This window comes from Cajanus cajan, chromosome 4, assembly GCF_000230855.2.
Source record: "Cajanus cajan strain Asha chromosome 4, NIPB_CcT2T_4, whole genome shotgun sequence".
NCBI classification, from domain to species: Eukaryota; Viridiplantae; Streptophyta; class Magnoliopsida; order Fabales; family Fabaceae; genus Cajanus; species Cajanus cajan.
Window position 1 is genome coordinate 13,393,203 of NC_138520.1, and position 72,089 is coordinate 13,465,291.

General features: G+C 34.3%; 4 protein-coding genes across 7 annotated transcripts in view; 3 read left to right on the forward strand and 1 right to left on the reverse strand.

Moving 5' to 3' along the window:
- Window positions 1-7,954: 7,954 nt before the first annotated feature.
- Window positions 7,955-34,494, forward strand: ABH1 (ARM repeat superfamily protein). 4 transcript variants are annotated; one of them, XM_020363130.3, is made up of 19 exons: window positions 7,955-8,175; window positions 8,263-8,322; window positions 8,948-9,004; window positions 10,072-10,143; window positions 12,948-13,010; window positions 14,001-14,177; window positions 14,658-14,789; window positions 16,128-16,194; window positions 18,018-18,217; window positions 23,965-24,035; window positions 24,439-24,523; window positions 26,776-26,844; window positions 26,971-27,089; window positions 30,770-30,908; window positions 31,697-32,194; window positions 32,472-32,771; window positions 33,472-33,644; window positions 33,763-33,874; window positions 34,132-34,494. In XM_020363130.3, exons 1-19 carry the CDS (start codon window positions 8,092-8,094, stop codon window positions 34,240-34,242), a joined length of 2,589 nt encoding a protein of 862 aa, XP_020218719.1. In that variant the 5' UTR covers window positions 7,955-8,091; the 3' UTR covers window positions 34,243-34,494. The 4 variants fall into 4 exon arrangements, 2 of the variants coding, with proteins under 2 accessions (XP_020218719.1, XP_082928403.1); XR_002240073.3 differs by lacking the exons at window positions 7,955-8,175; window positions 8,263-8,322; window positions 8,948-9,004; ... (11 more) ...; window positions 33,763-33,874; window positions 34,132-34,494 and adding an exon at window positions 18,964-21,529 and having other exon boundaries at window positions 26,776-26,831; XR_003804416.2 differs by lacking the exons at window positions 7,955-8,175; window positions 8,263-8,322; window positions 8,948-9,004; ... (11 more) ...; window positions 33,763-33,874; window positions 34,132-34,494 and adding an exon at window positions 18,964-21,529 and having other exon boundaries at window positions 24,435-24,523; window positions 26,776-26,826.
- A 6,897-nt stretch (window positions 34,495-41,391) lies between these two features.
- On the forward strand, window positions 41,392-47,314 carry LOC109801805 (Tetratricopeptide repeat (TPR)-like superfamily protein). The gene is made up of 3 exons (XM_083072278.1): window positions 41,392-42,289; window positions 42,707-43,618; window positions 44,469-47,314. Exons 2-3 carry the CDS (start codon window positions 42,725-42,727, stop codon window positions 45,510-45,512), a joined length of 1,938 nt encoding a protein of 645 aa, XP_082928404.1. The 5' UTR covers window positions 41,392-42,289; window positions 42,707-42,724; the 3' UTR covers window positions 45,513-47,314.
- On the reverse strand, window positions 45,976-47,867 carry LOC109801806 (protein NETWORKED 3C). Its single transcript, XM_020362931.3, has 2 exons — window positions 47,568-47,867; window positions 45,976-46,808 (listed from the first exon to the last, which is right to left on the reverse strand). The coding sequence occupies exons 1-2, from the start codon at window positions 47,653-47,655 to the stop codon at window positions 45,976-45,978; spliced, it is 921 nt and encodes a 306-aa protein (XP_020218520.1). The 5' UTR covers window positions 47,656-47,867.
- Window positions 47,868-68,825: 20,958 nt separating this feature from the next.
- LOC109802941 (mitochondrial phosphate carrier protein 3, mitochondrial) overlaps window positions 68,826-72,089 on the forward strand; it is a 3,842-nt gene continuing 578 nt past the window's right edge. The window contains exons 1-5 of the mRNA XM_020364371.3: window positions 68,826-69,251; window positions 70,094-70,455; window positions 70,560-70,603; window positions 71,723-71,937; window positions 72,029-72,089. The exon at window positions 72,029-72,089 is cut by the window's right edge and continues 64 nt beyond it. Coding sequence (XP_020219960.1) covers window positions 68,949-69,251; window positions 70,094-70,455; window positions 70,560-70,603; window positions 71,723-71,937; window positions 72,029-72,089 — 985 coding nt within the window. The 5' untranslated portion in view covers window positions 68,826-68,948. The remainder of the gene's footprint in view (window positions 69,252-70,093; window positions 70,456-70,559; window positions 70,604-71,722; window positions 71,938-72,028) is intronic.

Genomic DNA, 72,089 nt, shown 5'->3' on the forward strand with positions numbered 1-72,089 from the left:
ACAGCAAAATGCCTATTTTGCTAGGATGGAGGCTAATAGAGTTGCCGTTGGTGCAGCAAGGCCCACGGGTCACAGGAGAGTCGGGATCTTGCTGAATTCCGGAAGTGCCATCCTCCACAGTTTGCGGGAGATGCAGATCTAGAGGCAGCTGACCGCTGGATATGTGAGTTGGAGAAGATCTTTGTTGTTCTGGGATGTTCCCCTGAGAAGAGGTTGGCATATGCTGTGTATATGCTTGTTAGAGAGGCCGAACATTGGTGGGGGGGCACTTATCAAATGCTTACTGCGAGAGGAGTGGTTGTTGATTGGGAATGCTTCAGGAGGGTATTCTAGGAGAAGTATTTCCCTGAGAGTGTGAGGCATGCCAAGGAAGCTGAGTTCATGCGATTACACCAAGGAGGGATGATAGTTTCTGAGTATGCGATGAGATTCGAGCACCTGGCTCGTTTCTATTCGCAAGGTATAGCTGAGGCCTGGAAATGCCGGAAGTTTGTTGAGGGTCTGAAATATGAGTTGAAGAGGGTGGTGGTGCCTATGGCCATCACCGAGTTTCCGACCATAGTGGAGAAGGCGAAGATTGTGGAGAGATTAGAAGGAGGTAACCGTGTGATTAGAGCTATTGAGGGACCAGCTGGGTCCAAGAAGGGAGGTGGAAGTCAGAGGAAACCGTATGATAGGCCCGAACCACAACAAGGGGGTCCTGTCATTAGGCAACCTGCTGAGGCTGCCAGAGGAGGGGGACAGGGTGGAGGTACTGCCCTTAGATGTTACAGGTGTGGTGGGCCCCATATAATCAGGGATTGTCCGCACACTGAGAGCCGATGTTTCAGGTGTCAGCAGATGGGCCATGTGTCTTTCAACTGCCCCACCAGGAACAGACCAGAGAGGGGTACTCAGAGAAGTGATGTGCAGAGAGTTGATACTCAGAGAAGTGATGTGCAGAGAGCTGATACTTAGAGGAGTAGTGTGCAGAGAGCAGATACTCAGAGGGGTGACAGACCCACTACAGCTGGTAGGGTATTTGCTTTGACAGGTGTCGAGGCTTCGACTTCTTCTGATCTTGTCAAGGGGAAGGGAAAGGTCGCTGGTAAGGATGTGATGTTTTTGTTTGACTCTAGGGCTTCCCATTCATTTATTTCCTATACTTGTGCTACTATGCTGGGTGTGTCTATTTGTGACCTGGGGTTGAGACTGCTAGTGTCGACGCCCGCTTCTGCTTCAGTAGTTGCTTCTGAGCTGTGTGCTGGCTGCCCCATTGTTGTAAATGGGAAGAAGTATAAAGTGAACTTGATTTGTTTACCTTTGGTGGATATTGACATAATCTTGGGGATGGATTGGTTGTCTACCAATCGCATCCTTATAGATTGTGCCAATAGACGGTTGATTTTTCCTCAGGAGGAGGATGAGTTGTTGATTTCAGCTAGCCAAGCTGAATCACTATTGAGGGATGGAGCAGAGTGATGTCTTCTGCTTGCTGCTATGAGTGTGGAGACCGAAAGGGTCATTGCGGAGATTGATGTGGTGCGTGATTTTGCTGAGGTGTTCCCTGATGAGGTGCCTGGGTTGCCTCCTATTAGGGAGATAGAGTTCAGCATTGACTTGGTTTCAGGTGCGGGGCCAGTGTCGGTGGCTCCCTATAGGATGGCTCCTGCTGAATTGGTTGAGCTGAAGGGTCAGTTAGAGGACTTGTTGGAAAAGCAGTTGGTGCGACTGAGTGTTTCGCCGTGGGGTGCTCCGGTGTTGTTGGTGAAGAAGAAGGATGGAGGTAGTCGACTGTGTGTTGATTACCGGCAGTTGAATAAGTTGACCATTAAGAACAAATATCCACTTCCCCGGATAGATGACTTAATGGATCAACTGAGGGGAGCATCGGTGTTTTCTAAGATTGACTTGAGGTCAGGCTATCACCAGATTAGGGTGAAGGAGGGTGACATACCGAAGATGTTTTCAGGACTAGGTATGGTCACTATGAATATGTTGTGATGCCGTTCGGTGTGATCAACGCCCCTGCAGTGTTCATGGATTTCATGAACAGGATCTTCCGGCCGTTCTTGGATAAGTTTGTTGTAGTGTTCATTGATGACATTTTGATTTATTCAAGGACCCAGGAGGAGCATGGTGAGCACTTGAGGACAATGCTGGAGATTTTGAAGGCGAAGCAGCTATATGCTAAGCTTTCAAAATGTGAGTTCTGGTTGGAAGAGGTGAAGTTCTTGGGCCACGTGATTTCAGCTAAGGCGATTGTTGTTGATCCGGCTAAGGTGGAGTCGGTGTTGCAGTGGGAGCGTCCGAGGACTGTCACTGACATTCAGAGCTTTGTGGGTTTGGCGGGTTACTATCGTCGGTTCATTGAGGGATTCTCCAAGATAGTGGCGCCTTTAACCTAGTTGACGAGGAAGGAACAACCGTTCATTTGGACAGAAGCCTGTGAGCGGAGCTTTGAGGAGTTGAAGAGGAGGTTGACTACTTCTCCTGTGTTGGTGTTGCCAGATTCTGGTGAGCCCTTTGATGTGTATTGTGATGCTTCTCACCAGGGTCTTGGGTGTGTGTTGATGCAACACAGGAAAGTGGTGGCATATGCTTCAAGGCAACTGAAGAACCATGAGAGGAATTATGCCACTCATGATTTGGAGTTGGCAGCTGTTGTTTTTGCCTTGAAGATGTGGCGACATTATTTGTATGATGCTCAGTTCAGCGTCTTCAGTGATCACAAGAGTCTAAAGTATCTGTTTGATCAGAAGGAGCTGAACATGAGATAGAGACGGTGGATGGAGTTTCTGAAGGACTATGACTTCCAGTTGATGTACCATCCTGGTAAGGTCAATGTTGTGGCAGACGCGCTGTGTAGGAAATCCATCCACATGTCTAGTATGATGGTGAGGGAGCTGGAACTGGTTGAGGAATTCAGAGATCTGAACCTCTGTGTGGAGTTAGCTCAGGATCACATTAGTTGTGGGATGGTTACCATAACTAGTGAGTTCTTGAGTCAGGTTGGACTCAAGCAGTTACAGGACGTTGAACTAGTGAAGCTTCTTGGTTTGCTGGGTACCGAGAAGGCTGTTGGTTTTGAGCTGGGCGGAGATGGAATCTTGAGGTTTAAGGGCAGGATTTACCTACCTCAGGATGCTGAGCTGAAGAGAGCTGTATTGGCGGAAGGCCACAAGAGCAGACTTAACATACATCCGGGTATGAATAAGATGTACCAAGACCTCAAGAAGACTTTCTGGTGGTCTGGTATGAAGAGAGAGATAGTTGAGTATGTGGCGGCCTGTCTGACTTGTTAGAAGGCGAAGGTGGAGCATCAGAAGCTGAGTGGGTTGATGCAGCAGATGGAGATTCCGGAGTGGAAGTGAAATAGTATCACTATGGATTTCATTGTGGGGTTGCCTAGGTCAGCTAGGAATAGTGATGCTATCTGGGTGGTTGTTGATCGGTTGACCAAGTGTGCGCATTTCTTGCCTGTCAACATCAAGTGGTCCTTGGAGAAGCTGACGCAGTTGTATGTGAGGGAATTAGTACGGTTGCACGGGGTGCCTTCCAGTATTATTTCAAACAGAGATCCGAGGTTCACTTCCAGATTTTGACAGAGTCTACACCAAGCCTTAGGCACGAAGCTGAAGTTGAGTTCTGCTTATCATCCGCAGACGGATGGTCAGTCAGAAAGGACAATCCAGTCCTTGGAGGATTTGTTGAGGGCTTGTGTGTTAGACCACTTGGGTAGTTGGGAGGAAGTCCTACCGCTGGTGGAGTTCACTTACAATAATAGCTTTCATGCTAGTATTGGGATGGCGCCATTTGAAGCCTTGTATGGCAGAAGATGTAGGACTCCTCTATGCTGGTATCAAGATGGTGAGTCAATAGTTGTGGGACCGGAGCTAATCCTACAGACTACTGAGAAGGTGAAGATGATTCAGGAGAGGATGAAGACTGCTCAGAGTAGGCAGAAGTCGTATACTGATAAAAGGCGTAAGCCTTTGGAGTTTGCCGAAAGGGAGCATGTGTTTCTGAAGGTGACTTCGACTTCTGGTGTGGGTAGAGCGCTGAGGGCAAGGAAGTTGACACCGAGGTTTGTGGGTCCCCATCAGATCGTACATCGTGTGGGTCCGGTTGCGTATCGGTTGGCCTTGCCACCGTCTCTTTCAAACCTACACGATGTATTTCATGTATCCCAGCTGAGGAAGTATGTCCATGACTCGAGTCATGTGGTGGAGCTGGATGACGTGCAAGTGAAGGAGAACCTGACTTTTGAAAAGTTACCGGTAACTGTAGTGGATCGTAAGCTGAAGGAGCTGAGGGGCAAGTCCATTGCTATGGTTAAAGTGTTGTGGGATGTAGCTACTGGTGAGGCTACTTGGGAGGTGGAGCAGCAGTGCAGGGAGCAGTACCCTTTTCTTTTCCCAAGTAAGTCTGTTTTCGGGGACGAAAACTCTTGTTGTTGGGGAGGTTGTGAGACCCCCACCTTTCTTTTTCCCATTTTCACCCTCACCCACTAATTCACTCTAACTCTCATTTCTCTTTACCCACTCTCGCCTCACTCTCAAATTTTTCACTCTTCTCCCTTGGATCTTTCTTTTGGCTGCTACAAGGTGGTGGAGCTGAGTGAATTGGGTTGCTAGCTGGTGTTGGATTTCTCCCTTCTTCTTTCTCGTTTGTTCAAGCTCACCTCGTTTTCTCTTTGGTTTCTTCCCGGAGCTCGGATTCTCCACCGAGGTAAGGGAAGCTAGTTTTGGTTGTCATGTTTGGTTGAGAATGAGTCTCAGAAACTCATTAGCTGGTTGTTGTTGAATGATTCTTGGTTGAGATTGCTGAAATGGAGTTTCTGGGGTTGTTGGGGTTATGAGAGAAATTTGGGATTTTACTTGTTTGATGGTTGCATGTTGAAAATGAAGTGTTTTTCGTAATGCTTGATGAAAATGTGGGTTTTTGGTTAGTTTGCATGTTGGATTTCTGGTTGTTTTGCAGGGTTGGGTGAAATTTTTGAACCTGCTGGAGTTGCTGCTGAGTTTCGCGCTGAGCGCAGTTCTTCGCGCCGGGCGCGTGGCTACCAGGGGACTCCATTTAGGCAAGCTCGCCGGGCGCAATGATGGGTGCGCCAGGCGCGCTTGGGAATGTGGGTCTCTGGCTAGTCCGCGTTGGGCGTGACTTGGACCGCGCTGGACGCGATACCAGTTGTAACCTATTTTGAGCTTTTTGATTCTGCGCTGAGCGCGACCCTTGTCGCGCTGGGCGTGAGACTCCTTGGGAGTCTCTGCCTTGAGGGCACTGGGCGTAATTTGAATTGCGCTGGGCGCGAGACCATGGGAGGTCTCTGCCTTCCTCACGCTGGGCGCAATTGGTATTGCGCCAGGCGCGTGTGAGCCTTGGGCTCTCTGGCTGGGTCCCACCGGGCGCGGGCATGCTTGCGCTGGGCGCGCTAGCCCCTGGTGCTCTCCGGTTGTACCGCGCTAGGCGCAATCACGAGTGCGCCGGGCGCAGAGATGAGATTCCACTAAATGCTGTTAGAAGTTATTTTATGTTGAGTATAAGCTGAAGCTGATGAATATGATGTGATGATTAGTAGAAAATGTTGTTTGATGATGTTGAGCTGTGTTAGAAGTATATTGCTATAAGACGTTTAGATGTGCCGTAAGATGATATGCTGTGTTGATTGTAGTTGAGGATGTAGAATTGTGATGTTGAGCTGTACTAGATGTTTATTGCTGAGTTAAGCCGTATTAGATGTATATTGATGAGCTGTGCCGTGCTGTAAGCTGTTGTTGCTGCATGCTGTAAGATATGCTGTGTTGGATGCTGATATAAACTGTTGTAGGCCGTAAGTCTGAGTTGTTGTAGGCCGTAAGGCTGAGTTGTTGTAGGAGATCTCCGAGATGATATGCGTGACGACGCATTGTGTGCTTATTGCTGTTTACGTTGTATAGTTGATGAAGTGTATATTGATGTTGTGCTGATAAGTTGTAGTTGTTCATTTTCATGTATACGTTTATATGCTGATTCTTTTCACTAGCTTACCCTTTGTTGTTTCCATGTGGTTTAGACTGCGATGATCATGCTATGTATGGGAGCAGAGCAGGGATAGGTGGTGACTAGTGGTGAGTTTGCAGCTGGCAGGCGGAGCTGATCCTTGTTGATGTTTTGTTGTTTTAGCTACTTGGTGTAGTAGCTTTGGTTGTATTTTTGTACATTTTGAATCTAGTCAGACTTGGACCATGTATATATGTATATTCTAGACACTATATGTATACACTTGCTCTTTTCTGTCCGGTTTTCAGGTGTACTGTGTTGTGTGTAGTGATCAGCCGTGTCATTACAACAAATAACAATATATATATATAAATTATAAATATCACATTATATTTATCGTGAAAATTACATTATAATCTTCTGGAAGGAAAATGAACTTCAATTTTATGCAACAATATCTCCATCACAAGATTTAGAAACTTGCATTGACCATTTTCCTATGATAATAAAATGCTAGCAAGTTTTTATTCTTAAAAACATTAGCAACTTTGATTGACGGGTTAATGTCTATCGTGGCGGTTTACTTTATTTATAAATATAAAATTAGGGTGATGATTATTATTGTTGTAAGCTTAGTAGAGTTCTTGTTTAAAGAGATGGTAACAAAGATTGGAAAAGGAGTTATTTTACTTTCTCTTATTAGATTGCATGTGGCAACATGAATAAAATTTCATATCATTCTATTTTAGTAAGTCAATATTCATTATGTTACATTTTAATCACGCTCTACTGTAATTTATTGAGTGTCATATTTGTATGTAACATTTTAAATATGATAATTTTTATCTTTATTTTTCTTTAAATTTTTAACAAAAATTTTATTTGCACCTGAAATAATTTTTTATAAAAATGAAACACATCAACATTAAAAACGAATTAACATATATTTATGCATGTGTATATATATGTGCGTATCGTATTATTGTCATGAATTGTATATAAATTTTCACAAAATTAATTAATTAATTTATTTTTCTTTAAGTTTTTAACATTAATTATACGTGATTATAAAAATATTCTGTACAAAAATAGAACATATCAATATTAAAAATTATAACCCTTAAGTTTTATAATCGTTGATCAATGAAAAAATATTAATCTCAAATTAGAACTAATAAGTTAAATATAAAATTTAACATAATTGTACATTAGATAAAATACAATGCTTTTAACTACATCACATATAATACAATATTTTTAAATGACAATGAAATTAAGCTACAAAATATTATTTTAAAAAACTTTTGGTGTTGCTATTTTGTACATGTTTCAAATGCAATTTTTCTCTTTTACTTGTTAATTTTTTTTTTATCTTCTTATATTCTTAACATTATTAACCTTACAATTTAATTTTTATATATATTTTTTGTTTTCAAAAAATTACAGAAGTGGAGAAGTTTTTCATTGTTGATATTCTAAATAATAAAGAGCCACAACATAATCAAGAAGTTTGAGAAAGTAACATGGCCAAACTGTATCAGGTGGCATATGAAGCACACAAGAAAATAACATCACCATTTTTATAATTATTTATCACCAACTGTAAGTCCGTTGTCATCGTTAAGGTCACCGTATTTGAAGTATTGTCCGCCTTGACACTCATTGGACTGTCACAATTTTGTCTTTTAAAAGACGTCTCGGTAGGTTAAGGAAGAAATGTGTTTATAAACTACTCTTAACCTCGACTTCTAAGCGATGTGAGATTTTTAGACACTACCGGAACAAAAATTTACATAATAAATTTATAAATTAATATCAAATCTATTTATAATTTCTAAGAAAGAAATCATGAGAAGTTGGAGAAAGAAAGTTCAAGCAACTTTGAGAATTGAATTTGCATATTTATTTACACTTTAAAAGTAAAATTTAAATAAAAAGTACCTTAACTGCGGCAGCCACTAACCCCGTTAGGGTTGAAAGTTGAAATTAGACTCGTGATGCACCGCACGCACGCGGGGCTTCTTACCCAAACCAAAACCCTGAAAACCCCTTATTACCGTTGCCCGTTCATTTCTGTTCTTCTGTTCTCTTCTCACTCCAAGAAGCTCTTGAAGTGTGGGAGAGTAAACGATGAACAGCTGGAGAAGCCTTCTTCTTCGAATCGGGGACAAGAGCCCCGAATACGGAGCCTCCTCCGACTTCAAAGATCACATTGTTCGCTTTCTCTTCTTCTCCTTTTTGTTCTTCGTCACGCATCCCGAATATGCCTAATTTCTCTCCTTTGTGCTTTCGATTTTGCAGGATACATGCTTTGGCGCCCTTCGTCGCGAGCTCGACCACTCCCCAACCGAGATTTTAGAGGTAAACACTGATTCTTCTCTTTTGCATTTTGGTCGTTTTTCGGATAGTTAGGTCAATTCGATTGAAGTGTTTTCTATTTGTTTTTTTTTCTTGTTGAGGGCATCCAGGCTTGTGCTAATAGTCACAGTAGTGACCAAACTTTTGTAATCTGAATTCAGTTATGTTTTGTTTATGTTGTACTGAGCTGTGTGAAGTGATTTTCGTTCTGAATTGAAGTGTTGTCTGTGTGCTATGTGCTAAAAATTTGGGAAAGAATATGTTCGCGAGTTAAAATGTGTGAATATTGTTTGTTTCTATTTGTTATACTTTCTTTTGGCCTTTGGTTTTACCTTGCTACTGGCCCAGTGGTTTTCTTCTGCCTTTTTTGCTTCAGCAATCTGAAACATTGAAACTTGATTAGAACTGTGACATATGATGTGTGGACTTGTTAGTTGCTCTGCGTGTTTTCTTCTTCTCCATATTTTTTATCATATGCTAATATTTGAATTTTTTTATGATGCTGACTTTTGTTAATATTAAGCATGTGTTGATTGTGTAATATCTGTTGATTGTTTTCTGTATTATTATAATGCATTGCCATGCTTGGTATCATGACGAATTTACTTTATTGTATTTGTCCCTGCAGTTTCTTCTCTCGTGTGCTGAGCAATTGCCTCACAAGATTCCTCTTTATGGAACTCTGGTAGAGATTTGTTTTCCCTCTCTCTTGAACTGTAATGGAATTTGTTATTTGCTTTTCTGTATGTTACAATATTTATCTCTTATTCTGGATGCATATGCTTCCATAAAGGCTACACAGAAAAAAAATGTTATTGTTCTTCTTATTCTCCTCAGCATTGTTATCGATATTATTGTAATTTTGGGTGTGTATGTGTTCATTTTTTCAGAGGTAACTTTATATGTGTGAGCTTGCAAGATATCAGCAATGGGAACTTAAATTTATTAATTGTTGTGGTTATGACTTATGACAGTGGAAGTGCTGCTGATTATTATGGCGTGTATTTACTATAGAACTGCTAGTTAATAGTCACAACAATGTGTCTGATCTACCCAATTTAAAATTTTTAAATATTTTCTTCTTTCCATTTTATCGATGAATTTTATATCCTTAACTTTCACGATTTTGTTCCTTGTGTACTGTTAAATTTTCAATTACAAGCTTAATAAGTTTTATATTGCTCATGTTATTTCTAGTCAGCTTTGTGAATTTCTAAGGTCCTTTAAATCAAGTACACTGTCATGGACAATTTTTGTATAACCTATAGATGTCAATTCAATTAAAATAGTTTGTTAAAGATACAGCATTCATATTTCCTTCTATATAGCACTGAAAATTACATTTTGTCAAATGCATTTGGAAAACTGTTTTTTAGGGAACATTATTTTGTCCTTAACATCACGATGGTAATAATGTTCATAGAAAATGTATATTAGATGTGCATTTCAAGGTTGGAGTGTATGTAACCAGCAAGAATTTGGGTGAAAGCTTGTAAATTTTGATACTTCAATAATAAAAGAAGCAATATATTAACCTAGTCTGGCTCTCTGCTCTCTTCCACTGTTGCATTATTGTATTATTAATTTATTTGCCACATTTTACATCAAATGTCAATTATTGTATCAGTATGCTGTAACTGTGTAGTTAATTTCCACTCAACTATGTATGGTGAAATATTTTTTGATTTTGTGTACTTTCCAAATTAAAGTTTCTGAGCATAAAGTATTTCCTATGTATGCATTTCATTTCAGATTGGCTTAATTAACTTGGAAACTGAGGACTTTGTCAAACAACTAGTGGAGAAAACTCAAACTAAATTTCAGGTAACCAATTAAGCTACTGAAGCTGCTGTGTTGGTTTCTTGGTGTTGTATTTGGCTATTTGCACTGTATTCATTCCTTTAATTAACATTAGTACCTTAGCTGGATGAGTAATTAAGGACAAGCTTGTCTATAATTAGTTTTGATTAGTAATTCTTAGATCTAATGGTGTAGATTAGAATGTGAAATTTAATATAATTAAATTTTACAGCAATCTGCCTGCCTGCTACGTAGGACTATTAGGTATTTGAATTTGAAACTAGGAACTTTTTTCCTATAGAAATTCGAATTTTGAGTTTCATGTATGTGGATGCTTGATTGAAAAAGAAAATCAAACCATTATTTGAGATGGGAGATGATATTGTCTCTATTTAGTCTAGTATTGTCCAAGTGGCCATTGTGGAATGACATGGCGCATTTGATGCTTCTTCCCATAAAAATATCCAAGTGTTGGCGTGGTGGGTTGATTATGGTGGCATCACTGTCATCATGCTACCAGCCATTACCAAAAGTGGAATGTCGTCTGCCCTCCATCCTAACCAATGGACTTGTGATTTTAGGAATGCCTTTTCCTTTTATTAGTGTATATTACTCTATTGTATTGCAAGACAGCCGACTTTACCATGTGACTGTTTCTTGTATACATATGACTTAGTTAGTTGTGTTAGCAGCTTGCTTTGCAATCTAATTTGATAGTTAGCTAGTTGATAGCTTGCTGTGCAAGCTAATTAGTTAGTTAGGTTTTCCCTCTTGTATAAATATCATCTTGTAAATTGATTTGGTTAGTTAATTCATTTTACCCAATAAAACTTATATTCATGAACATTGCTTGCCTTACCTACTATAACACTTTTTGCCTCTACATCCTCCCAACCCTTGCCTAATATAACATCTCTTCCTGCTACTATTCCTTTGATAACTACATCTTCCCAACCTCAACCTCAACATAGCCCACTAGTCACTATTCCCTCTTCCCCTTGCACCACATCTAATACCTCTGCATCTCCTTCAAACAGTCCTGTGTCACTAACTATTTCTCCTTGTCAAACTGTAAACACTCACCCTATGCAAACTCATTCCAAGTCTGGAATAGTCCTATGCCGAATTCAGCCCAGTTTCTTACTTGCTCACACAACCAAAAACAGTCAAACATATTTGACCCAAATTGGTTTCAAGCTATGCAAACTGAATATATAGCTTCACAGAAAAATAGCACTTGGTCCCTTCTTCCTCTTCCCCCCTAACAGAAAACCTATTGGTTGCAAGTGGGTGTTTTGTGTGAAGGAAAATTCTGATTGTACTATTAATAAATATAAGCAAGGTTAGTGGCTAAAAGGCTTTCACCAACAGCCTGGATGGGATTTCAATGAAACTTTCTCCCATGATAAAACCAGTAACTATAAGGCTAATTTTAACTCATGCTTTGACCTATCAATGACCATTACAGCTGCTTGATGTTAATAGTGCTTTTCTAAATGGCACTCTAGAAGAAGAGGTCTACATGCAACAACCTCCAAGTTTCATTTCTATTGACTCCTCTTTGGTTTGATAGATTGAATCAAACTCTGTTAAAGTTGGCTTTGTTGACAACAAGTGTGATCCTTCTCTGTTTGTGTATAACCTTCATACAATAATGGTTTATCTTCTGGTTTATGTTGATGATATCATTGTCATAGGTAGCTGTAGCTCTCCATCACTTTTTCAGTATCACTTGCTGTAAACTCTTAAGTCTTATCTATAAGTGTGTTGAATCTGTTGATAAAATATTATTATGTATAATTTATTTATGTTTTATCTTGCAAAATAATATTTGCTTCATTGTTTCTGCCTTTCATCTGGCATTGGCTGCCATACCACTTGCCGTAAAACTGGTGAATTTTTGGCCTGTTGCCATTGACTGCTATAATGGATTGGTAAATGAAAACACAGTCAAAATGATATCATATTGACAAAGATACTGAATGAAATACTGTTTCATTGACCACTAGGTAGATAGAAGCTTTACCTGAAGTGTCATGTTATCACATGACACACCATTGATTTTACCTCTATTGTAATGGGATAGGTAATGCCATTTTGATCCTATTATGATCATATAAACCAGATTGAAATATTTAAATGTTGAAAACTGAATCATATTCTTAAGAAAATGGGTTATAAGAGCCTAATTTGACCTTATAAAATCAATTTGTAAGGTGAGGATTACTCCCCACGTAAACACTATTATGGCCTCATCTATAGTTGATGTAAGATCTCCAACACACTTCCCTTATGCCAAGAACTAAACATCTCGAGGGTGAAATTTGCATGACTGGACACATATAGGTGACCTAATAATAATAAGTCGACCAACAATCGCCAGGATGGACTTTGTTACCATCTTAAGAAAAGTGGGTTAAGAGCCTAACTTAACCTTATAAAACCGGTTTGTCGGGTGAGGATTGCTTCCTTCTTATATACAGTATTATGGTCTCATCTCTAGTCGATATGAAATTTCTATCATATATTTCTAGTAAATTTTTATAAAGAAAAAATACTGACAATGGTATTTAATGGTTAAGGTTTGTTTGATGTGATGTAAAATGCAATGATATGACTTGCCTATTTACTGGTTCTTACTAATGGGTTTTCAATGCATGCACCGTCAATTTGAATTTGTATTGTTCATTCTAATAAAATACCATTATATATTTCTTAGACATGTATTTTAATTTGATCTTTCTTAGTGTTTCTGCTGACTTTCTTTGATTTACTCCCTACAATTTCATTCTTATGTGTCTCTCATTTTTTTCTATATTTTAATTTAGGATGCCTTAGATTCTGGAAACTGCAATGGGGTTCGTATTCTAATGCGGCTTTTGACTGTTATGGTATGTATTTCCATTGTTTTTTGCATAAAAATTGTGTACCAATATTCACATTTAAACTGTTGACTGCTATATTATTGACAGTGTGAGGTAGATAGGAATTCCTTCAAGTTTTCACCATGGGTTCATCCTACATTTATAAATAATTGTCCTGTGCTTGAGAATATATGTTTTTTTTGTCTAGATTGTTCAGTTAGCTTGTAATTCTTTTCCCCTTAATTTAGTCTTTTTTACACGTACGACTTATAGCATGTTTTCTATTGATTGTAGTCTGTAAAACAATGCTGTTTATATAAAAAAGCTGATCTGAATCTTGTTTGCTTGTTTTGTATTAAACTATTAAGGGTGAAAATCAGAATATAATATCGGATTATTTTTTTAGCAAAGGAAAAAACCATTTTCAAATAAGCAAAATTTTGGAGCTTATGATTAAAGTTATCTTATTACCTATCTAACTTTTGTTTTCCTATTTTATCCCTAATAATTGATTATTTTGAATTCAAAACAAATTACTGCAAATAACTTCATCTTATAATCACTTTACCTTACATATTCAAATGTCAAACTTATTTCCTAGGATTTGGCTTTTCTAAAGTGAGGGGGTGTACTTTAGAGGATAAAATGCACTCATAATTGTTGATTAGGAAATCAACTATTGAGAATTGTGATAAAATAAAATTCTTGTATAATAAAATCTAAAATTAATTATAATATCAATCATTGATTTTTTAATTTACTGTTATTATTGCACTTCATTATTTGAAGTGCAATTTTCTAACATTAGAGGAGCCAAATCCTATTTATAAAGTCTATTATTATAAAGATATAATTGATTGTTGAAATGAGGTTTTTTTCCTCAGCAAATCCAAACAAACTCGTTCACATTTTATCTTCCTATTCTTGTCATTGTATGTCGTAGTTTCCATCTTTTTTGGAGTATTTATGTAACTGAGTTAAAGTTTTTTATTCATTGCTTTCTTGTAAATTCTTTAGATGTGCAGTAAGGTTCTTCAACCAAGCTCTTTGGTGGCTGTCTTTGAAACATTTTTATCATCAGCTGCCACAACAGTAGATGAGGAAAAAGGGAATCCCTTATGGCAGCCATGTGCCGACTTTTACATAACTTGCATTTTAGCATGCCTCCCATGGGGTGGAGCAGAACTTAATGAGGTAACTATTTGATGCTTATAATTTATAAATTTGGTATTTTTTTTCCTACTTTATTGAAGCTAGTTGAATGACTTTTCTGTCTGCATTATGACCTTGTAATTATAATTCAATCATTTTCTGAATGTTTACGTGATTATTAGATCTAACAATTTCTGAATTTACTGTTATTTTTATCTAATGTCAAAGTAATATGAGCTATTATAATTTGGCTGTTTAATTGGTTATTCAAGAGGTATAGTTTTTTTATATCTGAATAAAGATAAATATCAGTTAACCATTCTATGGTTGGAGTTATCTGTGTTAAAAAGTAGATGTCCATGATTAGAGTAACTGTATCTTCCATTTATGGGTGGTGGGTAACGGGTAACAACCTGTACTGATTCACACAACAAATACAGAATTTGTTTTGTTTTTACAAATATGGATTTCATTATTGCTGAATTCTTATTCTATTTAATGGCATATCATGTCTGTTTCCAGCAAGTTCCTGAAGATATTGAGAGAGTGATGGTTGGTGTAGAAGCTTACCTGAGCATCAGAAAACATACATCTGATACTGGTTTATCCTTTTTTGAGAATGATGATGAAAATGAGAAAGGTCTTAGTGACAAGGTTGGTGTCTCTTTAGCCAATACTTTATTACAATTTACATGTTCTTTGCCCTTTGAACAAAGTATCAATGTTTCTCCTGAATATATTTTTTTATCTGATTTGGCTCTTGTGCTGGTGCATTTAATGAAGGCTGAACAGTACTTTTGATGTTTACCATAATATTATATAATTGTGTTTGGTTATAAACTTATGGCATATTGCTGTAAAATATCATATTCATAGGTGCACAGTAAATATTATAATTTGAAATGTTTTTCATTCAGATTTATTATTGTACTTCCTATACTTGTATGGACAATACATAGGAGCTCGTAGGTTCACATTACAGGGCAGTTGGAAATTTGTGGCTTGGTCTAAAAGATTTTCATTTAGGAATCTCATGTGGGTGGGCCTTTTTTTTATTATGTATTTCTTGTACATATCTGTCCTAGGGAGTCAGACAAGACAAGATATGATAAGCAGCTAAATTCTATAATCTCTATTCCTACTCTGCACCCACCACTGTATAGCCTACCCCCTTAGACACTGTTTCAACCACTTCTATCATTTGTTTATCACACCAAACAATCAATAGTTAAGAGTTTCTGGCTTTCAGCTGCATATTGCATCAATTCTTAAAGATTTCCCTATATTTGTATCAATCTATCTTATCCTATCCTGTTGGATTCATAAATGGGCCCAAGGGACGTTATCTTGGATGAAATTTCTTTCGCATTTTTCTTCAACCAAAAAATTTAGTCTCTGGAATACAAGCCAAATAAAGCCTTATTTTTCTTTTCATATTTTGCTCTGTTTTTTTTTTCAGTAGACATATTATTCTCCATACTATATTTTCTCATTATTCTTAATGAATTATTTTTTACACCAAATAAATGCTAAATCTTGAAGTAGTAAAAGCTATGATTCACAGTCATTTTTAAAGATTGTGTGAAACACATGTTGGATGGTCGTGTCAAAGACACAACACTTCAAATCCTAATGTGTCATTTCAATTTTGTTGCATGGTGAAGAGAGCCTCACGAAGTGAGATACAGACTTTGTTGTTTGTTCTTTTTTTATTGTGTCTCATTTCTGTGCTTCTCAGAATACCAGTGTTTAACTTGGATTTCAATTATTATAAATTCTGAAATGAATGAAGGATTATTATTTTAATTTTTAAACAGTCGGGAATAGATCCAATGGGTAGCACTGGCAACTTAAAGCCCATTTTTCTTGTAACTCAAGGAGTATTTTGTTTTTATACTATTGTGCTTGTCTCTTTTTCTTTTCCCTTTCATTAGTCTTTTAGAGGGTGCTTGAAAGAGTTTGTTTTCATAACATTATATTGCTATTTTCCAGGATTTTTTGGAAGATTTATGGGATAGAATCCAGGTTTTATCTAGCAACGGATGGAAAGTTGAAAGTGGTAATTTTTTCTCCTCTATGTGAACTGCATAATAGGTTATGCTACTATACCTTTATCAAAAAATGAAATCCTTTACACTGCTGTGTACTCCTTTTATCTTTCTGTAATTTAATGGCTTTAGGTCCTAATATTGCATGTTCATAATTTTTGTTTTTCCCAATACATATTGGTGTTAAGAGAATGATGTTTAATTTAAAATGTCAAGATAGAGCCAGAATATTCAATTCATATCAGTTAGCAGTATTGAGGCTGATGTTTTATTTATTTGCAAAAATATTCCCATACCCATGAAAACTTGTAATCACTGTTGCCAACCCTCTTTAAACCCATTATTGTTTTCTGCCAGGCATCTGCAAATTCTATTAGTATGTAATAGTGTTTTTAATCAAGTGTACAATCAATAGCTATATATTCTTATATGGATTATGCTACTTTAGAATATATATATATATATATATATATATATATATATATATATATATGGTTTAGAATGAACTAATATGGTTGGGCTGATCCAACTCTTGCATTTTTGCATAATATCTTTAGTCTTACTTGAGTGACGACTTCTGTTTCCCCTTTTGTGATGTTCTACCTGCTGCAAAATGTCAGGGTTTCAGTGTATTTAAATGCTTTGTAAATATTTGGAACAGATAATTTCTGTGCCCTTAACTTTCACTGAAATCATTGAACTTAATTTTTGTCATGAGATGGTTATGCGGAAATCTTCAGCTAGAGATATTTGCATCTATACGAGTATTCCAAAGGGACAAGATAGTCCTTCCTAACTGATATGTTGTCGTCTTTGTTTTTGGTGGCTATTTTGAGTTTCTTTTATTAAATGTTTTTGAAGGATTCCTGTTTATCCTTTTCTGTAATTTTTGTTGTTTTAATGATTTAATATTGATTAATAAGAATTGCCCAGGATGTAAATAAGAGTTTTTCCTTGGTAAAATCACTGTTAATTTTGATCTACCATGTTAAAGATTTAATTTTTTTGGATTTTTATTTCTGATGAATATGTAGTAGTACTGAGATCTGATTTCTGTTACGTATCTTCTCGACTCTCTTTGTCTCTATTGTCCTTAATTTCTACATATTTTAATAGGACACATGATGACACATTTATGAATAAGTTTTTTCTTGTTCACTGCTTGGATGAAACTGGTTTGATTCCCTATGAATTGACCAGCTATTTGAAAAGCTTAGATAGTTAATAACTTAGGAAAATGCTTTTGATGTTTCAACTTTTAACCAATTTGAAGCTATGTTGTCAATAGCGGCCGCTCTACAGTAACCCTGTTGCAGGGTTTGAAGAAATTTTAGAAAGATTTCAGGTCATAGCATTTACTTGGAATCACCTTGCTTACTCCTTATGGAATTCTGTTGTATTTCCCTGCAATTCTTCTCTGTTTTATTCCATTACTTGGAAATTGCTCCCACAAAGTACTTTCTATCTGACCCAAAGACTGAAGCTAACCTTTCCTATGCATAAGATTTGTGTTGTTATTTGGCTGGTTTTGAAGGAACATCTTACATATATATAAATCGTATGTGCAAGCAAAAGTAGATAGCAAGAGGGTGAATGCTTGTAGTTAAAATATCTTATTGGCATCTTTTGCTTCAATACTTTTAGTTTATGCTATTTAATTGCTTTTAAACTAGCAGCTTATGATATCTAATCAAACCTTGTGAACAATTTATTCACTTGATTTATCTTTTTCCTTTGGTTATACTTTATTATGTCAAACACATCACTTTTGTTTAACTTTATTTTTTTCATGTGTTTCGTACCTTGCTTGATTATGTTCTATTTCAATTGTTAGTTCCAAGGCCTCATCTTTCATTTGAGGCTCAGCTGGTTGCCGGGAAGTCTCATGAATTTGGGCCAATAAGCTGCCCCAGCTTACCAAACCCGCCTTCTGTACCTTCTGGTGTGTCTATTGGTAAACAGAAGCATGAAGCAGAATTAAAATACCCTCAAAGGATACACAGGCTAGACATATTTCCTCCCAGTAAAAATGAGGTGATTTGCATTCTATTTTCTTTTAAGTATTAGGCTAAATTGCACTTTTGATCATTCTATTTTTTTCAATCCGTAATTTTGGTTCTTCTATTTTAAAATAAAGACATTTAGTCCTCTTATTTATAGAAATATGGAATTTTGGTCCTATTGATAATTTGATATTTGTTAATTGTTAAATTTTGATGTTGTTTAGTAACCTGTCACCACTTAAGATGTTGTGAAGTTTAATGTATTTTATAGGTGTAATTATTACTTTCTTTCTTTTTGAGACATACTTTTACTGATGTTGGTGGCTGTGTCAGGGATCAGACTGCTGTATCTCCTTTTCTGTCTTATCTTGTACTCTCTAAGCACATATATATATATGAATGTTTTGGAGCTAAGTGTATAACACACACTTTAGCTTTTCTCTCATATTCCGTCAGTTTTCTCAACTTGGTATCAGAGCGGGTTCGACCCGCTCTGCCTGTCATCGTCCACCGCCGCTGTCCGCGTCTCCGGCCGCCGCTCATCGTCTCCGGCCGCCGTCCGCCGCCGGCCATTTTCCGGCGAACCCTAGGGGTTGGTGCGCCTTGTCAAACGCAACCCAACCCAAGTGGTCACAGAGGCAAAAGCCTCTTCACATCTTCTCACGCGCTGCATCTTTGGGCTGCTACACCAGGCGTGCACTGTTAACGTACCGATCTGCAGCCACCGGAAAACGGCCACGCCACCAACAGTTCTTTGTTGACTCCTTCTGGGTCTGTTTCAAAGCTCTCTTTGTTGTTTTCTGGTCTATTTGGAGAGTGGGTCTGTTTCTCTCTTCCTTTTGGGCTTTCTTTTTCATCTATTTCAGCAACATGTCCAGCTCTGGCCCTATTTTTTCCATTTCTGGAACTCCCACAATAACAGCAGAGAAACTTAATGGCAAAAACTACCTGTCTTGGTCTGCCTCTGTAGAGTTATGGTTTCTTGGGCAGGGATATCATGACCATTTGGAGAAGGATATTACTGAAATATCCTCTGAGAGTCAAGAACTGTGGAAAAAGCTTGATTTTCAACTGTGTGCTTTGCTGTGGCAGTCAGTAGAGCCCAACATTTTAGGAACCTTGAGAACTTTCAAAACTTGTCATTCCTTTTGGAAGAAAGCTCAAACTATATTTGCCAATGACATTCAACGTCTATATGATTCAGCTCACAAGTTAGCATCTCTCAAACAAACTGATGATGACATGGTCTCTTTCATTGCCCAAGCACAATCAGCAGCTGAGGAGCTGAAAATGTTTTTAGAAGCTGATTCTGTGGAAGAGATGAAAAAGAAACTTGATAAGTTGTGTATGGTGTTGATTCTGCGTGCCATGAACTCTAATTTTAATCATATTCGTGACCAGATTTTGACAGATCAAGAAATCCCTTCAATGGAGAACCTTGTAACACGTCTTCTTCGTGTTCCAAGTTCGAAAAATAGTGCAAGTTTGGTTGAACCTACTGAATCTTCAGCAATGGTTTCTACCCGAGGAAGAGGAGGTCGTGGAAACCGTGGAGGCCGTGGTGGCAGGAGTGGTCGGCCCCAGTGCTCATATTGTAAAAGAATGGGTCATACTCAAGAGACTTGCTATTCCTTGCATGGCTTTCCTGAAAAAACTGCCAATGTCTCCAAAATTGAAGACTCTAAATCTGATAAAAAAATTTCTGAGGAGGAATATCAAGAATATCTTCGGTTGAAATCCAATAGTCAAGCTCAATCTTCCTTTGTTCCTAATATTTCAACAGCATGCATTTCTCAATCCACGGAGAGTCAAGGTCCATGGATAATAGATTCTGGTGCTTCTGACCATATGTCTGGTAATAATTCTTTGTTCTCTTCTATTTCCTTACCTAAAGTTCCTCATTTCATTACCTTGGCTAATGGATCCAAAGTCGCTTCCCAAGGAGTTGGTCAAGTCTCTCTCACCCCTTCCTTGAACTTAAAATCTGTCCTCTTTGTTCCTAAATGTGCTTTTAATTTAATTTCTTTGAGTAAATTAACCAAATCATTAAATTGTTCTGTTACCTTTGATGCTAATTCCTTTGTTATTCAGGAACGTGGCACGGGTCGGTTGATTGGAGGAGGACATGAATCTAGAGGACTCTACTATTTTGAAACTAGCCCCTCTGTCTCTTGTTTTGCATCTTCGACTCCTAAACTTTTGCATGATCGTTTGGGTCATCCTCACCTGACAAAATTAAAGAAAATGGTTCCTAGCCTTAACAAACTTCAAGCCTTAGAGTGTGAGTCTTGTCAACTAGGGAAACATGTTAGGTCTTCATTTCCAAAAAGAACTGAAACAAGATGTAACTCTGCTTTTTCCATCATTCATTCAGATATTTGGGGTCCAAGCCGTGTCACATCTTTTGGGTTCAGATATTTTGTCACATTTATTGATGAATACTCTCGATGTACTTGGATTTATTTAATGAAAGATCGATCTGAACTTCTGTCCATTTTCATGTCTTTTTGCAATGAAATTAAGAATCAATTTGGGAAAATAATAAAAGTCCTTAGGAGTGATAATGCTAAAGAATATTTTTCTTCAGATCTTACATCCTTTCTAACTACATATGGTATTTTACATCAATCTACTTGTCCTCATACACCACAACAAAATGGTATAGCAGAAAGAAAAAACAGACATTTAGTTGAAACTGCTCGTACCTTATTACTTAGTACCAATGTTCCCGTCCATCATTGGGGTGATGCAATTCTTACGGCTTGTTTTCTAATACATAGAATGCCATCCTCCTCTCTTGATAATAAAATTCCTTATTCAATTCTTTTTCCAAATGAACCTCTATTTCACGTTTCTCCTCGTGTTTTTGGTTGTGTCTGTTTTGTCCATGATTTATCTCCAGGTTTGGACAAGCTCTCTGCTAGAGCCATTAAGTGTGTTTTTCTGGGTTACTCTCGACTTCAAAAAGGTTATCGTTGTTATTCTCCATACACCAGACGATACTACATGTCTGCTGATGTCACCTTCTTCGAAGACACTTCGTTCTTTTCATCTTCCATGCAAGTTTTAGATTCTATTCAACAAGTATTACCTGTTCCATTTCTTGAGTCAGTGTTGACCCAGTCTCCTGAAACTACCAATCAAAACATAGATCCAAATCCTTCTCCAACTATCAACCCACCTGAACCATCTTCACCACCCCTCATCACTTACCAACGAAGAATACAAAGGGACAATTCAACACATCATGGAGAGCCATCTGTTTCATGTTCTTCACCATCAACTGCACCTACCACGATTCCCAATGATGAAGATTCTAGTTGGCCAATTGCTCTTCGCAAAGGTATTCGATCTACTCGAAATCCTCATCCTATTTATAATTTTTTGAGTTACCATCGTTTATCCCCTTCATATTTTTCCTTTGTTTCATCCTTGTCTTCTATCACCATTCCTAAAAATATCAATGACGCACTTGCTCATCCTGGATGGCGACAAGCCATGGTTGTTGAAATGCAAGCTCTTGAAAGTAGTGGGACATGGGAATTGGTTCCTCTTCCACCTGGGAAAAAGACAGTTGGTTGCAGATGGGTTTATGCCATCAAAGTTGGGCCTGATGGTAAGCTTGATCGCCTTAAAGCTAGGTTGGTGGCCAAAGGATACACTCAGATATATGGCCTTGATTATGGTGACACCTTTTCTCCTGTGGCCAAAGTCACTTCTGTTCGACTCTTTCTTGCTATGGCCGCTATTCGCCATTGGCCCCTCCATCAGTTAGATATTAAAAATGCCTTTCTTCATGGTGATTTAGAAGAGGAAATCTATATGGAGCAACCTCCTGGATTTGTTGCTCAGGGGGAGTGTGGATTAGTTTGTAAATTGCGTCGATCTCTCTATGGGCTCAAACAATCTCCACGAGCTTGGTTTGGAAAATTTAGTCACGTTGTACAGAGTTTTGGGCTCAACCGTAGTGAGGCAGATCACTCAGTTCTTTATTGTCATACCTCTTCTGGAAAATGTGTTTATCTAATTGTGTATGTTGATGACATAGTTATTACAGGAAATGATTCTGTCAAGATTTCCCAGCTGAAAAGGCATTTAGTCAGCCACTTTGAGACCAAGGATCTCGGTTATCTTAAATACTTTCTTGGTATTGAGGTGGCTCAATCAAAGGAGGGCATTGTTATTTCACAAAGAAAGTATGCTCTAGATATTCTGGAGGAGACAGGCATGATTAATTGCAAGCCAATTGATAGTCCTATGGACCCAAATAAGAAGTTAGTGGCAGACCATGGTGAGCCATTCTCAGATCCAGAGAGATATAGAAGGCTTGTTGGAAAACTTATTTATCTCACGATCACTAGACCTGACATCTCCTTTGCAGTTGGGGTTGTCAGTCAATTCATGCAAGCTCCTTATATTGATCATTGGAATGCTGTGATTCACATTCTCAGGTACATCAAAAAGAATCCAGGACAAGGACTACTGTATGAGGATAAGGGAAGCACCCAAATTTCTGGTTATTGTGATGCTGATTGGGCAGGATCTCCTATAGATAGACGCTCTACTACCGGATATTGTGTTTTTATTGGAGGAAATATCATTTCTTGGAAGAGCAAGAAACAAAACGTTGTTGCTCGATCTAGTGCAGAAGCAGAATATAGAGCTATGGCTACAGCCACTTGTGAGTTAATATGGATTAAGCAACTCCTTCAAGAATTAAAGTTTTGCGATGTTAAGCAAATGAAGTTGTATTGTGACAACCAGGCAGCTCTCCATATTGCTTCCAACCCCGTGTTCCATGAAAGAACTAAACATATAGAAATTGACTGTCACTTTGTTCGACAAAAGCTATTATCCAAAGAGATTGGTACTGAATTCACCAGTTCAAATGATCAACTAGCAGATATTCTCACCAAGTCTTTGAGAGGGCCTCGAATTAAGTTCATATGTTCCAAGCTTGGAGCATATGATTTATATGCTCCAGCTTGAGGGGGAGTGTTAAGTTTAATGTATTTTATAGGTGTAATTATTACTTTCTTTCTTTTTGAGACATACTTTTACTGATGTTGGTGGCTGTGTCAGGGATCAGACTGCTGTATCTCCTTTTCTGTCTTATCTTGTACTCTCTAAGCACATATATATATATGAATGTTTTGGAGCTAAGTGTATAACACACACTTTAGCTTTTCTCTCATATTCCGTCAGTTTTCTCAACTGATGTGATATTTTGTGACATAACATGTAAAGATATAAATAAAAAAAATAACATACAAAACAAATATTTGTTTGTATTTATTTTGACGAGTGATTATTATTTGTTTGTATTTCTTTAAAGTTTTTTATTTTTATTTTTATTTTATTTTATCTCCAAACGTCATATTACTAAATGTCACATCACTTGAGTATGAATAAATGTTAAAACTTAACAATTAATAAGTGTCATTTTGAATGGAGGACCAAAATTCCGTATTTCTAAAATTAGAAGGATTAAATATCTCTATTTTAAAATAGAGGGGCCAAAATTGAAGATAGATGAAAATAGTGGGACCAAATGTGTAATTTAGTCTAATTAATAATTATTTAATATATAATGTAATTATAAAATATAATATTAGAATAGCGGTCATCCCGCTCTCTGCTATTGAAGTCAATGGCTCTGCCCTGCTATCTAAGATTAATAACTATGGTTATAGCTATGTTTTTAGGTTTTCAGTAATTTGGATTTGATTCTTGTCAATCATATCTGTGGGTTCAATGAAATAAATCTTTTGGATGCAGGATCTACAGCCTATAGACAGATTTGTGATGGAAGAGTATCTCCTTGATGTGCTGCTATTCTTAAATGGCTGGTTTGTATACACCACTTGTTTTCTTTTATATATACTAGAAGAGTAGTGGTGACCTTGTGAATCTGGGATGGAGTTTGAATACAAAAGTTAAACTATACTGAAATACATTATGGAATGCCTATTTGGTGTTATGAATATATATTTTTTGATACTGTTAATTGTCTTTGAAAACTTCCTAATTCTATCATGTTACATCAATGGAAATTTAGGGTATGTGTATTTAATCTATTTAGAATTCACTTTTGAAATTCCTCTAGTCCCTTTTTAATATTTCATATCTGCCTCATCTCTGTTTATTTATTTTATTTATTCATTTATTAATGTGTATATATTCATTTTTTTTCTATAAAAATGATTTTAATGTAATTATAACTGTTGTCATTTTGGGTTCATGCAAAGCTAGTCGAAAGGAATGTGCTTCTTTCATGGTTGGGCTGCCAGTTTCCTTCAGATACGAGTACCTCATGGCCGAGACAATATTCTCTCAGGTATTACATGTAAAATTGCAATCTCCCCTACCTCTTCTGTAACTTTAAAGCTTCAGCAATTAACATTGTTATGGAAGCTTTCTTTGGGCCTTCAAATGGACTCGAGCATGTTGCTTTTTGAAGCTTAAGAACAATGATATTGCTTTCCAAGGAAATGTTACGTAACATCTATTGTCTAAGGAATGTTATGGACATGAAGCAATTCAATGAAGTGGGAAAAAGAAAAAGAAGCTTTTCCTCTTTTCTTAACATTCATTCAATGTCTTATCGATCCTGGGAATAAATTGATAGGGTCCCAGTAGAAAATCTAGTTAAGAAAACAGATAGCAATGTGCTTTTGCACTTTCAGGTGCTTGAAGTTAAGGTTGAAGTTTTTGCATTGTACTAGTGAGGTGTCAATTTTTCCTTAACACCTTACATAGGAGTGGATCTTGTGGTTGGTTCATGGTGGTCGATTTTGTAGTAAGATGCAAAGGAAAATTTTACAGAGATGTTCTGTACTTCTATAATTTGGTGCATATCTATCAATCCTGATGTTACAGGCTTGATCCCAAAGCCCAGAATCACTAAAGTCTATGAGTGAAGGAAAAAAAAGATATGATGCACCAGATCACACTTCCAAAGAGGTGTGATAACTATAGGCACTCTCAAACTGCCTATAGTTATTGTTTTTTTCTTCCTGCCCTTTTTTGTAATCACTGCTAAATGGGAATCTGGATTATTTTTTCCAGGATTGTTAAATAAATAATACAATGAGTATTTTTCCAATTGTGTTACTCCTGTTAGGATACCTAACACCTAGATAGTGTTACAGAGTGATCAACCTCAAGTGTTATAGCAGGATAATGATAGAAGGTTGGCTGCTGTACAGATGATTATAGATACATGACAACAGTTTAGACATATAAGTGAAACAAACTAAATAGTTGTTTAAAATTAAATACATATTCATAGTTTATACTCAAGCCATAGTCTAACATACAATTACCAAACAAAAAAAGGAAAATGGTAGAATCAATTAGAAAAAAAGAACAGAAAGGGTGACTGTGAAGAACACAAAACATACAAAAATTGAATAGTCCTTAGTGAACAGATTCATGGGTAAGCAGAGGTCAGCAAGCAGTGACTGTGCTGGAAACTGCCAGACAAATAGTGGGTGTGGCTTTTCAACAGAAACAGTACCGGTGAGCACTGGGTCATGGGTTGGCTTGGAACAGAGGTCAACTTTTTTGTGTTTTATGCATGCATGATCCGGGAAGGGTATCAAGCCCTATTATGTTTCTGATGCCAAAATTAAATAGGAAATAATAAAAAGGTAAAAAGAAGGCCAGGAAGCTCTGCAAGAGGCAAAGATGAATTTTTACCTGTTTCAATATATCAGCTGTGATGGCCATGATTTTTCATTGAAGAAGTTGGTATAGGCACCCTGTAGTGGTCTCAGGGGCACTCCACTCTGCTTTGGCTTCATAGTATGCAAATTGACTATTTGGCTACTCTGATTTGTTGTATATTTTGATTAAGTGAAATGCAACAATTTCTTTAGTGCTCTGAAATTGTTCTCTTTTTTTCGCTGGATTGAGGTACAGGGTATGCCAAATTAATATATCTTTTCTTGTAGATCTTTTTTGTTTGTCATGTATATATAATCAATGTCCTCTGAAATGCAGTGTGGATAACCATGATTTAAATTCGATGGTTTTGATTGTTTTTAAATTTAAAGCAATTGGATAGCAATTATTGATTTTTAAGAATCCATTCATATCAATAACATTACAGGTGTTTCTGTGATAGTTGTTTGAAGGGAGTGAAGAGTGTTTTTGTTTATTAGTATCCCCCCCTAATCTTTTGGGTTTACTTCTTTTATCTTTATTTATTTTTCCCTATATTTATCAGTAGTCTTTCATTTTATTTCTTTTTTCTTTTATTTTTTTTCTAAATTTATCAAAATATTTTTGTATTTTTTATATTTATTTTTTGAAGGCAATAATTTCAATAATCGATAACGGGAGGATGGCTTAGTGAATCCAACTGCTATTATGTATTTTTTTAGTGTTCTTTATTGAAATTGTCTTCAATCTTTTTTTTATTTTTTTATTTTGTAATAAACATGTTATGTAAATTAAATGCACCAAAATATTTAATTTTATAATTTTATTTTGTTGACATTTGTGAGTTTGTACTTTTGATTTGAGTGGCTGTGTTTGACTTAGAATGTTGGTGGATTAGTAATGCTATATCTCTCTCTCTTGCAGCTGCTGATGCTACCCCAACCACCTTTCAAACCAGTATATTACACACTGGTTATTATTGACCTTTGTAAGGTACTGTCAAGTTGACATGATATTGCGAATTTTATCACTGGGGAGTTGTTGCTTCAATACATTTTTATATAGATTTCAAATTTCATTTCATGTTCAATGCTTTCTAATCATTTGGTTACCCAATAGGCTCTTCCTGGAGCTTTTCCTGCAGTTGTAGCTGGTGCTGTTCGTACTCTCTTTGAGAGGATTGCTGATTTGGATATGGAGTGTCGGATGCGTCTGATCCTTTGGTTCTCACACCATTTGTATGTTCAGAATTTTAGCTATTGCATTACTGGATGTATCATTCAAGATACTATCTACTGTTCATGTTCTGCTTGAAGTATATCTTATCCTCCCCAGCTGTACCTCTTTCGTATCTCTAATACAATTTGTTTTCTCACGCTTGTTTGGTTTAGGACAGTTGTGCAACAATTGCATTATTAACTGCAAAATTATCATTTATCAATAAACCATTAGTCATTTGCCCAAGCCCAAGCCCAAGCCTAAGCCCATCACTACCTTTCTTAAATGTTAGCCTATGAAACAACCATTCAACTAAATGGCTATTAAATGGTTAAAATTTATTTACCAGCTAGAGTTTTAGGATGTGTAATGCACATGTTAAATATTTATTATATATAACTAAAATTTATGATACATTATATATATACAAATAAATATTATGTTTGAATATATCAATCATATTTAAAATTTGTATAAATAAATATTTTTAAACATATATTTAATATTTTAAATTTATGATAAATAGTTTATTGTACAGTATAATATTATTTTTATTTATTGATAATTTATTTTAAAATGTTAAAATTTAATTCCAAAATAATCATGATAAATAAAAAATGAATTAGATAAGAAGTTAAAAGTTTCCTAAAAATTCTCTTGTTGAAGAAAAATCCTTAAAAACACTCTTGTAGAAGATAAAAGTATAAGGCTTGATTACCAATTTACCATTACTGGATTGATAGTAGGATAACCAAACATGATTGTTAACACTATTATTTTCTCTGTTGTAATTTTATTTTCATTTTCAATATGATAATATCTGAAATTGCCTTTGTACGTGGTCCTATTTCTCTCTAGTGAATATTTTTTTTGAATAAAATAGGGAAATTATAAGAAAGGAAGTTTTGATAGAAGTATATCTAGTTTAGGAATAATTCAGCAACTCAAGTGGTTGAAGTCAATATGTTGTTACTTGTTTAATCATTTTTAAAAAATCATTAACTGGTTCAGAGGTTAATCCCCATCCTCTGCCAAAGTTAAAGTTCAACTCGATCCATGCTGCAGTATTGCTTGAATTTCTTTTGCATGGGCTGCTGGAATTGATGATGATCCATTGTTAAGTGCCAAAGGGTATAGTGACTTCAAATAAAGATTGCAGTGTCTTTTATGACTCTGCAATGTGGGAGCTGTTTAGGTCAAAAGGATTATGTCATGTTCCTATAAGCAAAGTAGGTGAATGATTATGACTTTATAAGGATTAATGAAATTGAGCTGGTGATAATGATGAGGCAGTTGATGTTTTATATTGAAGTTGCTATTAGCCTTAAATGGTGGTTTTAATTGGTTCCAAGATAGAGGACTAATTTGCTGCTGGAAACTGGAATCAGTCGTTGTGTCATGTTTGAAGTTATCCTATACATAGTAGTCAATAGCGGCCGGAGCGGCCGCTATCGCGGCGCTCCGGAGCAGAGCGGCCTCACCCCGCAATCTCGCTGCTGTCGCGTGGCGAATTTGTGTAGCGGCCGGAGCGGCCGCGTCGGAGGCGGAGCGGAGCGGCACAAATCGCGGAATCGCGGGCGCGATTTCGACTTACCCTTCATTAAGGGTAAGTCAGTCTTTTCAATGGGGCTTTTTTTGCCCTAAGTCTCCCTTTCCCTCTCGCGATTTCAATTGTCGCAGCCCTCTCTCGTCTCTCCCTCTCAGATTGTTTCTTCTTCTCTGGCGATCGTGCGTGCAGCTCCGACGAACTCCGGCTCCGACGCACCTCCGTCGCCGAAGCGCCTTGATCTCCGACGCACCTCCAACTCCGACGCGCCTCCCGGTCCGACGCGCCTCCAGCTCCGACGTGGCCGCAAGCTCCGACGCGCCTCGCTTAGTTCGTCTTCTCCTTCGAGTATTCTCTCCTTTATGTACATTGCAACATAATTTGTTTTTTAATTTTTTATTAAATTTTTTTTTTTAATTTCTGATTAAATTTAATTCAACAAATTTTATTTTTAAATTCTGATTAAATTTAATTCAACAAATTTTATTTTTAGTTTCTGATTAAATTTAATTCAGCAAATTTTATTTTTAATTTCTAATTAAATTTAATTCAGTAAATTTTATTTTTAATTTCTGATTAAATTTAATTCAGCTGATTTTATTTTTAATTTCTGATTAAATTTAATTCAGAAAATTTTATTTTTAATTTCAGAAAATTGTATTTTAAATTTTTGATTAAATTTAATTTATCAGATTTGTTTTCTGATTAAATATAATTCAACAATTTTTTAAAATTTCTTTTCTACTTTGTTTTGGAGACATTTTATATTATGTATTGTTTGAGTACTATGAACTTTTAATTATTAAAAACTATGAAACACCGATACTTCAATTTGCTTCACGTATCCGTATCCGATACGTATCCGACACGATACTCTTGGATACTTCACCGATACGTGTCAATGAAGTATCCTAACTTTTGAAAATATTATGAAAATTTTATTCAATCTCGATACTCTCAGATACTTCACCGATACTTATCGGTGATATATATCGATAAAGTATTCAAATTTTTGAAAAATTATGAAATATTCTTTACAACTAAATAAGATATATAAACATTTTTAATATAGAAACATAGAAATATTGGTCCTTGATAAACTGTAAATGAAAATTGTCTTCTACTTCTACATAGATAATTTTAAGAAAGGAATGAAATTTGATAATATTATTTCCATTTGTAAATAATAAAAAGTAATTTATGATGAAATGGTTTATAATTATTTTTAGTAATGTACAATAAGTATATTTTTAATTTGAATTTGCAAAATAGTAATTATATATTTAATGTTTATGAATTTTGATCAAAATTACAAGTACAAAATTATTATGTTGTATGAACATTGATATATATGACAACACGTATCTTACACGTATCGTATCCTATATATTTTAAAATAAGCGTATCGCCGTATCGGATACGTGTCGTATCCGATACGCGTATCGTATCGGTGCATCGTAGATTAAAAAGGTTTAATGTATGAATTTAGAGTTATTTTTTTGTTTTTTTAGCTTTTATATATATATTATTAATTATTTAATATATATAAATTAATATTAAAATAGCGGTTATCCCGCTCCGCGTCATCCCGCTATCCCAGTTTTAGGGTCGATCGCTCCGCGCCGCTATCCGGGATTGACTACTATGATCCTATATACATTGTGGGGATAATTGTGGGATTGTAATATTAAAGAAAATGGCACTAACTGCTGAGGCACAAAATGTCTATGATAGTGATGCATAACATTAGTTTCATGATGTATTAACTGAATTAATTTTTAATTTATAGCTCACATTTTGGTGCATCTTTTTCCAGATGACTAGTTTAATTTAACATACATACGTTGAGTCTGTGTACTATTGTGTTTGGATCCTTCCCCCCTTTGTTTTACACGGATGCTCCCTACATGGTTGACAAATGACAATCTCACTTGTTATGCCTTCTTGCCAGTTGCCATAATTCCAAATTGTGCCTCGCCCTCTTGTATTGTTTGAGAATTAGGTTTAACAATTCCAGTGTTACTACGGTTGAAATAAAATAAAATATTTTTTATATAAGCTCTTTTCTTTTTTTGATTCTAAATTGAAATGTTGGCCTATGTTGTATATCAAGTGTGTTCATATTCAATTTTGTTTATGGTTTTTGCTTTGTAGATCAAACTTCCAGTTCATCTGGCCATGGGAAGAGTGGGCTTATGTCCTAGACCTGCCAAGGTGGGCCCCTCAACGTGTCTTTGTTCAGGAGGTTTTGGAGAGGGAAGTTCGCTTGTCGTACTGGGACAAAGTTAAGCAGGTAGTTGTCCATGCCAAAACCAGAGTAAATGTTACTCTTGTTGCACATTGGATCGCCCCAAGATTTGACATTACTAGACTGCATTACATGATCTTCTTTTCTCTTTTTTTTTCCCGGTTATGGATCATATAGGAAAATCATAAAAGGATATGGAGAATTTTTGTAATGTTTTGTTGGAGAGAAATGGATGCTTTCAATGTTGTTAAAATTGCATTTTAAATCGTGATATCGCATGATTTATCTCATGCCTTCTTTTATCTCATGCCAAGTGCCTGCCCCACTCCATCTCTGTTTTTGGCTTTGTATTTTATTTTATCCTGGAAGAAACAAACAACTTTTATCAACTAAAACACATCTCGATAGTAATTTTTTATTATCAACCATTAGGTTAAAGTTCTAGATTCTATAATTAAACAGTTGGACTATTTTCTTGTGGTATGTGACTAATTATAACTTAAGAGTTGTATTGGATGTTATGCTTATGAATTTTCAGTTTTTGTTTGATGATTTGATTCAGAGGTTATTTTCATTATCAAGATATTTTCTATGCATTTGTATATGTTAATTGTTAAGCATGATTTTGCATTTTTAGTAAGACCTTATTGTCTTTGTTGTGATCCTATGATTTATGATATTCTAACCCCTCCCAATTCTATGTAAAATCTTGCTTTTTGCTGCTTACATTAGATGCTTTTCTATCAGCAACCGAATTGATTGAATAGGCTTTAGTTTTATTTTATATAGCTGGCATATTAATATTTTATTGTTTGTTTCGTGATATTTTGTAGAGTATTGAAAACGCACCTGGTTTAGAAGAGTTGCTTCCTCCAAAGGATGGGCCAAACTTTAGTTTGGGTGCAGAAGATGGTAAAGAAAGTAATGAAAATGTACTGTCTGGAGAGCTCAACAACATGGTTAAAGGGAAGGCTCCTGTCCGTGAAATTATCTCATGGATTGATGAAAGTGTGTTTCCAAATAATGGTCTAGAAGTTACCCTCAGAGTTGTTGTACAGACTCTACTCAATATAGGATCCAAGAGTTTCACTCATTTGATAACTGTCTTAGAAAGATATGGGCAAGTCTTTTCAAAAGTATGTCCTGACCAGGATAAGCAAGTCATGCTAATAGCTGAAGTGAGTTCTTTTTGGAAGAGTAACACCCAAATGACAGCAATAGCCATTGACAGGATGATGGGTTATCGACTTGTATCAAATCTGGCTATTGTGAGATGGGTCTTCTCAGAAGAAAATGTTGAGCAATTTCATACATCAGATCGTCCATGGGAGGTACTTAATCTTGGTTTTATGGATACATTGTTTGTAAATCTTCCCTCTGTTAAGTCTGCAGGGGTTGGAATTTGGAAACCATCTACCTTTTACTTTAAATTGTATGTTGATGTGATCAGCTTTGGATTTTTAAATTTAAATGCTGAAGATTATACATCTTTGTGTTTGGTTTGATTGTCATGGTTTACTAATCATAGCATGTATTCAATTTTTAGTTGTTCTTCATCATAGTTGCTTTATTCTTGAAAGTAATTTCCACCCGCTTTCCATCCAACAGATTCTTAGAAATGCAGTAAGCAAGACACACAATCGTATTTCTGATCTAAGGAAAGAACTACTGTCTCTTAAAAAGAATATTTCTTCAGCTGAAGAAGCTGCCAAGGAGGCAAAAGCAGAGTTAGATGCTGCAGAGTCAAAACTTACACTAGTAGATGGTGAACCAGTTCTTGGTGACAATCCTGTTAGATTGAATAGATTGAAATCACACGCTGAAAAGGCAAAGGAGGAGGTGGTGTCTCTTCAAGAATCTTTAGAAGCTAAGGAAGCTCTTCTTGCTCGAGCGATCGAGGAAAATGAGGTAATTGATGTAAAATAGGTATTGTTTAATTCTCTGCAGACAGCTTTTCATGTCAAACATGATATTGGAACTTTGAAGTGCTGGTACGGTGTCTTTTTAACACTCATTTCCCTGTTATGGTCAGAGAGAACATTTTGATCTGTGTTTGAAAAAGTGAATGTGCCAGTAGTCTGTTTCTTAATTTGGAAATATTCATCTGTCTTTCTTGTCAGTAACTCAGACGTAGATGTGCCATAGATAGCCTGTGGAAGGGTGATTGATGATAGCGATATTTGGACCAATTTACACTCCTTTGACAATATGGTAATTTTGCAACAAAAATAACATAAAAAGAAATATTAAAAAGAAACATTAGTAAAGGAGGATAAGGGATCCTCCTAAGCAAAAAAAGAAAAAAGGAAATTAAAAGTTAAAGAGAGAGAGGAGCCTACCTGACCATTTTTATAATTTGATCGCTTTCATGTTTAAGGCACTTAAAATAGCACCCTATGTCTCACTTCTATTTGATTCTGTAGTTTCTACTCTACTAGTCTCCTTGCTTTTTTATTAACGCAACTTGAATTTGCTTTAAATTGGTGTTCAAGCCATTTCTTGAGCCCTTTATGGCTTTCTCAACAGCTACTTAATTTGAATTAAATGCCCTCGACCTTATGTTTCTCATTCAATTTTCATTGCATTTGGTGGTTATTGGCACGTGCAGGCATTATTTCTCTTGTTGTACAAAAGCTTCTCAAATGTGTTGGCAGAGCGCCTTCCTGAAGGAACTAAAGCACTGCATGAGTTGAAGTCTGCGCAAGCTGATGGGATGGCAGTGGACCCTGAAGAGCCATCATCAATGGAAGTAGACAATGAGAATGAGAGACCTCAAAATAGGTTCCAGTGCCTGTCCTGACCTAGATAAATAATATAGAATTAATTTTTTTTTCTTGCTTTGCGGAAATATGCATATTAATACTACATAATAATATTGGCTTCTTAATCTCTTCTACAGTCAGTCAAACGGTGAGAAGAAAAGTGGTGCTTATAATGTAGGTGAAAAGGAGCAGTGGTGTATCACCACTTTGGGCTACGTGAAGGCCTTTTCTAGGCAGTATGCTGCTGAGGTACTGTTCAATTCACTGCTTGCATTTGAATACCATCTTAGTTTTAAAGTTGGTAAGGGCATATCACAACAATTCAAAATTAGATTGCCCTAGATTTGGTTAGTATTAAAAACTTGTAATTTTGCACAAAGCCAGATCTTATATGAAGGTTCTGCACTGTTCTGTCTTGTCTTCTTAATTATTGTTCAAATACCATCCTTAAGAATGGTATTATAACATTTTGATAATAACGCTAAATTTTATTTTGTTACTGGCAGATATGGTCACATATTGAAAAGTTGGATGCAGAGGTATTGACAGAAGATGCACCTCTTCCTTTACGGTCAGCCGTTTATTCTGGTCTTCGAAGACCAATTAACGAGGCTTGATGAATTTGTTATTTCACTTCTGATCTTTATTTTTTTAGAATAATATTTGTTATCTAGTATGTTAGTTAAGCATTCCCGTAGTATATCAAAAGCGTAAAGCTGTATGCAATTGTAATGTAAAATCACAAGGTTGGTATGAGGAGTCTCCGCAGTTTTGATTCTGATGGTGACTTGATCGCTGCTACTGTACATTATTTATTTCGCTGATAGCTACTAATTAGACTTTAAATACAGAATGAACTTTGCACACCACCTGTGATGTAGTAATGCAAAAATTTGAGGCTTAAAAATGCATTGTGATTATTGCTTTCAGACGCTCGTTTATATAGGTGTGGATAAAATGGACGTGTTTATGAGAAATTCTGTAATCTCGGGGGAAAAAAGTACTTAAAGGGACAACAGAGTTAAAACACTTGTTCGGAACAAAATTACATTGTGAGGGAAAAATTATCACAGCTTATAAAAAAATAACATCATTTGGATAGGTATATTACGTGTGTATCTCAACAAGCAGGATGCAAGTAGAGATTTAATACACAAATAAACTGTTTTTAAATTTACATAAAATAATGTTTCCAAGAAATCTGATCAGACTTTGTTCCAATCTTAAATCCGATCACGTCGTTCAAGTTCCGCTTATTCAGAGAAAACATTTATTTTTTAATGAATTTAATTGAATTTTATAATTGAATTTTTTTCATTGGCATTCAATAATGAATTGTTATATAGTTAAAATACTATTTTTTATAATAGCTTCTCAATAATTTATATTTAAAATAACTTTTAATTGATTAATAACATAAAAACCTATACCTTGAAGACGTATCAAAGTTAAGCTCATTTTAATTAATACTGAATCTACTAATAGTAAAATGTTGATGTCCTTATTCATTTTTAAAGATTGGTAAAATTAATTATAATTAATTATATTTTAATTAATTTTAAATCATTGAATATAATTGAAACATGTTTTCAAATTAATATGAATTTTATAAATTTTATATTAAAACGTGTTATTTTGTGTAAAATTGATTTTAAGTGGTAATCAAACAGAGATTAACTAAAATTGATAGTAGCTGCCTATGCAGTTCTCGTTTAACATTGAATAAGATTTATGAAAAGCACGTTGAATATTTTAAATTGCAAAAGTTGTTTATCATTGTCTTTTCCGGTTCAAGTCATAGAGATCCTCCGTGTGTTTCCCCCAATTTGGAACCTCTCCTGCAATTTTTTCTCTCAAGCCTCTCTTCTGCAACATTAATAGCCATTAGATATATCTAATAGCTCAAATTTAATCATTTAAGAAGTTATATTAATTATAAGATTAAATTTAAGCTATTAGATATATCCAATGACTATTAATATTGCAGGAGAGGATCCAAATTCGTGTTTCCCCACATATGGATAAAGCGAAAAACTTTACAACTCTAAAGTATGATTTTGGTAGCACTAATGTCTGAGAAATTTGTGGTTGAGGGCATGCAATATTTGGAGTGCATTGACAAAATTAACTTGACAAATTATTATACGTTAAGAGAGTGTACAGCTACTAGATAAAAGATATGTGCAAAATTTGCGAATAAATAAATAAATTATTGTATTAGATAAAACTAGAAATTTGTTCATAATTGTGTACCGTGGTAGTATGATTCATTGATATTGAACTTAAAGTGCCTTCAGAATGCCACCACTTCAGAGGATGCTTAGTTGTTGCTTGTTAGTTGTCACAGAAATTCGTTGTATATGGTTAGTTATAGCTAGTTGATATTTTACATGTATATAAGACACAGTTATACTAAATTTTATCATTTTTCAATCAATTTAATTTTTACGTATCCTCTCTTTGCTCTTAGAGCTCTACGATGTTTCTCGACATTGCTATTTAACAATTCACATGAATTAGCTCCTTTATTGTAATCCCTATTTATTCACATGAATTGAACCTCATGTTGTAACATCTATTTATAGCTGCATTGGTCAACTCTAGAAAGGAGATGGATTGGGATTGTTGGATCATTTTATTTTATTTTTTTATTTGTAGTTTTACGAAACTTGCGGTTATACATATATTATTGCATGTATTTCATGTACTTCAGAAGGTAAGGTACAATTGCTTTGGTATTAACAACTATGACACATAATTATTTTATTCCCAATCTAAGATCTATCCAAACATTATATTTTGTTCTGAGACAATGTTGGGGTATTCAAATTTACTACGTATGTGTGGGACCATAAGAGTGGTGAGATCATCAGCAGAAAACCTCCAAGTTTACACCCATACTCTTTTTTGTCATCAACTTTTAATTCCATTTGCCACTTCTCTGTAGTGTGTACCATGCAGTGTGGACCATACTGCATGTTGGTCTTGTGAATCTCACATGGTCTAGGTGATTTTTCAATTACTATGTTATCTTTGCTTCAAGAGGATTCACATTTCCTACTTTACTTCTCCCCTTATTGAAGTTTATAAATTAAATTAGATAAGCATAGAGAAAGATATAAGATTTGACACATTTAAAAAAAGATAGAGAACTAAAAAAACTTTTACATATTTATTAGAACCAAAGATGTTTAACCTAAGTGTTTTTCATGCATATAGTCGGAAATGAAACCCGTTAATGACTTGCTTATTGAACACAATTATTTATATCAACTTTGTTGGACTGCAATTGGTAACAACCATAGTCTACATGGCCAAGGGATTTAACCATCTACAAACTGTGTCAAACTTTGTGGAAGAATTTGATATGCTGGCAGAATCTTAAATTTTTAATTACCTTTGTTTAGTTAAATTTTACCTTAGATATCCATGCATGTGCATCTAAATGATCTAATGGTACTATTTCAAAACCAGAAGATAGGATGAAGATCCTCATCATGTACCATGGCCTAGTATTCACATGGTAGGGTGTGCATACAAGGCCAAAAGAAAGTGGGGCCCCTTGCATTAAAAAATTCCAAAGCCTTCAGCATGTGAACTGTTAAATGAATCTGATGGTGGCATCACTACATGGTTGTTCACTGTCCCCTGCACAGTTCCAATTTCCTCATTTACCTTAGAAAAATGGAATCTCTATTATACTGATGACAACCGACAAAACAATAGAAACTAAAGGTTTTAATAAATATGGGTCCAAATAATCAATAAACATGTGGATGAACTTGTACGGATTATTTCAGCTTACTTGATGATCTCTAGTTCATGTCTCGAGTAAATATGTAGCTGTATTGAATATTTAGAGATAAAATTTTACTGTCCATAATGATGCTATTCGAATATAATAGAATTGTGTGTTGATGCACATAATCTATTAAAAGAAAAAAAAAATGGATGCAAAGAGATAATATACGACACGCCACTTGCTTACCCCGTGATGCTCACCAAATGCACCTAAAAATTAAACTTTCACAATAAACACACTGCTATTGTTGCTACCTTATATTACATCTTTCACCTACTTGAAACTCACATTACATCTTTCACATAACTATCTGAATTCTGAACCCTTGGTTAAAATTCTGAGACTTACTCATGGCCACTATGACCAAGATGTTATTTTCCCTTGTCACTTTGGTTATCTTGGTTGGCAATTCAAAGGGTGTAAGTTCAACTTCTGAGCCAACAATTTCAGCTTCACCTGGTGTTTTGCCTTATGTGACTGCCCCAGATATTTCTTCATTTTTTCCCACTCCTAGTGCCAATGAACCAATGAGTTCTGGTGCTCCTTTTGAGGCTGAGGCACCTTCACCTGCCCCCACTTCAGGGGAATTTGAGGGCAAGAAATCTTCTGGTTCAGCTAGGTTGGATTGTGCAGGTGTTATTGTTAGTGTTCTTCTCTGTTGTGCCTTGATTAGTAGCATTAGCATAGTTATTGTTTGAGCATGTAGGTTGGTAGTTTTTGTCTTAAGGGGTAGTGAATTTCACCCATTACTTTGTATTAGTCCATGTTCAGTGATTTCTTTGTTGCTTGCTATACTAGATAGAGATTACTTGTGCCGAATTCTACAATTCTTCTTTGTATTGTGACCATATTTCGTAGGATTTGAAAACTTGCTGTAGGATAGTTGAATTTGAATGAGTATTGTTACGATATTCTTTTATTTTGTCAGCTTATCTTACACTGCTATTTTTATTCTTGCAAATTTTGTGGTGATACTGTGAAAATAATTGTACCTGTGAATGTGATGCAGATGTAATTTCTCAATTTGAAAATATTTATTATTCTGGCTTTATACTGTTTATTCCTCGCATTGGACTCGTTGTGGAACGCAACACTGCAGTCACATAGTACTTTGTGTGTGATGCTTATTTAATTAAAGAAAAAAATTTAATTGGATAATAATGTAAAACTATTTTATGAGTCACCATGAGCTTAATTAAAATGGATAGGTTGTTATTTATCCAGAAAATGATGAGTTGCTTCCTTTTAGCAAAAGTGCGTTGTGAAACCAATTTGTACATTAGATTAATTTGTATGTATACTAAATGCAAAATCAATCGAAATTAACTTAATTATAAGGCAACACAAATTTATAATAGATAATAATTATAATTGGATGACAAATGTAAATAAATCTAAAAGCTGGGAGTAAAAAAATATTTTCTCTTTCAAACATTACTTGTACATCAAGGAGATCCGATTCACAAAAAGGAGTTGATTATTTGTTTAAGAGCTGCAAAACTGAAATAAGGAGATCAAGATTAAAATTTAAGCAAATAATAATAGCTGCAAAAAGTATAATAAAAGGGAGAAATGAGATTATTTTTTATAACCATGTAATCCCGATTGGGAATCTAATTGGCTATTTATAATGGAATTTTCTTTTTTTAACTGTATTTATTCGACTCATATTTTATCCATAAAATTTAAATTTAAGATTTTATTTAAGAAAATTAAGTTTAATACTTCTTGAACATACAATTTGGTGAAAGAAATCCATTAACTTTCTAAATTTTATCTTTTTATAAATAGATATACATTTGATTTTTTTAAAATTAATTCTTAAAATTGACAGCTTATTTTAAAAACAAACATTCTAAACTTAAGTTTTCAATTAATTCTTATCTTTACTTCTCTCATACTAATTTGTAATTTATTAATTTAATCATGATATTATTAGTTTAATTAGGATCAAATTGATAATAATAATAAAAAATATTTGTAAGATTATATAATATAAAATTATAAATTTTATCCGAGTCTTTATTAATATAACTAGTTACCAATAGTTACGTCGATGAATCATACTCAACTATTTATCTCAACAATTATTTGTTGTATCTATTTTTTTTATTTGTTGTTAGTTAGAATCAATTTTTTGTTTTCTATTATACCTTTTTCAGCTTTGTTCTAACTTTAATACAAACCATATTCTTCATCATAATGAAATAATGTTATCAACATTTTCATTCATTCTCTCTCTCATTTATTTTTCTACATTGATTTGTGTTTAGTTTTGTTATGGTATCAAAACCTTCTTAAAGAACTCTATTATGCACTCGTTTTTGGCTTATTAGTTTTGCAAAGATGAGTGGAGAGGCTCATCAATATCTTAATGTTCATAGTTACTTGTATCTACATCCAAATGATAATCCTGCTAAGTCACTTGTTTTTCCTTCCCTTGGTTCAACAAATTATCATTCTTGGAGTAAGTCTATGATAACTGCCAGGACACCATGAATAAAGTGGAATTCATTGATGGAAGTGCTCCACAACCATTAAAGAACAACATAATGATCCTCACACTAGCACTATCTCTCCTCTACCTTTCACATATGAGCAAAGCTACCTTGAAACACCTGTGCCCATAGTTGACATTATTGACCCATCTTTTTCCAATGTTGATTATATTCCTTCACCTAGCTCAACTATCCTTCATCGTTCTACTTGACAATGTCAACCACCCTCATATTTGAAGGACTTCCACAACACTCTTGCATCAACTTCCACCAACCTAATTCCAATTATTCGTTATCCTATTGAAACATATATGTATTATATTGTCTTTCACACCCACATATCACCATTTTATTGCTTCCATATCTACTATGATTGAGCTTACTTCTTATGCTAAAGTTGCAAATAGTGACTAGTGGCTTTAAAGCCATGAAATACGAAATATATGCCCTTCAAGTAAACCAAACTTGGACGCTCATAACACCCTCGCCTCAAAAAATTTCCATTGGGTGTCATTGGATATATAAAGAGAAGTATAATGTTGATGGAACTATTTAATGATACAAAGCACACCTTATCACCAAAGGTTATACTTATATGGAAGGATTGGATTTTCTTGACACATTTTCTCTAGTTGCTAAGCGTACTACTTTGAGGCTCCTTCTTGCTCTAGTTGTCATTTATAATTGGAACCTTAAACAATTTGATGTAAATAATGCATCAGTGAGATACATGAGGAAACAAAATCCTCCTCTTTCATTTATAACAAAATGGTTCAAATCCTAAATAGAAAAAAAGGTTTAAAAGAAATCGTAAAAATGTGTATGCTATACACCCTTTTCCTTGGGATTGTAGTTAAATTGGTCAAAGCACCACCCTGTCAAGGCGGAAGCTGCGGGTTCGAGCCCCGTGAATCCCGATGAATACAAGTCCAATAAAAAAGACATTCGTTCATTTTTTGTGTGAAAAGGAATCAAAAGAATAAACAAAAATTTATTCCTAATAGGGATATCTTTTGCTTTTTTTCTTTTTCCAGGTAAGGTAATTATATGTAATTGCCTCCCTACCTTCATCCAACTCATCCCAACTAGGTTTGCAAGCTTCAACTTTCATTATACGAGTTAAAACAAGCTAGTTGACAATGGTTTGCTCGACTATCTTCCTTTCTTCCCAACCATGGTTACCACTAATCTCCATTTGATCTGATGACATTATGCGTAGAGACCAAGTCCTATAGGAATTCAGAGGGGTGAGCTAGACTTGAAGAATGATGACCCAAGCTTTTATTAAGTGTTGGGTCACTTTTAGTAGCTTACTTTCTCTTCTTTGTGTATATTTTTCCTTGTAAATATCTTTCTTAGTTTTTAGCTTGTATTTTTGGTCAAGTAATGTAGGAATTCATTTCCTTGTAAAACTTTATGTTTTGGGGGTGTATATAATATTTTAGGGGTGTAACTAGAAAATGAAATATGAGCTTATTGAACTTGAATTAACCCATGGAATCATCTTAGATGTGTGGTCCAAGCATTTGGACGTCCACTTCTAGTGGACAAGGTGCTCCATGGTTAATTTAAGCTCCAACAAGTCACATGTGTCACACCTATTCACACTTTTGATATTTGTGAGATTAATACATAGTTTTTATCCTTCAAAGGTCTTAGTTCTCTCTCTTGGAAATACTTCTCCTTAATAACTTTTATCAAGAATTTTCTCCTTATGGCAAGTTCATCCCTCTTGCTCATCTTCCTCTTAGAAGTGGTGCGTCTCACCTCTATTCTCTCCATTGTTTGTAGTTTGTTTTGAAGCTTTTGGATTCCATGGAAGAAGATTAGGAACACTTTCACCAATCACTTTCAACCTAGTTTCATCATGATTATTCATTATTTCTCAAGTTTTCTGGTTCCAAGACTGCAACCCTCCTTGTCTATGTAGATGATATTGTCCTTAAAGGTAACAACATTTTTTAAATACAACATATTACTTAGATTCTTGATGCCATGTTTAAGATAAAGGACTTTGGTGATCTCAAATATTTTATAGGACTTAAAGTTACTCAGAATAATTTTGGTATTCACATATTTGAGCACAAATACATCCTTGACATCCTCTTGGATTGCAAGATGCTTGCCTTTTGCCTAGTTTCCACACCCATGGATTATTGCACTTGTCTCTCTATAACAATCAACACTCCTCTCTTAGAACCACAGGTTATTACAAACTTATTGGTAGACTCATTTATCTTACCACTACTTATCTTAACATCACTCATGCAGTTCATCATCTTAGTGGATTTATCTCTGCTCTTACCATGACTCATTCAGCTACTTTCTATATGTTGTGTTACTTGAAGCAAGATCTTGACTCAGGTATCTTTATGCTCTTCCTTCCACCATTTGTGATCTTTAATGATCCACCTACCTCCTTGAAGATTTACGATTGTTGTTTACTTACCGTTTTACTTTTGGTCATCACCCAAAATGCCTCTCAATCATTGAAGTATGTTTGTATTATATAAGTTGTTATTTCTTGTGTTATTTTATCGATGTGAAACTTGTTTGAATCCCAACACATAGATTTCATGAAAGCTTCTACACCCAAAAGAAAAGGAACTAAATATTTTGTCATGGTTGACCTATGCCAAAGTCTAACGTAGTAGCAGGAATACTGATAGATGATTCTGAAACATTTATTCATGTCTTCGTTAAGTTGTTATGAATTCCCAATGATGTAATCCAAGTGAAAATTGTTGGAAGCTGTGAAATTAACAAACTCCCTCATCATAGAATATATCAACAGCCACCATGAGTGGCATCGTCTTCAGAACAAGCGGCACAGCACGAACCAAAAGCGCGAACCTCACAAGCATGTTCGGGAAATACGTGGAAAAAAGCAGCGTCCATAGCTGGAACACAATCATCGCAGACCTCGCTAGAAGCGGCGATTCCTCAGAAGCTCTAAGCGCCTTCTCCTCGATGCGGAAGCTCTCACTGCACCCCAACCGCGCCACCTTCCCCTGCGCCCTCAAGGCCTGCGCCGCCCTCTCCGACCTCCGCGCCGGCGCTCAGACCCACCAGCAGGCCTTCGCCTTCGGCCTCGCCCACGACCTCTTCGTCTCCTCCGCCCTCATCGACATGTACTCCAAGTGCGGCCTCCTCGACCACGCTCACCACCTGTTCGACGAAATTCCCCACCCCAATGTCGTTTCCTGGACGGCCATAATTGCCGGCTACGTCCTCAACCGCCGCCCCCGCGGCGCCGTGCGCGTCTTCAGGGAGATGATGGTCCATGATAGCGGCGCCGTGGACGCCGTGCTCCTGGGGGCGGTGCTCGCGGCGTGCTCGCGGGTGGGGCGGCGGAGTGTGACGGAGGGGGTGCATTGCTTGGTGGTCAAGAAAGGGTTTGAGGGGAGTGTGGGCGTTGGGAACACTTTGATGGATGCTTATGCCAAGTGTGGGGAGATGGGGGTGGCTAGGAAGGTGTTTGATGGGATGGATGAGAGTGATTTTGATTCCTATTCTTGGAACTCTATGATTGCTGTGTATGCGCAGATTGGGTTGTCTGATGAGGCTTTCTGTGTTTTTGGTGATATGGTGAAGAGTGGCAAGGTCAGGTATAATGGGGTCACATTGTCCGCGGTGTTGTTGGCCTGCGCCAATTCTGGAGCTTTGCAGCTTGGGAAGTGTATACATGATCAGGTATGGTATGTAATGCATTGGTTTGATTAAAAGTTTACATTTTGGTGCTTACATGAAAAACTCTATATTTTGGTCCCTGCCTGTTAAAATGTTTGTGCATTGGTCCAAACCGCTTGTTGAAGTTTTAGCAATGTTGGATGTTTGCCGAGTTGGCTTGGCAAACATTTTAAGACGGCTTTAGAAGGGCGTTTGATAGAAGTGAAATTTCTTCATCTCTAAGAATTATGATCCTTGGAATCTAAATTGAACCATGATTTCCTTAATGATTAAATTTTTTTTGGTTGGTCATAAATGGTTTTTAGAATATTTATATGTTATTTGGGAATCAAATTTTTTGACTGTATTACATAAATAAATAAAGATAACATGATACTTTTGTTGCAATAAAATTTTCCTTTTAATTTGGGAATGTTAGATTTCCCCCTTCTCCATGGAAATAATTTTGTAGAAAATTTATGTAAAAATCATTTTTAGGAAGCAATTTTTATTAAGAATGTTATTTGTTTAAATAATAAACTAAACATAGAAAACTAACATTCCTAATTTTAAATTTCTTCTGGAAAAGTAAAACAAAATTGTGTATCAAATGCCACCGAGATGTGAAACTCTACAAGTGTATAATAGCATTATAACTACGGCAATTGGTAGGGGCCAATTTGTAAATATTTTGTGTGCGAACCAAAACGGAGTTTTTATTTTTTATTTTCATTTAAGGACCAAAATTAAAACATGGTGTCAGCTGTCCAAGTTTAAGGACCAAATTTTAATTTAGCCTTATTTTTTGTTCAAATATTTAACTGGTGCTTAGGTGAGAATTGCTGGTCTCACTAGCCTTTTTCTTGTACTGTAGGTTATAAAGATGGATTTGGAGGATAATGTGTTTGTAGGTACATCTATAGTTGATATGTACTGCAAATGTGGGAGAGTTGAGATGGCTAGGACGGCATTTGATCGCATGAAAGAGAAGAATGTTAAGACATGGACTGCTATGATTGCTGGTTATGGGATGCATGGCCGTGCAAAAGAGGCTATGGAAGTATTCTACGAGATGATAAGGTCTGGAGTCAAGCCAAATTACATTACTTTTGTGTCAGTTTTGGCTGCTTGCAGCCATGCTGGTATGTTAAAAGAAGGCTGGCATTGGTTTAATAGAATGAAATCTGAATTTAATGTTGAACCTGGGATTGAGCATTATTCGTGCATGGTTGATCTCCTTGGGCGTGCTGGCTATCTTAATGACGCTTATAATTTAATCCAGGAAATGAATGTGAAACCTGATTTTATTATTTGGGGTTCTCTTCTCGGGGCTTGTAGGATTCATAAGAATGTGGAACTAGGGGAGATCTCTGCAAGAAATCTATTTGAGTTAGATCCAAGTAATTGTGGGTATTATGTGCTACTCTCCAATATTTATGCTGATGCTGGAAGGTGGGACGAAGTTGAGAGGATGAGGTTATTGATGAAGAGTCGTGGATTGCTTAAAACCCCTGGATTTAGTATAGTGGAACTCAAAGGTAGGATACATGTATTTTTGGTTGGAGACAAAGAACATCCTCAACATGAAAAGATTTACGAGTATTTGGACAAATTAAATGTCAAGCTGCAAGAACTTGGCTACATGCCAAATGTAACGTCAGTGCTTCATGACGTTGATGAGGAAGAGAAAGGAATGGTTCTAAGAGTTCACAGTGAGAAACTAGCTGTTGCCTTTGGAATCATGAATTCAGTTCCTGGGTCAATAATCCATATCATAAAAAATCTTAGAATTTGTGGTGACTGCCACATTGCAATTAAATTGATCTCCAAAGTAGTAAATCGAGAAATTGTTGTAAGAGATTCTAAGCGGTTTCATCATTTCAAGGATGGGTTGTGCTCATGTGGGGACTATTGGTGACAGCAATTGAAATAAAGGGAATCAGAATCTGTAGTATAGGATGCGCTTTACTTCTCCATCTTCAATATGCACTTAACTACATATGACGTCTCTGAAAATGAATATTTATCTTGAACCCGCTGTTTTTGGAATGAATGGTGGATCAATTAGTTCCAGCAAGGATAATGAAAAAATTTCAGATGGTCTTTTAGATGGTTTACTCCTAGTTTGAATATACAATGTCATAGTACAACCATGAGAGAACCATAGAACTAAGTGCAAATAACATACAGTAATTGTTTTGATTCAAATGTATTGTAAATCATGAAGATTATGCAAAGTTGCACCAAGAGTGGAGTCGCTATAAGTGCTCATTTGCTTACGAAAGGACAGAGTATATCACAGCAAAGTTCTTCTGGAAATATTCCCTAGTATGTGGCTTGTATATATAATGCAAGACTGAGGATGTAAAGTCTACAAACTATCATGGAGAGCAACCTCTGAAGAGCTTGCTCATAGATCTTCCTCCTGCTCTTGATATCTGTGGTTGATTGCATTCTGAATCAGCATAGGATTGTCTTAAAGAAATCTGGAGGGACTTGTTCTCACGCTTCAATGTTTCCACCTCTAATTGAAGCCTTCTAATGATATCTCTCTTTTCATCATTTCTTTGGACCAACTGTACCAACTGATGCATATTGTCCTCTGCAAGTTTTGTAATTTGATACTTCAGCGTCAACCACGTATTGTCAAATTTGAAATCAATCATTGCTGGATCTTCAATTCTCCAATTTAATTCCGAAACCTCAATTTTCATGGAATCATTTTCAGTGGTGGAAAATTTTGTCTTTCTGTCTTCCTTTTGAGTGTCTCTACATTCAAGTTCTGGTCCAAATCGCATGCTGCATGGATCAGGTGATAACAATTCATTGCATTCGTCACCTTGCTTGTTCAAAAGATCAAAACTGATGTCAGTACCATCAAATTTGATATTGGAATGCTCTGCGGGATATTTTGGATGATGGTTCCAGCCCTCCACGAGTTTTTTATCCTCCAAGTTACATGTTGCTCTTTCATTGCAGATAGCACGAATGGTTTTTGATGTACCAGAAGATGATGAAGATCCTGAATAAAAGGTACCATGAGATGTTTTGAGCTTCAGTTGGTTATATGCTATGGCTAATACACGGTAAGATTGGCCAAATTCTTCAAGCATCTGTATGAGGTCTCCTCTCCATTTGCAATGCATGTATTCTTGGTTTGAAGAATTGCCACCATCTAAAATGGTCTTCATAGCATCCAATTTCTCATCCAATTCTAAAATTCAATCAAAATACCGGAGCTTGTGAGTGAAAACTGCAGCATAACTAGTCAAAGACCTTGCGAAGGTTCCAGTAATGTTTTCTTTACTTTGAGAAACTCCTACAAATAAGACAGACATCCCCGATTTGAACCTGGAAATTTGGATTAGAGGGGTCTCTCTATGAAGAAGGCTAAGGGGTTTCAAGTGGCCAAAAAATGCCTAATTAGTAATTATTTATTTAGTAGACCTTATTAACCGTATATATCAAAACTTGAAGGTATGGTTGCAGTATTTATGTTATATTGACGCCCTTGCCACCTTTTACTCTACCTCTAACTATAATAGTACTCAAGTGCTTAACTTGTTCGTACAACATATTTTTTTAATTTACTAGCTATATTACTGCTTGATAAATCTTGTACAACATATATTTCATTTCAAATGTACTCGCAGTGAACCGCTGATGACCTTTTCTAGATGGGCATTCTTTAATCGATTATATTGAATCATTGACTTCAAACATTTGGGTTATAATTTTCTAGCCACCGTCAAACTCTCACCCACCACCTTTTTGTGGTCAACTGTATTATTTGCAACTTTATTATGTGCTTTCAATCCACAACACAACAAAGTCAAAGAAAGCTAACAACTTGTTAAAAATGGAACTACTAGTTGTACATATTTTTAGTGTGCAACATGCAGCAAAATTGTTACACCTCAGCGTGCATGCGTGTGTATATGTGTGAATGATCCAGAGAGAGAGAGAGTGAGACCTGATATGGTTGTTTGAAGCCATTGAGAGGGGTAGATATGAGCAGAACGCCATGATTGATCTTTATTCTCCATGAACAAATGTGTCATCACCTCAGACTCAGAGCAAGATAATTAATTAGAGGACCAAACGGGGACAACGGAATAAAGAGTAAAGAAGCAAGTAAAGAATTTGAAAAGTAAGTTTTAGTTCATGGACTTAGTATGTAGCAGCCGACAAACGTTAAGCAGATTCTTTGTCAAATTCGAACGCATTCTCTAGGAGAGTTCTATGGTTTCATATGTATTTTACTATTTTAACTCAATTAATTTATATATGTTGGTTCACTTTCCGTAAACCACTCCAATCAATTTGGCTTCTTTAAAATACATTAATTAATTTTTTAATTGAAATTACAATGATAACACAAGGTTCAAACATTAAAATCCTATATTTTCTACATCAACATTTTACTACTAGATCGATCTTAATAATTTTATTTATGCGCTGTTTGGTGAAAGTAAAATGAGTAAAAAAAATAAGAACGGGATGAAGTGAAATTGTATAATTAAGATGAAATAATAAGAAAAGAAATTAAAACTAGATGAGCTTCACAGTTAAAAGTTTCTAGTAGCGAAGAGCAACGTATGTAGCATTTAAACGATTAAGAGTAATTATTTTATTGGTAACATACATTCATAATGCTAAACATCTAAATGGAGAAGTATTTAGAAATTATTGCTTTGAGAAGAACATTTATTTGATATTTCCTATCGATATTCAAACACAATGTAATAAGTCATTATAATCAATAGTCATTATTTTTATATGATTTTTTTTATTTAATTGATTAAATAAAAATGATTTTATAATTATTTTTCTTCAATAAAATATTTTAATTTCCACTGCATTTTTCATGTATTTCTCCTTTCTTTATTTCATCTATTATATTTTTCACTTATTTTTTTTCCTAACAAAAAAATAATTAGTTGAGTTTTAATATTGACCGTCCAGCTGTACATAGTTCGCTGCACAATAAAAAATTGATGGACGAATCTATGGTCATAATTAATCGTACCGTATATTTAAATGTGTGTATAAACCATATAGGTGCGCATAAATAAAAAATGAAAAACGAAAAGTAACGAACCAATAAAGTTTCTGAATATGAAAGAAAATGGAAATAATAGGTTAAGACCTAATTAGTTTTTTTGCCCCATCAAATTTTCATAATTTTCTTATTTAACTTTTCATTTTAATTTTTCTAAAATGAGTTCATTACAAAACATTTTATTTAGCAAATGGTCCTTCTATTTGTGTTTCATTTGTGAAGTGTAAAAATAATAGAAGTTACATAGATAATTTTAATTAGAAAGTGAGTGATAAGAGTAGTTATGGAGATAAAAACATTTGAAGAAAATGTGTATATTAAAAAAATTATATCACCTTTATATATTGTATAAATAGTTTGAGTTATGATTAAAAAATCGTATAGATCAAGAGTTTAAAGAGAATAACGAAATGTTACATATCTGTAGAAATTGAAAATTATTTAACTAAATGTTTTTTTCTGCTACATCATACAAGATGAAACTAAAGTCCAGGAAACATCACACCAAATCTTTTCCGTCAACAGACGAGAACTAAAAGAATTAACACAGAAAATTTAAAAATAATTAATTATTTGATCATTTTAAAATTATAAAAAAATACAAATATTAGAATCACTGGAATAACGTTAGAAGTTGGAATAGTATACGCAATTCTTAAGTTTGAATTATATTTTAATTATTGTGATTTTTCATCAATAATTTTTTTTTTTTTACAGAAGTAAAATTTAAAAAAACTAAAAAAGAAAAAAGAGTTAGGTGTCTTAAAGTTAAAGATGAGAATGTGGTAAGATATATTGTGACGAATAGAAATAAAGATTAAAATATAAAAATGGCAAAAATTAACGGTCGTTGATGATTCCAATACTATGGCAAAAGAATATACCACCGTCCTCCCACTCTTCAACATTATGCAACAAATGCCATTCATCCTTCTTTTAATTACATTTGCACCACAATGATTGAGCATTCCAATGATAAATAAAATCTTAGAATATGCTTCTATAGGAAATCCTTGAGATGGTTTATACTACACATATGATTATTTAAGTCATTATAACTCAAATTTAATATTGTAAAGAATTGTCACATCTCTATGAGGCTAGTATGCATGTTCATCGACTAATATGTATGAAATAATTGATGATATGATTTGTCTATATTTGAGAATTTAAAAGTATGAAGAAAAATAATCGAGAAAAATAATTTTTTAAATAATCTCATTATTTTAATAAATTAAGGTTTAATTTTGAATTGAAGAATATCGATGTTAAAAAGTTTAAAATATTTTTTTTAGTTTATATCGATAATTCTTTTGTAATATTTTCTCTTTTGTATACTAGTTAAAGATCTTTAATTTTGTATTTTTATGTTAAATTTATTTTATTAAAATTATTTTAAATTAGATCTATCATAATCTCATATCTTTTTTTATTTTCACCAATAATACTCATTGTTGATTGAAACTCATTACTTAATTTTTTTGAAACACTAATAGAATTAATAAATAAGAGGATAAGTCAATTTTTTTCTAGAGATGAGAAAGGTAATTCGATATCAGAAAGGTAATTCAACATTAAGGGAGAAGGAAGGTAATCGTAATCTAATGATAATTCTTTTGTAATTCTTTCTCTTTTGTATACTAAACAAAAATCTTTAACTTTATATTTTTATGTTAAATTTATTTTTGTCAAAATTATCTTAAATTAGATCTATCATCATTTGGTACCTTTATTTATTTATTTATTTACTTCCTACAATACTCATTATTGATTGAAACTCATTATCCAATTTTTTAAATACTAATAGAATTAATTAACACGAGGATAAGTCAATTTTCTTCTAGAGGTGAGAAAGGTAATTCGATATCAGAAAGGTAATTTAACGTCAAGAAAGAAGGAAGGTAATCGTCCAACAATAATTTAAGATAATTTCAATAAAATAAATTAACATAAAAATGTGAATTTAAAAACATGTATCATATTAACACAAAAGAAATAACGTTACAAATAAATTAACGAAATAACGTTATAAATAAATTAACGACAGTAACTAAATTTTTTTTTAAAAAATAAGTATAAGAATTAAAAAATTACTTTTAATTATAAAGACTAAAAAATAAAGTAAGTAAAATCATATGAAGAAAAATATATTTGAAAAAACGCTAATTAGCTTGCAAATTTTGCTAATCAATTACCCATGGGAACTATTCTCCAAGGTATCCTTCTGCTCATTGTAGTGTGCTAGTTTGAAATGATTTAATAGGATGTAAGAGGCTCTCGTTTTGTTGCTGGCTAGTTGGAAAAAAATGTCATATCATATTCATATATATATATATATATATATATATATATATATATATATATATATATATATATAAAGAGAGAGAGGGAGAGAAAGAAAAGATTTATTTATTTTAAATGTTATATAATGTTACGATTCTTGAAAATTGCAAATTCTAAAAATCATGATTCTTGATAATAGTTAAAATATATTTGGTTACTCATAAAAATTCTTAAGAATATTCACACAAAATTCCTGATAATTAAGATTTTAATGTTTAGTTACAATAATATATTTCTGAGTATATAAATATTTTTTACAAAAATATCCTTTATTAAAATAAACTCTTTAGATATATTTATTTACTCAAATCTTATAACAAATAGTACATTAAACTATTTCAAAAAGTTGAAAACTTATTAAAATTATTTAAATATAAAATTGAACAAAAAAATGCTACATTATAATTAAAAAGAATAAAGTATATTATTTTATTTCATTCAAATAAAAAATATAGAAGTGTTAACAAATAATATTAAAATGTATAAACAAAATAAACTTTAATAATATTAAAATTGACAAGGTCTAAGAATAATGAAATACAAGAAAGAAATAGAGACTGAAATAGATATATGGGAGGGAGAGAGGGGAGAGAGAAAGAGGAAGAGTGAGAGTGAGAAAGAGAAATAGAAATAGAAGGAGAGAGAGAGAGAGAAGAAGGGATAGGGAGAGGGAAAGAGGAAAAGAGAGGGAGAAGGGGAGTGAGAGTGAGAGAGTGCGAGAAAGAGAAGGAGAAAAAGAAATAGAATGAGAGAGAAAGAAATATTTTTTTTTTGTTTCTAAAAGAGATACTATGGTCTTTATATATATATATATATATATATATGATTTTCCTCCTAACTTAGGAAAGTTGGATTCCCACCTCTTCCATGAGAATGCTTTTGTGGAAAAGTGGGATAAAAATGGTTCCTATAAAACTATATTCTTGGGAATCTCTTTTTTTTTTTTTTTTTTAAAAAAAAGCTATCAAACATGAAAATTTGAGATTCTCAATTTAAGATTTTCAGCAAAGGAAAAAGATTTCGCGTACCAAACTTTCCCTAAGAGTAAGTTTATCTAAACTTACTTCACTTAATAAATCATGTTCTACATCAAATTTTGACATTCTAACCATTGAATTAAAAGTTCTTAATTTATAGATCAAGTCTATTAGTTTTTTAAAAAATTGAAAATCATATGATACTTCTTTTTATAAATTCAAATTAATGTATAATTTTTTTTATGATTATTCGTCAATTTAAATTAATGAAGCGATGTATTAAATACTTTTCCATTTTTAAAAAAAAATTGTTGATTGGATCTATGTATTAAGAACTTTTAATTTAACAGTTGAATCGTTGAAATGTGATATAAAACATGAGTTATTGAGTGTAGTAAGTCTACAAAATAATTGAATCTCTCCTCTCATACACACATATGTATATATACATATATACTCACTAATAAGTTATTGGTTTAAGTAGTATTGGACTCAATTTCCTTAAATAAGGTCTTGGATTCAAATATTGTGTATAAAAAAAATTGCTTGTGAAGGGATATCTTATTAAAGCTGGTCAATCAAATTCTTTGACAAAAATTAGTCATCAATCAAGTTGATAAATGTATCAATAACATAAAAAAATAATGTTAACATTATTATCTACCTTATTTAGTATTCTCTCTTGGCAAACAAGCTAAGATCTTCTCTTGTGCAAAAATAACTTGAAATGGTCATGTGTTAAGATTTCATCTTTTATTTTGCTAAATCTCACATTTATTATTTATTATAAAAATATAAAGATCATATTATATTAACAAAAAAATGGTAGAGTTGGAGTTTGTTTGGAATCAAAGAGCTTACAAACTCATTTAATCAACTTATAAGTTAGTTTGGCTAAGGTTTTGTTTAAAAGAGCTTATGAACAACTTATTTTTACTTATCGTATTATATAAGTGTTTATAAGGACGTTTGGACAAACTTATAAAATATCTCATGAGTAACTCATAAGATGTTTTGAGCTAACTTATATTACTTGAAATTTCTTTTTAACTTTCTTAGCAAGTGTTGTTGGACTTAACAGGCTACTCGTTATTGGGTCATTATCGACTCACCCACAAATGTTCAATCCCATACACTTCACATTTGAGATGTCTAGTCTTCAACATGAGAGGTGTGTGTTGGAGATCTCATATCGATTAGAAATAAGGTCATAATAATGTATATATAAATAGGGAACAATTATCAATTTATAAACTGATTGAGTTAGACTCTTAACTCACTTTTCTAATACCATCAACTAATCATAATATATGACAAGATTATTGACTTTATAATTGTTAATTAACAATAAAAATTTATAAACCTAAAATTATATTCGATTTAAATAATTAATTCACATATCATAATCAATTCCATTCAAATAAAATGATATCATTTTATTTTACAATCCATTTTAATGTTTTGAAAATCCAACCGAATTGACCAGTTGGATTGTAAAACCTGTGAACTAGTGACATAATTATTTCAAACAAACCACATAACAAGTACATAGAAAAGCATATTAAAGAATAAAAAAATCAGTAAAAATCAACAAAAAAAAAATGACTCAAAATGGGTTAATAAAAAATTCTCAATACAATATCTTTTTGAATTTTTCTTAAGAAATAAAAGCTAATATAATTTTTTTCTAAATGTAAATTTGATATTGTTAATAAATGTTTATGTGTCTTTTTGAAACGTAGACTTAATTATTATGATATATTTGAGACGAATACTTCAACAATCTTTGTATACAAATGATGTATGATTGACCATGAAGTGTGACCAATTGTATGAGATTTTACCGATTTTATTTTTTTTAACATGTTAGCATAAGTTTTTTTTTTTTTTTTAATTTTACAATGTCATTTATACTTGTAAAAGTAAAGTTAGAGATGGACATTTATCAATGGAAATGAAAATTGTAACACTTTCTACTCCACTTGTTATTATAGGCTAAAAATTTATGAATATAATGAAGAATTTCAAATAGATAATCTTATTGTGTAAACATGGTTCGCAAATTCTCTTTGATAGATGTATCACATGATTCACATTTTAAAGCAAAACTAGAACAATAACCAAATAAATGTAAAAGGAATACATTCTAAAGTCTATTGTCAAGTCCTAACTAAAAACAACCAACAAAAAATATAAACTCCTAATACTAATTCAACAAATAGAATAAAGTCTTAACTGCTACCTCAATGTCACATTCTATCAAAGTACACCTAGTACAAGGTCTAAACCTCATCATCTTCATGATAAATCTCACCTGCAATCATACACCAAAAATCAACACAAAAAGGGGAGTAAAAAACATCACATTCTAGTTACTAGTGTAAACTATGGTCAGGTAGTCACACACAACAAACAATAAATACACATTTGCATTTAAGATCGATAAATATCAAATACACCTTCCAATATTTACACATTTTAGCATAAATCATATTCACAATTCACATTCATTCAAGATATAATCGTTATGTTTATGATAATGCAATTGACACGGACAATTCCAAACTATATGCATGTGGTGCCAATAAAATGATTTCAATTGTTGCCCGAAGGCCAAATTGTTAAGTCAGACAAAGACGAAAGCAATTCCTAACAAGGTTTTGAATGAGACAAATATAATACATATTGTTATTACTAACAAGTGTGTTAGTGTTTCATATATAAGTACAGGTAAACTGCTGAATAAAGAATAAACATCCATACCAGAATCAAGGAGATGTGAGGCAAGCATTGGATAAAGGTTGAGCAAAAGAAGGAACTACATCAGATGAAGACACCCACAAACCCATACACAAAGGAAATAAAAGACAAGAGCACGAGCAACCAAGATGAAGGACAAAAGCTAACAAGACGACAGATGAGGAGATCAAACAATCAAACAGAATCAAGCCCAGCACAAGAAGTAAAATAATGAAGCCTCAGATGATACAAGACCATGGACGATGGGCAAAAATAAGTTAAAGCCCCATAGACAGAGTCAAGTATCTACAACAACCAATCAGACGGAGACTCGAACACACAAACGAAGATCACGGAAGCTGGATTGCGTTTGAAGACACAACGAGACAAACTACCTAATATCCATACTCTTAGAAGAACATATGGAGTCACTAAAGTATAAGAAGGAAGATAAGACAAATGGACAAGCGCTTATCCACAAATCAAAACAGCGTGTGTCTGAACAAGTACACCTACTAGCCAGGAAAAGACAACACCTCTGCAGCAATAGTACCAAGAAAGTACAAAAGATCTTGAGAAGTGCAGATTCAGCAAGCAAATATTAAATACTAAGTTAGAAGCATTAAATGTCACAATTCATGAAGATTATACAAACCAGATGAAAGAATTAGATGATAAGCAATAAAGCATAAAGAAGAAGTCTCCTCATAGACGGAAGAGAACTATCATCAGAATGAGACACTAAAATATCAGACGAAACTTATGAGGAATAATCAAGGCAAGACATGAACCAGACAAGTTGAGACAGATGAAGCAAGTGATGTAGGAATCTGAACGTCATGAACATGAATGTGTGCCAAACGATCATAAAATACTCAAACAAAGATATGTATAGTACAATTATCCTAAAGCACAAGTCAGATGAGGCATATGTCTAAGGTCAAAAGAAAGTCAACTATGCATCAGACGAAGGACAACACAGACTAAGAGACACTCTAGATGGAAACTATGGTTGACTATTCACGTTGTTAATCAAACTAAAGGAAAATCAAAGCACTAAACTCGGACGTTGAAGCAAAAGTCAAGATTGAAATGCACAGGACCAACAAACGAAGATAAAGACTCCTTCGCAAGCAAATAAAGAATCACATCTCAAGAAACAAGCCAAGATATCGTCTACACCAAAGCTCTCAACGTAAAACGCGTATGTAGGGACAAAGGAGAAGAGAAGCACGCAAAAGTAGAGCATGCATGTGTCAAAAAAAGTACATGACTTTTTCAAAAAAGGACAACGACTATATCGCTGCACGGCCAGAAAAAGACAAACAATTTATGGGTCTCAAATAAAGTCAAACACTGCAGCAACAGGATAGAGAAGAATACACGCAATGTCTAAAAATAGGAAACAACATTTAATGCAAGACTAAATGCATTAAATGAGAGGATCAAACTAGTTAGAATGACTATATTAGCTTCAACGGACATATGCAACGGGCAAATTTTACAGGCCTATAAATATGCAACATCAAGCTGAAAGAGGTAAGGCAAGAAGCGACGAAAGAATGATTATATGCCTTGCCCTGGGCTCGTGGATTGAAAGAAAAAGAGTGATATCAAGCCCATGAGACAGAGACCAGAGATGAGCATACATAGTCATATGTACAATGTAATATTGTATTTTTATCTCTGTAGACTAAGGAGTTCGAAATGTCAGTGATGGACTAAACCTTAGTGAGTTGTAAACTTATGTATCCTCTACATAAGAGTAACCCAAACACTCAAACACAAGTCTCTGTAAAACTAAGGTAGTAAACCTTAGTGAGTGTAAGAAATTCCCAATCCTCTCTGTGATAGTTATGTATGCACTCAAACCAAAACTGTCTAGCCAACATTGTAAAGCCTAAAGAGGCTAGGAAAAGAATACTTGTCAAGTCCAGAGAGGCTTGTCAAAGAATACTCATTGCTAGCCAGAAGTGGCTGATAAGAAAATACTAGCGTTGGTGAGTGAAGCCGACGGACCAGTAGTGGCTGATAAGAAAATACTAGCGTTGGTGAGTGAAGCCGACGGGCCAGTAGTGGTCGAGAATACTTGGAGAACTAGAAGTGGTTTAAGAATACTAGCGCTGGTGAGTGAAGTTGGCGGGCCAGGAGTGGTCAAGAAAACTTGGAGAACTAGAAGTGGTTTAAGAATACTAGCGTTGGTGAGTGAAGCTGACGGGCCAGGAGTGGTCGAGAATACTCAAGTCCAGGAGTGGACGATAATACTCAATGTACTTCATTTTATATCTAATGGAACCCTTCAAGTTGAAGGAGACTGGACGTAGCTTAGTTGAGTGGACCAGTATAAAATGATTGCATTCCTTTATCTACTTAGACGTAACTCTTCCTTATTGATGAAACTTTTGTGAAAGACTTCGTCCAACATTTATATATCTTTAAAACAGCTTTTAGACGAAGACGCTAACTTTTCTTGACAGACTTATTACACTGAAAGTTTCATCTGCCTCTTATCCTTAAACGAAACCATTTTGAAAAAGAAAATGTAAGAACGTCAAATCTTTACTAAACATTTTCCCTAGTGGACGATAAATTCCTCAGATGCATTGGTAGTAAGTTAAGCAAACTCTGGTTAACCGTATGATATTCAAAAGTGCAGTGGACGAAGAGCATTACTGTTGTGAAAACGTTTTCATTTTTTAAAATACCTTTGTTCACACATACATATATTCAACCCCCCTTCTATGTGTTTTTCCGCTAACTTCACAAATTAGAGTAGCCTAAGAGAACATGTTAAGTTAAGCCATCATAACACTCCACACTAGGAGGATATATACTAGGGTGTGTCAGGATAATGTTGTTGGCCAAGTTACACCCCATGCACACAACGAGCTGAATTGGGCTTCCCACACCTAGCTATCCCCAAGGCCATAAATCCCTAGGCTTCTACACAAAAGAGACATTTTCTGGTGGCATATTTCTCATCATACCCATCACAAAAATAGTTGATGCACATGATTCATATCATACTATATTGTATGCATATTTATACTTAACACATCCATCATCACATACTCATATAACATACTCATCAACTATATCATTTACTCATTTTAAACAACATAGCAAGTACAATTGGCTAGGCAATCTCACCAGACTTTCAAGTGACTAAGTTCAACTTAGACTTCACATCATGTGACTATCGCATGGTCCACACATTATACATCACATGTTCCATAACATCATCAACAGATTAATCTTACAATTGGATTCATACAAGAAATATTCCCCAATACATTCATTTAATTATCATATTCTCCATCAATAGATCATGGTATAATTACAATGCAATAAATATGTAGGAATAGGGTGACACTTGACGTAGGGCACCTTGCGCCCGGTGTAGACTAGGTAAAGAACATGTTTTTCTCTCTAGAAAATTCTCGCCCAACGCAATCCTCCTACACCTAATGAATTTGCAACAAGGAGCTCCTAAAGCTCTTACACTTGGTGTGACACTACCCATGCCTAGTGTAAATGTCACAGAAAGCAACCCATGCTCACTGTCATGTTTGTGCCTAATGACCACTCATGTCGCCCGGTGCTACCTTAGTATAGACGCTTCTACATAAATGTGAATTTTGTGCATCTTAACCAACATACAATTTTATGAATCAAATCAATGAAATTATACATCAAACATGAATAAACAGTTCTAATATATCTATTTACATACTCATGTTCATTACTCTAGTAATAAGTTTACTCTATTCTCTTGGGAACCCACAAACACTCATAGATTCATAAATATAGTCAATTATACCAATTATAAACATGACTACTCATCAATTATATAACTAGAGCACAAAAGGATGACATGGAACATAGAATCACGAAGTACAATAAAAAATTGGGATTCCTCCCTCATACATCATACAAAAACAAAATGAAATGGGAGCCAATATTGTTACTCTATAGATAACCCACACCTCATAGTGGAATTACTCACTCTAATGACATCATTCCCAAGGGCCAAGTCCTAAAGGGGCCAAGAGGAGTGGGTTAGGCTTGAAGAAAGAATACCCAAACTCTTATTGAACTTTGGGTTATCTTAGTAGCTTGCTTTCTATTCTTTGTGTATATTTTCCTTGCAGATATTTCCTTTATTTTTGACCTTGTATTTTTGGTCAAATAATGTAAAGATTTTTGTCCTTGTGTTGATTTTATTTTGAGGGTGTAATTAGTAGTTTAGAGAGATGCAATTATATAAAGTCATATTGATCTTATTGGGCTTGGATGAGTCAAGATTCATTTTAAACATGGACTTGGACATCCACTTGCTTGAGCAAGTGGTTTTGGATGTCCAAAACCATGTAGCCTAGGCCATCCAAGTGGCCAACTTGTCACATGCTTTTGATAGTGACATCTCAACAACTTATAAATTAGTAATAATTAATTTGTTAGATGTAATGATTAGGTTTGGTAGTTGGAGTTAAGTTAATCTAGCCTAGGTTACTTTTTAATCTAGGTTAGCTTGGTTTACACCATAAGCTTCCAAACATGTACCTAGAATTAGTTAGCTTGAGTATAAGTTAACTAACCTTGGTCACACTTACCCAAGGTTAGTCTAGCGTTGAGATTTCCGTTGACATTAGTTTCTGTCTTTGTTATAAATCATTTTTATTCTATCAATAGACTCAAACACGACAAGTATACCGGCCGTTCAAGTAGTAAATTTAAATCGTATCCACATGGACTAGTAGGTAAAATAAGCATTTACTTACTATTTGTGACTAAAGAATAATTCCAATTTTTCATAGATTGTCATGCAATTCAAATAAAGGTTATGACTATTGGAATTTCAAACCTATAATATAATTTGTGTGTGGAAGGGATAAGAAATGGAATTATGATTTTGTAAGATTGTGGGGTCAGATATCACCGAACTTCACACTGATGAATCTTTATTCTCTTGTTACATTCATTGCCTAGTCAACCCATAAGTTTACTCAAACCTAATCCCTTAGAGCAAGAGCCTAGGTGCAAGTAATGAATATCAATTCTTTGAGTATCCAATACATACACCTGCATTACAAGTTAGGGTTTAAGACTACTAATGGGCCAAGCTCCATTCCTAGATACATTTGCCACTAGGCATTTGTTTCAGAGCTAGTTTCAAAGGTTATTTTCCAATACCCAATGGACTCTGATGGAATAACACTAAGGCCGAGAAGTCCAAGAGGTGATATATTGAAGGAGGCAAGAGGAATGGGTTAGTGTTGAAAAATCATAGGAGGAGTAAGCCTACTTTTGGGCCTTAGCTCCTAAGTTTTTATAGCATTTATTTTTATTTTATTTGCCAATTTTACCCTTGTATTTTGGGGTGCTTAGGACTTAGAATTTATTTTCCCTTGTATTTCCCATTTTGCCCTTGTATTATGGGGTGCTCTAGATAATTAGGTTTTTAATTTTGGGCTAGGGTGTTAATTAGAGGGTGACGCATGTTTTTGGTGTCATTGGGTCTATTTTTGGTGTTAGAAAGGCTTAGGCCCAAGTGGAGGGCAAAGGTTGCATGGTCTTATCATGCACCTAGATATAGCCAATCTAAACCCAAAGATTCCATCCTTGGCCACCAAGTTGCATCTAGGGTTCATTTGCATTTCATTTGGAATGCATTTGCCTACTCCAAATGCAACCCTAGATGCCTCCCCTCCTATAAATATCCAACACCCCACACCTTGTAAATACTTTGGAATTTATGATATTAAGAGAGCCTTTGTGCCTTAATATTCTTCCTTAGTCCCTTTGGTCATTTCGGCCACCTATCCTTCTCATCTTCACCGTGAGTGTTCTCACCTTTAGGAGTGGCCTTCATCCATCAATGAAGTGAGCCAAAACCCTAGAGTACCACCTTAGCATTTCATCAAACACCTAGCCTCCATAAACACCATTCGCCCATCTCCATCTCCAAGGCTAGAAACCTTGAGTTCCATGATCCAAGGAGTCCGGTCATCCCTCTTTCACGCTCTTAACTCAATCCATGCAAGGAGGGTTGCCATCAGACTCTATATCAAGCAAAGGAGAATCAATCCAAAGCAAGCAATAAAAATAGAAACATAACACAATAATGAATGAAACAACAACATATATATCATTGATAATGTGAAGATTACAAGAGAGTTACGTTGGTTACATCTAACCCCACAAAACAATGGGTAAAACTACTCAAAACAATGAGGGTGAAACAAAAATAGAGATGGAAGAACCGAAGGAAAGACCCATGCACGAACGGTTCCAAGCACCGGGAATCCCTTCCACAGCTCCTAGAAGTCGCCCAATGTGTGAATGAGGGAATGAGCCTCGAAGATTTGGTCAAATACGAGTTGGGTGAGACAGGATAGGGTTTACACGCCCGGCGCGTTATACCTCGTGCCCAGCACAGGGTCTTCTAGAGAGGTAATTACTCTCTGTCTCGAATCACGCCCGGCGCGGATACTCTTGTGCCCGACGCAATGTCTTCCAGAGAGTTTTGAATGCTCTCTATTTTGAAGCACGCCTGGCGTGGATGCTCTTGTGCCCGACACAATGCTGAAAGGCAGAGGTGATGCTCTCTGTGTTTCTCAAGCCCGGTGCGGGTAGTTTTTGCCCAGCGCAATGATGCTTCTCCTACTCCTTAGCTCTTTCAATTTACAATCCAATGGGTCTTCAACCTCAACTTTTTAACTCAATACCTGCACAAAAATTGAAGTGTATCAGGGTATTGTCAGATGATTTTTGGGTTAGCTATATCTGCACAAAAATTAATCAAAAGAGAACAATTATATTGCAAGAGTGCATGGGATGAGCAGAATTGTTCAATAAGTCCTAACTAAAAAAAAGTATAATTGAGACTTAACAACTAGCTTGCACCATAATTGAATACTTTGAGATTTATGAGCATAAACCATTTGAGTTTTCTCTTCTTGAAGTCTTGTTCTCTTCCTTGGAGAAATATCTTCTTAAGATCTTTTATCAAGGAATTCCTCCTTATGGTAAGATCAACACTTCTTTCTTATCTTTCTCCATAGAAAGTGACGCACCATATTCTCATCTTTTCCACCATTTTTGGCTTGTTTTAAAGCTTGTTCATCCATGGAAGAATATTGGTTACAAGAAGACTAGTGGAGGAAAACATCAATCATCTCTCCAATGATTTTCATCACACTCCTCCCTTACCTCGGTGGATACTAGATGTTGGGTGCAAATTTTTTAGATCATTTCCATTTGCCTCCAATTCTCCAAGCTCTTCAAAGCATAAAAGCATGAATTAAAATTATAAGATGTATGAGGCAACTGTAACTTATTTTTCTTTATATAGGATTCTAAAATTGTAACCCACATTTAACCCGTCAGTAAAAATAAATTAAACACAATTAAGTATTCTCTCCTTATAATTAAACAATAATTTATAAATAAGTTATTTTGAAATATTCCTTTTTGGATAAGAAAATAAAATATTTTTAATTAACCCACCACCTAAATCTTATCTTTTTCAATATATGCTTAATTAGATAATTATTTAAAACTTTTATTAATTTATTTTGAAAACTTGGGTGTTACAAAAATCACAACATGCGTCTATGAATATTAGGCAAGTTCAAAGCTTCTAAAAGCCTTTGTGAGAAACAATTGTAGTTGTCAATGTTAGTGTTCCTCATTGTAGAGTTTCCAAGCACCACAGTAAAAGTAGGTGGTAGCAGTCAATGTTCGTGTTACTTACAACCAAGCTTCTAAACACCTTCATGAAAGATCGTTGTAGTTGCTCACATTAGTATTTCTATTGATAAGACTTTGAAATACCTCCTTGAAAGATAGTTGAAGATAGTCATGTTCATCTTCTACCACTTTAATCGAGCAACGAAATTCTGGAGCAATTCCCTTTGTTGGATGGTGAAGTGGTAAATTGAATTCAATAATTCTAGTTGTCGGACAATGTGGTAAACTAATTTCTAAACATAAGTTAAAATTATGAGTGTAAAGGTAAAAATTTGGCAATATACCATAATGATACTTTTGGATTTGTATTCTTTTTTGGATAATTTTGTCGAACACATGAAAAAATTGTCCACAATAGTTGTATTTTGAATATTGTAAATTATTTTGCTAATTGATTCCCTTCCATTTGTTATTCATAGACAAATCATGTATCCATATATATCCTATGTCAATATTTTTCAAGCTAAGGATTAATGGGTAAAATATAACTATGCTTAAAAATATTTTTATTTTAAAAAATTTGCAAAAAAATTTAATATATTAATAATAAGTCTAAAGAATAACCTTTATTTGAACATTGTAATCTACTTGAAAGAGTTGTCCAAATAACATCGGTTTATATTTGATTTCAACTTTTGTAAATATTTTAAATGTTAAAAATCCATAAAATTATTTTTAATTTTTAGTAATGTTAGTATATTATGTTTCTTCACGACTTGGTAGTTCCAAGTTTGATTCGTATCTGTGTTAAAATAATATTTGACCAATAAAAGTTATATTTTGCGAGCACAAATTAGTTATTCATTACCAGTTTTGAGACACTAGGTGGATCATACCTATGAGCAAAAAAATTATGTTTCTTTAACATTATTTTATGCAAAATTATATTATTAATAAAAGGCAATGAATACCTTTAGTTGCTAAATTTGGGATTTTAGTTGCTAAATTTGGGATTTTAGTTGATTTCATTCATTAATTGTCACAAGACATGCAATCACTCATAGCGAAACCCTAAACTCCATATGTTTGCCCAAGTGTTACTAATGATGAGACAAATATTTAGGGTACATTCTAAATGTTTCAAATAATCATACATGTAAAGGTCATTATGCTGCTATATAGATAAAAATTCCTAAAAGATTCACATTTACAAACTTGCGAATGAAAATATCATTAATAAATAAACAAAGATAAAGAAAGTAAATAGGAACTAAAAATGTCTTTATAAGTTCTTCAAAAAAGTAACATAAGTTCATAAAACATGAATAACAATAACCAATGTCAATACCCCGATGTTATAACTTATCAGAGTAGAACTCATAGAAATAAAATTTTGAAGTTTGAGTTTCGTCATTCGCAAGCTCATTCTGTTGAACATGCTCACTTGAAATTGGTGTTCAACCCAAACAATAACAAACAACATAAATAAAGGAGTGAGAATACATCTCACACATGTTAAAACACATATAAGAAAACTAGGTAACATATAAACACACCAAACATAGCACAAACACACTTCAATGCACATTTCAAAAACACTTGACACATGGACTTTTATGTCCTTAATTCTATATGCATGTGGTAGCATTAACTCTTTAGCACAACAAAAATATAAGGCAATCTATTAGTACATGGAACATTGAATATCATACAATGGATAAGCAATACACCTATTCCCACTAGGACAAAGATCCATCATGAGTCAGACAGGATTTCATAGTTGCGTGTGGTTATTGCTCATCCTACTTGTTTACATATTATGTTTATGCAAAAGGTGCGGTCTCACCCTACTCCTCTAAGTTTTATTGTACAAGTTCCATACGAGGCATCAAAAAAATGTAGAGCATAAAACTAAAGTGTAACTTTAAACCCCTCACTTCTATTTTGCTCTGGCTAAGTTATTTGGTTGAACTTTTAGAGTTTAGACTCAACTTAACCCATACACACATAACTCAACCCACTCAGTTCATTCATTTTATTATATAAACAACCCTTATTTGTTTTAAAATCTCAATTATCCAAAATAACAAAGTCAATAAAATAAATAATAATTAAATAATTAAATTTTCTTATTTACAAAAAAAAGGATGTTACTATAAAAATCCCAAAAAATCATAAAATTTAAATAACAACAACTACAGTAGTCAAGGCCAAAGAAAAAATATTAAAGTTGAAATTAACATCTATAATTTTATAAGTTTTACCAACATTAAGCTAAAAACAAAGTAATTATATTCAAATAGCAATTTTGCACAATAATATACACAAAATGAGAGAAATAAAAATAGAAGAGAGAAAAATGGAAGTCAAAAAACATTCTAAATGAGGGGGAAAATATATAAAGAGAAACTTTAAGATAATTAAAAATTGAGGAAGCAATGGGTGCACATCCATTACAATATTAAAAGTGATTCATTACAAAAATCTAAAAGATGGCAAATGAAACCTTAGCAAATTGGGATAGACAAATCCTAAGATGACGATTCTGTGTGAAACGCTTGATATAAGAATCCTAAGTTGCATATCTATCATAAACAAATTGCAACCACCCATAAATTGAAAAACCCTAAGTTGATGCAACAATAAGTAGAGTTGAAAAACCCTAAGTTGATGCAACAATAAGTAGAGTTTTCCACAAGTGAGAAAGTGAGACCAAGATTGGTTGTTAAGGAGTATTACCCTTATTTGGATCTCAATTTCTTTCACTCTTTCATCATTAGTTGTTGAATGTTTGAGATGAGAAGAGGAAAGAAAGAGTTTCAAAATTTTGAATGTGCAAGAAAAAAATAATGCATTTGCTTTCTATTTAATAGTTTTAGATTTTTTTTATAAATAAATAAATAAATATTAAGAGGAATTGACTTCTTTAAATGAGTTTATGTATAAATGCTTGTTGTGGTTATAAAAGGTAAAACATAAATAATAAAGTTACCAAAAGATGATATAGTTTTAACAGTTAAAGGAACTAATTAAAACAATATCATGGTTTCTAATAACCACAACAAATTTATAGACACTAGAGTCCATTTTTTAAGTGTCCAATTATAATGGGTACAAAATACAAAGAGACAAAATAAAAAGGGTATTGTTCCTGTATCAGGATACACACTTCACTTTTATCTCTGGGTTATCGTTATCTTGGTCTTCGATCTTCGGTCTCTTCGTTTGGCTGTAAGCAATCCGAGTAGGGGGGTGCTTGCAAAAGACACTCCGACGCTCAAGTAAGTGATTGACGTAATAAATGCGGTAGTTCAAGTTAGTTACGTACCTCGTTGAGGGTCTATTTATAGTGGTCGTTATTGGGCCGCGATTAGGGAATGAGCCCCGAGAAATTAGGGGGGTTAAATCGGTGTATTAATAAATTAATCTCTCCTTAATTTACCTAGCTCGACTCCGTGTCCTCGAGTATGCGAATCTTGCTGGCCGAGTCGGCCGACCCCTATTTTGTCGAGCCGACTGATCCGGTCGTGCTAGGTGTACTCGGCCGGGTCGGCCGAACTAGGTGTGATCGGCTTGGCCGGTTATATGGTATAGGTACGATTGGAAAATTTTAATTGCAGAATTTAAAACAAAATACAACTTAAAAAAAGATCATGCTTTGAAATATGGAATATGTGCAAGAGAGAGATCAATACATAAATGTAGTGTATTACATGAGATACTGATTAATTTAACGAAACATTAACTAATTATTCACAAGTTACTCATTTTTTGTTATGTTGAATACATGAAGAGTAGAACAAATAAGTTAAAGATTACAAATAATTCAGATATTTTTTTAATTGTCAAAATTAATTCTGATTTTGAAATTTCAAGATAGTTTTAAAACAAAATTTTAATTATTTTCAAATAATTAAAAATTAAATTATTTTATTTCGAGAAAACAAAATAACAAAACCATGTAAACCTTTTTTTTAACATTTTTTTAATTGATGAAACAATAGAATAAAAACACTTGGTAGGAATTTAAGAGTATTAACAAATACAATTTAATACTAATTTTGACATTGCAAAAATTGTTAATAGATAAAATCTATAGATAGCAAACATTCACAAATAAATAAATCAATCTTTTCAAATAATTTAAAATTGTATTATAAGAATATTAGAGAACAAAAAAGTTAGTAAATGACAAGCTACATATTTTGAGAAGTTGCGAGAAGTGTTATCGTGTGAAGTGTGATAGAATGGAGCTCTTGAGAGATCAAATATGAGGGATATCACATTAATAAATTTATTAAAATTAAATAGAAATTTTTTGACAAATTTATCCGTCAGAATCACATAAATGTTTTCAAACAATACCGATAAAATTTCTGACAGATATATTTGTCGATAATTATCGACGAATATTTACCATAGAATCATTCGTTAGAAATTTTTAATGGATTAAATTATTTTTGACAGATTTTTTTTGACACCTATTTTTCCGACAGATTTGTATCCGTAAAAAATTCTCTCTTTTCAACGAATATTCATTTTTACTGACAAATTATGTCCGTAAAAAATTTATGTTTTTCTTGTAGTGTATGACTCTTTAAATGTGACTTTTCTTTACATTAGTGTTGAAACTTGAAACATGTTTTTCAATATTCATTAAGTATACCATATATAAAATTATAATTGCCAATTATCTCCATATACACAATAATTTAGTGACTTTTTCTGTATAGTCACAAAGTGTGTTTTCTATTTTCATTAATGAAAACACATATATTAACATCTTTACACTATTTAAATTAGTTATTTGAGGAACCACAAAATAAAAATTATTTAAATTAATTGTTGTTTTAACGTCTTTACATCATAATGTCTTTATACATAAATGTATAAATATTAACCTACTCATATTTTATTATGAAATCTATAAACTTATGGATAATTGTGCATTTATAAGTTAATTCTTCAAATATATTTTTTCTTGGATTTGTTTGAGTATTTGAGATAATTATTTCATTTTGTCATTCCAAATGCTATAAGAACCTTATATTTTAGAGGTAACTAAACTTTTTTCAATGTATTTATAATACCAAAATTAGTCCTATTATAAAAAAATCTCATTTATTCCTTTATTTCGTAATAAGTGTTATCTTATATTATTTTACACATTATATAGTTTAAAAGAATAGATAATAAAATAATTTTAGAAAATTGAATTAATTTTATGATTAATTTTATTTGTTAAAAAATAATACAATATAATAACTACTTTGTAAAGAATGTTATGAGGAATATTTTTTTTATGAGAGTTATGAGAAGTATAAATATAAAAAAGTTAATTAATACTACACCCAAAAAATATATTTAGTTTGGGACTTAAAACATATTTGGATTTGGATACAAATTAGAAATATATGTAAAAACTTTTCTTTTTTAAAATACTTTTATTTTTAGTAGATAAATCTTCACTTTTAAATTCATATTAAATTAGATTATATTTTTGTTCACAATACTTATTATGAAATGGAACTAGTCATTTATTAGTTATTTTTATTTTTCTTTTATAAAAATTAAGATCCTAAATTTGTGAAGAAATTTCCGTTAAAATATGTTTAGCTCAGTATATTTTTTTAAAAAAAAAGTAAAAAAAAAATGGCCAAACATGATTTAAATTAATAAATCTATTTCCTCTCTCTTTCTTTTCTTTTCAAATTTTTATTACATCACTTATTTAATGGAACACTTTTTTCTCTATGCGCTTTTCCCCGTATTTCTCTTTTCTTCTATCCGAAATCTATATCACTTAAAAAATTAGTTCAAATGCATATAAAATATTAAATATTCACTCGATTTCTCATATGATTTATTTCTGTCTTATTTATTATTATTATTTTTTATTTCTCATCCCATCATTTATTATACTTATTAATTTCATTCTCTTAGTTTATATATATATTTTTTATTCATCTCTCCCTTCTTGTCATCCCTACAGTCTAATTTTAAAATGAATGAGTATCATTATTTTAAAAAGAAATTCTAGCAACATTTTCTTAAAATTTTGAGTATTATTAATTATAATTTATCAAAATCACAAATTTTACCATTAATTTAACAAGCTTCTTAATGTAGTAATAGCGACATTAAAATTTGTAATTTGTAATTAATAATTATGAGAAAATGTTAGAAAAAGTGCTTCTAACTTTTCTCTTACTCAAGTATATATTTGCTTCAATTTTTTGTTTTTTTTTTGACGTTTGATTCCCGTTTTGTTTGTGATTTGAAAATAGAAAAGAGGGTAGGCAGTAGGTACCTAAAGTTCGATTTCCCCGAGTGTCAAGACCGTAATTGAGACTAGTTGGGGGGGGCATAGCGTTAGCGTCCGTTACGGAAATGGGAAGAGCAATATAAAGCAGGAGGCGAGACACATCCAATGGTGCCAAAACCTCGGAACCAAAGCAAAGGCAGTGAGAAGTGAGAAGTAGAGAGAGAGAAAGAGCCCTTCCCTTTCTCTCTCGCTTTCTTTTGACGCTTCGTTGACCAAATGGCTCTTCCCGACTCCTCCTCTCGCCGCAACTCCCTCATCCCCTCCTTCATCTACTCCTCTTCCTCCAAAACCCTACCTCTCCACCAAATGCTCAACTCCGCCGCCGCCTCCTCCCTCGCGCCGCCGCCCGCGTCCGCCGCCGGATCCCGCGGCCTCATCATTCCCTCTCCCAGCGAGTCCCGCAAGATCGAGCTCTACTCGCCGGCTTTCTACGCTGCCTGTACCGCCGGTGGAATCCTCAGCTGTGGCCTCACTCACATGGCTGTCACTCCTCTTGACCTTGTCAAGTGTAATATGCAGGTCTCTCTCTCTCTCTCTCTCTCTATATATATATATATATATTTATCGATCTGGCTTGCTGTGCTTAGATTTAACGCTGTTTTCGCTCGATTCTGCTTTGTTTGTTAGCATTTCGCTTTGTTATGGTTTAGATCTGCGATTTCCTTTGATTGATTTATCTTCCGATGTTAGGTCGTGAATCTCGCGTCTTCGTTAACTAGATCTGTTAAGTTAGGTAGTTGTGTTTAGTTGAAACTTTAAAGATCGTTCGCCTCGTATTTCTTGGTTTTTCTAGGTCGGATTTGTTTTTTATTATTTTATTTTTAATTTTAATTCGAGTTTCGGATATGCGCTATTATTGTCTTTCTAGAGTGTAATAATAATATTGCTGTGCTTTTTTTTTTTTTTTTTTTTGTTCCGATCAAGTCCTTTGGATTTTGTAGTTCTAGTAGCGTTTTAGTCTGTTATGGTGCTGAGTATGATTCTGCGAGAGAATCTTCGTTTGGCGTTTCGTTACACCAGAGGACAACGAAGATTGTCGGTGTTGAAGTGCTGAATCTGTTATGAATAGTTGTGATTTGTGTCAGAAGGTTGAGGATCCGGCTCCCTAGAGTAAGCAGCGCGGTAAAGTAAGTAATGTCAATCATTGATAAGAAAATTAGTTGTTGATATTATGCGCACGTGTTGGAATATCAGCAGTTAGTTTTTTCATCGATGACTGATAAAACTTGCTTTATTCTTGTTTATTTTAGAGGAGGTAAATCATAATGTTAATGCCTAGCGCATGCCATTGGAATTGTGATTGCTTGCCTGTTTATTAGTAGGATTACTGTTTTAATGTTTGAATTGGTTATTGGTTTCAGATTGACCCTGCTAAGTACAAGAGCATCTCTTCTGGGTTTGGAGTTTTGCTCAAGGAGCAGGGAGTTAAGGGCTTTTTCCGTGGTTGGGTACCTACCTTGCTTGGTTACAGTGCACAGGGTGCTTGCAAATTTGGATTCTATGAGTTCTTTAAGAAGTATTACTCTGATATTGCTGGACCGGAGTATGCAAGCAAGTACAAGACTTTGATCTACCTTGCTGGTTCAGCATCTGCTGAGGTTATTGCTGATATTGCTCTTTGCCCCTTCGAGGCTGTGAAGGTCCGTGTCCAAACTCAGCCTGGTTTTGCAAGGGGTCTGTCTGATGGGCTCCCAAAATTTGTCAGATCTGAAGGAACATTAGGGTATGCTTATTTATAAATGCTGTTAATTCCTACGTTGTTTTATGTTAATCTATGCCAGGAATTAAGATTAGGATTTGATCTAATGAAACATCTTATATTTTCAGGCTGTACAAGGGATTAGTGCCTCTGTGGGGACGGCAGATTCCATGTAAGTTAGCCATCATATAGTTTGTAGTTTGCATTATAATTATTAGCACCCTCTTGTTGAATTGACTGTTTGTGTTCATTGTTCATTCTCTTGGAATACCGAATGAGGTTTTTTAGCTTGTAGTTCAACTTTTAGATTTTCTTGTTAATTGTTACTAAATTCTCATGTCCCAATTGTAAGGGTAGTTCACATGTACGGGTATCTGTGAGCCCAGACCTACCCAATCCATCCAAACAGTTTGATTCAGGTTTTCAGAGTGTTTGGGTAAAATTCAATCCAATCCAAACTGTTCAATATATCTTCTTTTTTTTTTTTTTTTGGGGGGGGGGGGGGGGAGGGGGTTGGGTTCATAGAGTTTGGGTAAAACCCAATCCAACTGAATTAAATCCATTGTTCCTTGAATGAAACCCAACCCAATCCAAAAAAACTGTTAACACCCCGTGAGTTTTGAGCCTGTGTGGCACTTTCCTGTTGTGCTGTTCACGTTTGAAAACTGAATATTCCTGTATGCTTATTTGCCTTGTTAACATTATTAGGAATATTAGTAGTGATTTCTATTTACCAATATATGACTACAGTTTAATTCACTGGTTAAAATTTAGGAAAGTCCTTTTAGAGTATTTCATAAGCTTGCCAAGGATTGAAGGATAAAGTTGTTTTATTCTCTTGATGTGTTTCTTCTTTATCAAGTTCTTGTTGAAGTATTTTATAAGCTTGCCAAGGATTGAAGGATAAAGTTGTTTCATTCTCTTTATGTGTTTTTTCTTTATCAATTTCTTGTTGAAGGATAAGTTGTCTTTGTTTGTTTACATTATATTATGATGATATGATAATGCATTACTGATTCTCAGCGTTTCCATATTGCAAAGTATGGTTAGTTTGTGAATCATATTTATGCCACCTTTATCATTATATGGAATTATTACTTTTGTTCTGTGCTCGTAACTCATTTTAAAATTGTATTTTTGTTTGTTGTGAAATGATGCAATTGGTGAAGTTTGATATCTTGTGCTGAATTAGTTTGAGCTTTGTTTCATTTATATCTTATAACTTTGACTATAAAAGGTCCTGATACCAGATAATAATACCTGAATGATGTTAAAATGTTCTTTCTTGCAGACACAATGATGAAGTTTGCTTCTTTTGAGACCATTGTTGAGCTGATCTATAAGCATGCCATCCCCACACCGAAGAACGAGTGCAGCAAAGGTCTGCAACTTGGAGTCAGTTTTGCTGGTGGATATATTGCTGGTGTACTTTGTGCAATTGTGTCTCATCCTGCTGATAATCTCGTCTCTTTTCTGAACAACGCCAAAGGAGCAACAGTTGGTGATGTGAGTGTCAGACTTGGTGCATGTTTAGTGCAATTGTTTCGTTCTATATCTGTTTTTGACAATTTCTTTTATATTATAAACTGTAATGCAGGCTGTGAATAAGCTTGGTTTATGGGGTCTCTTCACACGTGGTCTTCCCCTCCGTATTGTTA

Excerpts from the sequence above, each read along its gene's own strand:
- LOC109801806 (XM_020362931.3), bottom strand. The coding sequence starts at position 47,655 with ATGACACATTTGTTCATGGAGAATAAAGATCAATCATGGCGTTCTGCT. Across the intron at positions 46,809-47,567 it reads GCTTCAAACAACCATATCAG|AATTGGATGAGAAATTGGAT; the intron begins GTCTCACTCTCT and ends ATTGAATTTTAG.
- LOC109801805 (XM_083072278.1), top strand. The coding sequence starts at position 42,725 with ATGAGTGGCATCGTCTTCAGAACAAGCGGCACAGCACGAACCAAAAGC. Across the intron at positions 43,619-44,468 it reads GGAAGTGTATACATGATCAG|GTTATAAAGATGGATTTGGA; the intron begins GTATGGTATGTA and ends CTTGTACTGTAG.
- ABH1 (XM_083072277.1), top strand. The coding sequence starts at position 20,431 with ATGGTTCCTAGCCTTAACAAACTTCAAGCCTTAGAGTGTGAGTCTTGT.